This window comes from Akebia trifoliata, chromosome 14 (assembly GCF_017979445.1).
Source record: "Akebia trifoliata isolate Shusen 1 chromosome 14, ASM1797944v1, whole genome shotgun sequence".
NCBI classification, from domain to species: domain Eukaryota; kingdom Viridiplantae; phylum Streptophyta; class Magnoliopsida; order Ranunculales; family Lardizabalaceae; genus Akebia; species Akebia trifoliata.
Window position 1 is genome coordinate 26,342,032 of NC_141388.1, and position 72,089 is coordinate 26,414,120.

General features: G+C 35.3%; 2 protein-coding genes across 3 annotated transcripts; one reads left to right on the forward strand and one right to left on the reverse strand.

The window, feature by feature from the left end:
* The first annotated feature begins 3,628 nt into the window (after nucleotides 1–3,628).
* LOC147386628 (putative zinc transporter At3g08650) lies at nucleotides 3,629–19,154 on the forward strand. Of its 2 annotated transcripts, none has more exons than XM_086422227.1 (6): nucleotides 3,629–3,782; nucleotides 4,869–5,550; nucleotides 6,976–7,260; nucleotides 9,136–9,264; nucleotides 15,895–15,992; nucleotides 17,928–19,154. In XM_086422227.1, exons 2-6 carry the CDS (start codon nucleotides 5,098–5,100, stop codon nucleotides 18,739–18,741), a joined length of 1,779 nt encoding a protein of 592 aa, XP_086278353.1. In that variant the 5' UTR covers nucleotides 3,629–3,782; nucleotides 4,869–5,097; the 3' UTR covers nucleotides 18,742–19,154. The 2 variants fall into 2 exon arrangements, with proteins under 2 accessions (XP_086278353.1, XP_086278354.1); XM_086422228.1 differs by lacking the exon at nucleotides 3,629–3,782 and adding an exon at nucleotides 3,906–3,926.
* Nucleotides 19,155–37,163: 18,009 nt separating this feature from the next.
* On the reverse strand, nucleotides 37,164–39,411 carry LOC147386629 (uncharacterized). The gene has a single exon (XM_086424230.1). It carries the CDS (start codon nucleotides 38,228–38,230, stop codon nucleotides 37,283–37,285), a length of 948 nt encoding a protein of 315 aa, XP_086280356.1. The 5' UTR covers nucleotides 38,231–39,411; the 3' UTR covers nucleotides 37,164–37,282.
* Between the last annotated feature and the right edge of the window lie 32,678 nt (nucleotides 39,412–72,089).

Here is a 72,089-nt window from a genome sequence, read left to right on the forward strand (position 1 = left end):
TCAACAAAAAAAATAAAAAAAATAAAAAACAACAAAAAATCAAAGAATTTCAAAAATCCTTTCAAGTTGCACTCAACTCCGATTTGTTAAAACACGATAAAAAAATAGTCAAATTTTAAAACTCATCAAACTTTCATCAAATCCGAAATCTCACACGAGCTTCGCGCCATCGAGATCAAGGAATTAATAAGGCAAGACTCTGTCAGACCCCGTACTTGAATAGCCATTTTCTACAAAAGTCATCAATTTAATCGGAAATTCGAAGTCGTGTTTTGCAAAATTTCACCTGGCCCGTACAAATAGGGGTTTAGTCTATTATTTGCAACTCTTTGCACGTAATTCCTGCAAAGAAGGGCAGCTGTAGACACCCCAATTTGAACGGACCCTCACTCGAAAGGGCCTAAAAACAGTGTTTTTCCAATAAACTTAGTCAACGGGCTTCGAAGGCTTGAAGCATTAAAATCTGACATTTTTGTCAAATCGAAGTACCTAAAACCTCCCAACTGGGTTGTGAGCCCACCAAAAGGACTTGGCATGCTCCCATGTACCCCGTTCCATTCAAAATACTGACTTTCCAACAAGATAGGCCAACGGGCCTCTAAAGCCCAAAACAATAAAAAAAAATGGCATTTTGACCAAACCGAGGCCCCTAAGACCTTCCAATGGTCTAGGAGGCCCACCAAAAGGATTCGGCCTACCCTACGCTTTCCCAATATTCGCTGCACCATTCCCAAAATCGAAAATGATGAATTCTCAATAAAATTTACCAACGGGTCCTAAAAAGCCCGATTTGCCAACACGTGGCATCTTGATCCAACCAATGATTTCAAAAATCACAAAAAAATAAATCAAATTAAAAAACGAGACTTGGGACGCCTACCACCTCCTATACCTTCCACCGCTCCATCTCCAAATCCGAAAAAACCTAAGCCCACCTATGGCCCATGAACCCTCAATTCTCCAAAAACCAATTTCCCACCTTACCCCCTAACCTAAATCTGATCCCACACCACCTAAAAACTTAAAACCTCCCACCCTAAAAAATCCAATCCAAAATGACCCCAACCCAATTCAAAAAACCCCTAACATTTTCTAAAACCCAAGCCCAATGCCCCTAAGCCTAAATCCATATCCATTCATATCTAACCTACAACCCTAACCCATAAACTAAAACCCACATCAACCAATCACCTTTTTTTTAATCAAAAGGTGACACATGTCATCACCACCCCCGCTCACACCGCTCTCAACAAACCACCCACCCCATCACCTTTCTTTAAAAATTAACTACCCACATCACCTTTTCTCTAAAAAATCACATCAACCCACACCCTCCCCTAACCTACCTTTATTACTCCCTATAAACCTTCATTCTCTCAAATCAAACACATCAACCCATACCCTCCCCTAACCTACCCTCATAACTCCCTAACCTCTATTTTCTCAAATCAAACACATCAACCCACACCTCCCTCTAACCTATCATCATTATACCTCTCCCTAATCTACCATCATCATTTCCTATAAACCCATCTCTACAACCTAAACCTACACCCATCCTCTCAAATCAAACACTCAATCTCTCCTATCAATTTAATCTAAACCCCTAACCTCCACACATTTTGCCACATGTCACCATCTCCCTCACCCTCCCAACTACCCTCTTACTCATTCTCTTAAATCAAACACCACTCAATCAATCAACCACCCTCTTAAACATCCATCATCTCACCTCACCAAACACTCTACCCAAATGATTTGGGTAAGATCCAAACCATTTGGATCAAAACACAACCCATTTACCCTCATTACAAAATTACCCTTAATCCACACTCTAAATTTCATACCCCCCACTTTTAAAATCTATGCCATTCTCTACTCTTTCAACCTCTCACCCCATTATACCCCTAAGTACTCCCCAAACATCTATAATAAATACCCCCATTCTCTTATCAAAAATGGTTCCTAATTCTCATAAAAAATCTCTTACTAAGTCTCACAAAAATCACTCTACTCTCTACTCTCAACTCTCTACTCATCTCTTCTCTACTCTCTCTCATTAATCTAAAAAGAGTTATACTCTCATGACTCATTAAGGACTTAACTCAAGAAGACATTGAAGAAGAAAAGTAAGGGAAGAAAAGGGTGAAGCATCAAGGTGGGTTCAAAGAACACCCCCCTCTTTCCTCCTTCTCTACCCTTTACATCTTCCCTCTTCTATTACCCCCTCTTCTCTTCATTTTGTTTTTAGATGGACTTTGGGTGAATGGTCTTCAAGGCAAATGATTCATTAGGGTCATCTCCTTCAATGAGATGACCATATGATCAAGCCAAAAACAAATCCCTACTTAGGGTACAAATGCACACACGTGGTACTTTGTCTTCATTTTTGTATTTTCAATCAAAATGATCGAGTTGAGTTGAGATTACCGCCAATTTGCGGGGAGAAAAGGGTGCCTAACACATTCCCTTTTCTCCAACCGAGCCGCTTACCCCGAATCTCAAGGTTTGATTGATCCTTATTCATTGCGAGTCACTACATGCCAAAAAATATCATTTTTGGAAAATGTACATCGGGTGACCATTCACACCCACTTACAACATGAATGGTGGCGACTCCAAACTTTAGTAGATGTGGCTATCGTAATGACGAAAATCACGTATTTACACAAGGTATATGTATAAGTACCCATTTTATTTTAGTAAAAAACCTAACAAAGTTTGTAATTCTAGGAACACCATTCTTAGCATTAATACAGCCTTTCACAGTAGATCATACAAACATTAAATGCAGGCTTTTAGAACAAGAAATACACTTTAAATTCATACAAAAACCCCAAGAAAGAGAAATAGACAATATTAAGCACAAATCCATAAAGAATACTATTAACATGGTAGCTAAGAAAGAAAACAATTAAAATTCCTAATGCAAGAAGTAAACTTTTTAATATATATATATATAGGTAAGGATCCGTAGACACATAAAGCTACAACATTTTTGTCTTATATGGGCAAAAAGGTTTGGAATGAGATGATGTTTTGTGAGGATGATCTCTATGGTAAGGGGATTATCCTTGCAAAAAATCAGCTCATTTCAAAACTTCTAACCCCATCAAAAGTGGTTTACAAAAAATGGACGGTAAAAAATTCTTCAACTTGTAAACATGGGACTAGAAGTTTTAGAATGGGCTGATTTTTTGGTAAGGATGATCTCCTAACCATAGTGATCATTCTCACAAACAATCAGCCCATTCCGAACCTTTTTGTTCATATAAGACAAAACACATTGTAGCTTTATGACTTTATGAGTAGCTTTATGTGTATATAGATCCTAATTTTTATATATATATAGAGTGTAATTATATATTTATTATGATATTTTGCTTATTTTTTATGTATTATCAATATTAAGGGTATTCTGATTATTTTATCAGAATCTAGCAATAAAAAAACTATCAAATAACAATAATTTTTGACTTACATATTTCTATAATGAATAAGCTTCTATTGAATGTGACATTTTAAGTTTTGAACTTCTATTTCTTCTAAAAGTCAATTTCTGAAGTTGGAACTGATTATGCAAGGACCAGACCCTAGTAGGTATATACTTACTAGAAGCTTCCATTTGACAATCAGGAGGGCATTTCCGTGATTATCGATAAGACCAGCAAAACATCCGCTGTTTCTTTATCTTTGTGCGAAAACCGCTTTTCGTCTCCTCGAAACCGCGTCAAATCGGGTTTCCGCCCCTTGTAACACTTCTAGCTGGTCGTCTCTTCCAGGTAAGCGGTTTTGTATTCCCATCGACGGTTTCCGTATGGATTCATTTCGGTTTAGTTTCTATTTCTTTTATATAATCTGAGTTAGGTTTATTCGTTGACTCTTCTTCTCTCTTTCTCTATCTGTGCCTTTTGTATCGAAATGAGGTTTTTTCTTGGGACTTTTATGATCGACAAGTAATTTTTTTTGATTGAGATTAGGGTTTCTTTCTTTCATCAAATGTCCATCTTTCAGGTCCTGGAAGATTAGGGTTGTTAGTTTTCTATTATCAATCGGTAGCTCCAACGCATTATTTCTAGTTTTCTCCATGAATCTTCTTTATTGAATTGGGGTTCCATGACCTCCTCTTTTTTGCGTTGAAGGGGGGGGGGGGGCTCCTCTGTTAGCCTTCTATCAGTTCTATGTAATTGGAATTTGAAAAGAAATCATCTTTATTGAAATTAGGGTTCCTTGACATATTTGTGTTGAGATCTTCTGTTAATCTTGTAATCGGCATTGACAAGAAATGATCGATTATCTTAATATTTCGCAGTATTTGAAGATAATTCTTCAATTAGGGTTTTGGAGATGTTATTTGTGGCGGGAATGGGCTTATCTTGATGAGCTTGTATTGTTAAATCTTTCTGTAATTGTAGTTCTGCCTGCAAAAAATCAGCTTGCATTATTATGAGAATCCTTTGGTTTTTGTTAAAGAGATATCTAGTTCGATCTTGTTTAGAGATGTGTTTCTTGTTTGTTGTGCTAATCAAATTCAATCATTTAATTTAATTTGATTTTATGATTTTTGTTTGATCTTATGCGGCTCAGGATTCGTGCAAAAAAACTTTCAGATATTAAACTCTTTTGTCTAGGCTAACCATTTCATCCGGAAAAAATTGATTTATTAGTTGAAGAAAATGTATGGACTTGCTCTCTGCCTCTTGAAAGTGGTTAAGCAACCTTGAGTTTGTCATATGCAAATGTAGTATTCTATGCTTATTTTAGGCATTTTTTTATCCATTAAGAAAATTTTCTTGACAAATTTGAACTGTTGTTGAAAGTTTTTGAAAATCTAACTTCTCTGATGATATTTTTTTTTTTTTTATCAGATTTTATCCAGGGGACTCATACTTATAATTAAATGCAAGCTCGCTTAGGATCATTACAACCACATTCAAGGATATTGAGGCTTGGATTAATCTATTTCAGAAAATTTCTGAAATGGGCTCTATTTATTTGAGGAACGAACTTCAGCAAAATTACGTTTTCTTGTGATCTGGGTCAAGTGGGTTTTGATGTGTTTGAGTTAGTGTGATTGTTGTGGTGAACTCTGTATGAATGACAATGGCTTTGCTGTTCAAGCAGGTTTTGTTTTTCACAGTGGTTTTTATAGTGCTGCATGGTTCTGTCTTAGCTGATCCTGAAAAAGAACTTACCCAAAGGACAAGGACTGCTCCGCATAGGAATTTGGGAAGTAGTGTTATAGATGGCTCTGGTATTGAGGATACCTTTCACAGTTCTGAGGATGCTTATGAGAGTAATAGAGTCTCTGTGTCCACAGTTGCATGGTTTACTTTGGCAATGGCTGCTGCAACCGGCTTAGGTGCGGTGCCATTCTTCTTTCTGGAGCTTGATCCACAATGGGCAGGCATATGCAATGGAATGGCTGCTGGGGTGATGTTGGCCGCAAGCTTTGACCTTGTGCAGGAAGGTCAAACCCATGGTAGTGGTGGCAACTGGGTTGTGATTGGAATTCTGTCTGGAGGTGTTTTCATTTGGCTTTGTAAGAAGGTGATTGGTGATCTTTCCTTGTTTTTTTTTTTTTTTTTGGTACTTTTAGGGTATGTTTGTTTGCTGGAAAAATCCGCTGGTAAGATCAATTTCTCAGGAACCCCAGGGGTTGGTCTAGTGGCAAGCCGAACCTTGATAAGCTCCACAGGAAGGGTAGGTCAAGTGTCCGAAACCCCGGTAGCAATGAATTCCTTGGGGCCACCCTCAGGGTTTGGTTGACCCTCAACTCAACCAGTTGTGCATAGGACTTTCTGATGCGGTGTGTGTGATTGTGAGATTAGTCTCACCCGAAGGGTGGGGATACCCATAATAAGCAACAAAAAAAGAGATCAATTTCTCGGGAAAATGTGAAATTGTGTACATCTTTTTTACGTTTAGCCGAGAAAATTTAGTTTTTCCGGCATTGCAATAACATCTGTTTTCTGTGGGAACTGATTTTCTATGTCCATTAAACATTTCCAATCCATATTCTTGAGAAAATCATTTCCTCGACTAATCACTTACTGTGTATGATTTTCGCAAGAAAATCTATTCTCAACAAACAAATAAATCCCTCTATATAGAATTCGGACTATTTCTTATTCCGATTGCATAGAATATGTTTTTGAGTTCTCATGTATTTGATATACTTCAATTCTGATGTCTTCAACTACTTACTTTTCTTCCATTTATAATCTGGTTCTTGTGTTAAGTTATAAAGCTTGTTCTCTAATCATGTTAGAATTGAATGAAGGATAAAGCAACCCCCATAAGTTGGGATAGGACATGATGATGACAAATAGGACGATAGAAAAATGATGATGAGGATATTGTGTGATTGATGCTTTCTATTTTCAGATGAGAGTTTTTGATTGAGTAAAAACGAGAGTAATTCCCCATCAAAGAGCTACTTTACCTTATTCTGAAGTCAATACTTTCAATTAATTGCAAACAAGCTTAACTTAAGATGGATATTCCTCATCTTATTGTTTGTTTTAATCATTCATTTCCAAGTGGTTGTGTGATGTTATTTGGTTGAACCTTTTTATTTTTATGCATATCCCTCAATATGTTCTGAGTTCCTAAATGCAACATCTTTTTTTGGTAAGTAAACTGCAACTTTTTTTGTTACATTGATATGTCCATTTCTGATATAACTGCAGCATCCAATTTTGTAATTAAATTCACAGTCTTCAACCTGTTGAAGTTTTTCAATAGGATAGGTTGCCAAAAATAAAAATAAAAATAAAAATAAGCTTGCCAATGTTGGTGTCCAATTGAAGAGCAGGCCTAATCCTGTACTTCACAACAGTGGTACAGCCTGAACTCCATATCAATGAATTTTATTAAATTTTCTTGAGTATGATATCCACATATGCTTGAGTGATTCTGAACCACTAACCGTGCTAATACATCCCATATCATATCATCTCTATTTATGTGCAGTTTCTTGAACAATATGGGGAAGTAAGCATGTTGGACATTAAAGGTGCAGATGCCAGTAAGGTCGTTCTTGTTATTGGAATAATGACTCTTCATTCTTTTGGTGAGGGCTCTGGAGTTGGAGTCTCCTTTGCTGGCTCCAAAGGTTTTTCTCAAGGTCTTTTGGTAACTTTAGCTATAGCTGTGCACAACATCCCAGAAGGATTAGCCGTGAGTATGGTTCTTTCAACAAGAGGGGTTTCTCCTCAGAATGCAATGTTATGGAGTGTGATTACATCTTTACCACAGGTAACACCTAATGGATTAGATATTAAGAATACAATGAAGTAAGAATTTTTTGTAGATAGGCTGATATAAACTAAAATGACGTATCTACAATAGATGATCGAAAGGGACCTTTTGTGACATTTACCACTGTGGCCACCTTTCCCCCCCACCCTAAAAGTGCTCCATACTATCAACTAATAATAATTATCCAAAATTGCCAATCTGTAAATTGGTTTGTAATAAAAAGTAATACCACTAGAAATTTATCATCAAGATCTTTAAAATGATACATATTAAATATAGGTCTTCGATATTCCTATTAGAAACTAGATATTTTACGATCAATAATGATGTATACAAAAACATATATATTTTTTTGATCAGCAATCTGGGGTTATAATGGGATCCACCATAACGTTAAACCAACTCGATTACAAGCGAGAGTAATTACAAGGTACATCATCGCTCAAAATTACAAGCTCTTGACGGTTACACGGCTCATCAAGGATACTCAATAAGGCTCTTGAAGGAATTCAGCCGCTACAGTCTCCTCTCTCCAATATAATTCAGAAGGCTAGTTGCCTACTACTCCCCTTAATCCTACGAGCAATTCTTTCATATTTCCATGAAATCTCATGTTCCCCTTTAATGCAACGGATAGCATACAGCGCACTTATCAAGACCCGATGAAAAGCCTCTTGTTATTGCAAATTTAATAGCTTCCTCAATCGCTTCAAGCTCAATGAAAATGCTATCCTGCCCATTCCTTCTATCCCATGCACCAAACAAGAACTTATCAAAATGGTCCCGACTAATAAATCCAATGCCGCTCCCCACCTTTTTTAATATCTACTACATGAACCATTTGTGTTTGTGAAGCTTTTTTGCCACTTACATTTTAAAAAATGCCCTACGCAATTCTGTAACTTCTTTTAGACTGTTGTGTTAAACGAGACAACCCAAACCAACCATTGATCACCCAAATTTGCAAAACTTCCTAGATACTTAATTGCACCCAACCATACTACACCTAGTGTCACACTCTTTAAAATGTATTTTTTTCTTCTTGTGGAATATTTTCAAAATGCCGTGACTTTCAATTTCTAAGTTAGAGTTACCCATCAAAAAATGATTTTTTTTTCTAAGTTGGTTTTTCATAAAATTGTATACTTTAGAGAGCGCTTGCCGAGATCTTGAAGCTGATGTTCATTGTTAAATATATTTTTAATATTTTACATTTTTTCCTATAATCCTCTTAGGAACCTTTTTTTATTTTATTTTTTATTTTTATAGTTTGCATGATGTATATAAAAGTGATATAAGTTATTTTACCTACCATTTTAGCTTTTTAGCAAGTTTTCCATTGTTTTTATTTTAATATTTTTTTGTTGTTTTTAAATCTCTCGCTTAGAAAACTCTATTAGTAAAAAAAGAGAGAGGAAACAATGCCATTAAACAACACATGCATTCCCCTAGTGAAGAATATATAACAGTAGTTAAGTGACAAGTTCTCCATTTCTATGTGTTCTGCCATGAGGGGCACTGTGTCATACTTGTATCGGTGTGTTTTTGAAACAAATCATCATTAGCACAAGTCATAAATGATATTTGCTTGGAAAACGTGCTCCTGCTAAGTCTGATGATTTGTTTGCAAATATGTGCTGACGCATGAGTATGATGTGGTGTCCAACATGGAGAACTCTTAGAAATGGAGTGCACTTGTTACATTACTATCTACAGTTTTATACTTATACCTCCCAAATTGAAATGAACCAAGTTCTTATATATTGGAATAGAGAAAAGCATTGAAGGTGTAATGTTTTCTCCTTCATCTCTCCTCATAACTCTTATCTTCTCCATTACTCATTAGCCGCTAATGCTTTTTCATCGTTGCAGCCACTTGTAGCAGTTCCCTCGTTCATGTGCGCTGATGCATTTAACAAGTTCCTGCCCTTCTGTACGGGCTTCGCTGCTGGATGTATGATCTGGATGGTCGTAGCTGAGGTCCTCCCTGATGGGTTCAAGGTAATGTGAATTAGAGTATTAATGCTTATGTTTGATCCTTGTACTTGGACACCCCTAGGCTTTATACTTGGTCTGATATATGTATTAGTCAATGTACTTCTAAATGTAGTTAGCAAAATGACTCTTTTGTTATTCCTTGTCAATTTAGTTGAAAACTTGAATAACTAGGTACCCTAAAAATGTGGGTTGTCCTCCCAAAAATAAGAATAAACCAGTTTTGTGGAACTGAGTAATGTGGTTTTGTTAATGTTAATGATTCCTGTGGAGAAAATCTAAAGAACCTGCTAGATGCAGTGAACCACAATATTATGGGTCTTGGGAGATCTCTTAACGGACAAAAAAGGAAAAAGAAAAAAGAAAAGAGAAAAGAGAAAAGAGAAAAGAGAAAAGAGAAAAGAGAAAAGAGAAAAGAAAAGACAATCCCGTTACCGGATACAGGGGCGGAGCCAGGATTTTCTTTTAGTGGGGGCAAGCTATGATTAGTTATATAGTTGAAGAACTTGAATGGAGGGAGGTGAGGGGGTGGGGGCAAAAATTGGAGGGAGACGAGGGTGTTGGGGCAAATGGGGAGAGAGGTGAGGGAGTGGCGACAAATGGGGCATGTAATTAGTTAAAAATATAGGGGTGTCTCAAAGTTCTGTGGGGGCAATGGCCCCCACCAGCTCCTTACTAGCTCTGCCCCTGACCGGATACTAGTAGGTGGCATGTGCAAACGCACATGTATAACAAAAACTAGGATCTATGCATGATTAAATATTTTTTTTATAATTATTTTAAAATTTTAAAGAGATAATCTAATTATCTATTATGTTTTATCATTTAATATATTGCAAGAACCTTTTTGTAATTTAAAATATTAACTAAGGAACTTTCAAAGGTAACATAATAAAATGATATCTATGTATTTTTAGAAAACTAACTACCGTGATTCTAGGAGTGGGATTATAAGTTTGTTTGTTTTGTCAAAAATAACCTTGATGATAGTAAGGTTAAATGCAAATGTGGGGCATTTTTAGTCTTTCAAATTTTGGTGTTGAACCTCTTAATTCCACCTTCTCTCATTATAATTGTAAAGATAAGTTCTAGTCTACCTCGTTAATTTGGTTATTACAAACAAGGCAAAAAACCCAAAGAAGATTTGGATAGACTAAATGGTGAGAACAATCCAACTTGGAATTTTTGAACTAGGAAAACCACATGGGTCCCATTGAATGCCAGCCCCTCTTCCTCATCTGTAGTTTTGTGTTGTTACTAGGCCATCTTTTCAATCTATTTGTTAGCTACCTTCATTTTTCTCCTTGTGTTTTCCCTTTTGTACAATTATATTACAAACAAACAAGCTAGATAGTTTTTTTTTTCTTATATATATAGACTAGAGTTTGCTTATGCCTACCGGCACAATCATCCTCTTTGCGTGTCTGTGATTTTGAGATAAAGAATAATTATCTAAACAATAAAAAATCATAAAATAAACTAATTCTACCAGAGGAACCGGCACAATCATCCTCTTTGCGTGTCTGTGATTTTGAGATAAAGAATAATTATCAAAACAATAAAAAATCATAAAATAAACTAATTCTACCAGAGGTTATTAAAGAAAATTTAATAAGTAATTAAAAAATGATTCCTAAGTTAATTTACAATCCTACAAGGCTACTCTCAAATGTTAAAATGAGGGAGCTTAAAGAAGATAGAACTTCCAAATAAACTTGGGGTCTAAATTTAATAGCCAATTTAAATTCTCTTGACCATTTCAAGGATTTTCAAGAATTAGATTAGGCCCAAGGGATTTTGGCTATACGTTAAAAGGTTAAACGTAAAGTTTTGCAATTACAGATATATTGTAATAAGGTTAAAGGGTTGGTATGGGATTGGATAATGTGGAACGCAACCGATGATGTGAATTATTACAATTTTATTTCTTCAGTGACGAAATCTTCCCAGTCGAGGAGAATTAATGGGGTCATCAAATCTTAAAGAGTAGATTTTAGTTTTTATTTAGATTTCTATTTTAGGACTTTATTTTCATGTTTTTTAGGCTTATTTTGATGTTTTATTGGTCCATGGATAATATTTAGGGACAGTTTAGTAACTTTACTTAGTCTTTTATTTAAGTTTATTAGGATTTGAAATTTAAGAGAGAAAGCTATGAAAATTAAGTTTATGTATTTGGTGTTTTAGTTTGATTTATTTTCTTTATATTAGATTGTATTAGGGTCTTTTTTTTTTCTATTTTTTTGATCGATATATTAGGGTCTTTTTTAATGAATGAACAATGAAAATTTGATGAATAAAAGAATGAGTTTCTTTAATGGAGTAAAGTGATTTCTCCACCATTTTTGGTGTGATTCCAAGGTTTTATCTTTCTATTTCTTTTTTTTTTTTCTAATATTTATTTGTTTCTTTTTATTATTTTCTTTTAACTTTCTTGATTCTTGAAACCCCTTTCTTGATTCTTGATTCTTGATCCTTGATCCTTGATTTTTTATTCTTGAAACCCATTTTATTTTAACCCTTAATCATTACCCAATAAGTCTTAATCTTTAATCCTTTCCTTATTCTATAAAACCTTAACCTTTAACCATTTTCATTGAGATTGTGGTCATATTTGCTCAAAATCCAAAATCAAATTCTATTTTCTTGTCTCGTTGCCCAAATCCTTAACCCAATCTCCAACTAGAATTTCCTTGAATCCCTTGTTTTTTCAAAATCATATTCTATTTTCTTATCTCTCCTATTATCACCCAAATCTTTAACCCAATCCCCAACCAAATTTCTCTAAATCCCCTATTTTGCCTAAATTAACTTCCATTTTCTAATCTCCCCTCATCTGTCTTGCATCAAATTTGATATCAGAGCTAAGAACCTGGAATAAATAGAGATGGTATTGGAAGTCAAAACTAGATTTGTTTTACCTTTTGGGAAGTCATTCAGGGTATTATGTAGTGATGAATATGAGGAAAACTTGATTTCCACAAGTTTTTTTTGAGAAGATTTTGCAGAATGTTGACAATAAGACTTATTGTGGTTATCGTGATTACGACTATATCGCTCAGTTCCATTAGGGATGTTTTATTCATGGTGCTGAGTACAAGGTGGTTCCTTTAAAAGATTGTCATGTTGTGTTGGGTTGAGGTTGGATCTCACATGTATAGGCTACGCTCGATGTGGAGCGAAATATTTTACGTGTTACTTCAGATAGACAATATCTACTCAAGGTATGCCCTTGGAAATCAACTCTTGTGGTACCATTAGTCTAAGTGCAGATTGAAGAAAAGACAGATCAAACATTAACTTCAGAATATGATGTGCCTACAGTTCTAGAATCAACGTGAAAACAAGATCATGAAGTGGAAAATACGTCAAAAGAGTCTAAGGAAGATCTTTTATAGACATTTATGGTTTTTGTTCATGATGTAGTTGTTCCATCACTATCTCAAACCGACCTAATCATCTTAGGTGGGTATAATAGAGACTGCGAAGATAGAAGATCATAATTTGAAGTTAAATGATTCAATACAACATCAAGATATGGGAACAAATCTTTGCTAAAATGGATGAACCACAAATTGTCAAACACCTTAAAACTCGAGGACAAATTTTCTCCAACCAGAGGAGAATAATGCGGAACGCAACCGATGATGAGAATTACTACAATTTTATTTCTCCAGTGGTGAAACCCCAGCCAAGGAGGATTGATGGGGATATCAAATCTTAAAGAGTAGATTTTAGTTTTTATTTAGAATTCTGTTTTAAGATTTTATCTTCATATTTTTTTGGGTTTATTTTGATGTTTTATCGGCCCATGATCTTAGTATTAATATTTAGGGGTAGTTTAGTAACTCTACTTGATATTTTATTTTAGTTTATTAGGGTTTGAAATTTAGGAGAGAGAAAGTTATGAAAATTAGGTTGATTTATTTGGTGTTTTAGTTTGATTAGGACTCTTAAATTTATTTTCTTTATATAAATTTTATTAGAAATTTTTTTAATGAATAAACAATGAAAATTTGATGAATAAAAAATGATTTTCTTTAATGGAGTGAAGTGAGTTCTCCACCATTTTTAGTGTGATTCCAAGAAATCCTTAGTGTGATTAAAATGTTTTATCTTTCTATTTTTTTTTTTCTAATCTTTATTTGTTTCTTTTTATTATTTTCTCATAACTTTCTTGATTCTTGATTCTTGAAATCCTTTTCTTGATTCTTAATACTCATTTTATTTTAACCCTTAATCATTATCCAATAAACCTTAACCTTTAATCTTATAAAACTTTAACCTTTAACCATTTTCATTGAGATTGTGGTCGTACTTGCCCAAAATCCAAAATCAAAATTCATTTTCTTATCTTCTTGTCTCTCCTATCGCCACCCAAATCCTTAACCCAATCCCCAACCAGATTTCCCTAAATCCCATATTTTACCTAAATCAAATTCTATTTTCTTATCTCCTCTTATCTGTCCTGCATCACTGGAGTAGGGTTCGGTTATGGGTTGGAGTAGGATTAGGGTTATAGGTTGGGAATTATGTGTTGGGATGGTAAGAGGGTGTGGCTGAGTTTAGGCTGCTTTGGGCAGTATTTAGGGCCTATTCTAGTGGATGCAGGGTTCGGTTGGGTTGTATTTGATGGGCAAGAAGGTGTAGAGATAGATTTAGGGTTTAGAAACAAGTTTAGTTTGTTTCTATGAAAGTTAGAGATGATTTGGCCAATAGGTTCAACAATTTATGGGTGATAAAATAGAAACTAATGTGGAGAAGAAGATGAGATATGTAGAAAATTTACCTAGAATCACACTATTAAGTCTTCTATACCTTGGATTCACACCAAGGGAGCAGGGCCTCACACTAAGCAGTCTAACCATGGAGGTAAGAGAACATCCTATAAATTTTATTAAGCACTCTTCTGTAAAATAACATAAGGATGTCTTTAAATATTGAAAGTCAAACAAAATCCTAAAGAGCAAAATGCTTAAGTTAACCTTAACATAAAGATGAAAATTACAAAAAATACCCAAATTATCGTAACTTTATCTCCCTTAAATTTTCAACCCATATAAACTTATAAAAGGTCATAATACTAAGATCATGGACTAATGAACATAAAAATAAGCCCACATTCCAACCCTAATTATTGAAATAGACCCTCTTATTAAACATAAAACTAAATAAAACAAATCTTGAATGTCTTCATCAAAATATATATAGTTCTTGTTAACGTGTGCCTTTAGGGCATGCGTTAAAGTGCAATAAATACACTTTGGAAATTGAATTTTGTACCGAAAAGGCCCTTAAAAAAATTACTTTTTACCGAAATACCCTTGGATTCTAATTTCCTAAGTATATTTATTGCACTTTAATGTGTGCCTTTAGGCTGCATGTTAACAAAATCCAATATATATATTAGAAACTTATTGAAAAAGGAGGAATAGATATCTGGCCTCCAAAGAAAGGGGATACAACTTAAAGAATGTGAAAGAGGAAAACAAGAGACAAGAATAAGGAGTGATTGTGAAGATAAAGATATGGTAGAGGATACATTGGACACCAAAGTTTTAAAATAAGTTGAACCAGGATAGAGTACTAGCAATATAACTTTAGAAAGAGCCTGCAAATATATGAGGTGGCAGTTGAGACTTGAGTTGATGGCACCATAGTCACCAAGTCGGGGTTCGGGAATAAGTCGGCAACGGAAAAAGAAAAAGAAAAAATAAAAAAATGGGGAAAAAATTGTAGTAGTGTTAAGACAGTATATATTTTTTTCTACTAAGTGATGTTATCATTTATATCATCAAATCCTATTTTAAACTTAAGAATAAATGGTCTTTGTCTCACCAAAAAAAAAAAAAAAAAAAAAATCACATTTTGTGTTTAAATGGTGACTTTTTCAAAAAGTAGGGATTAAATCGCGTCTTTTTCAAAAAATCATAATTTAATTGTCAGTCTTTAAAATCGTGATTTAAACACGATTTTTTGAAGAAGTCGGCGATTTTGGTGACTGGATGGCACTAAATTCTGTTAATTCCACCTATCTAGATTCAATTTTCCTTGTAGAATGAGAAGTTGAATAGGATGTTCTCAATGAAACTAGATCTAGTTTTTTAAAGTGGAAATCCACTTCTGGAATTTTCTGTGATTGATCCATGCCAGTAATTTTCCAAGACATCTATCAGACCAGCTGTGCTTTATGGAACAAAAACTGGGTAAAATCAAGAAACATGTTATTGATTGATTGATAGTTCATCAAAATATAAGTAGGGGATTGATATGTCCAGACATAACTTTCCAAAGGGCCACATTAGATGCATTACAAGGAAGACATCAAGGCAAAATCAGTCTTTGTAATGTATTTAATCCATGTGGCTTTATGACACTGTGCTTGATTATATCATTTCCTCATAATTAAATAAGGATCACTGGGGACTGTAGAACCAGCAATAACTATGTCATTGTTTGTATCTTATGATTTGTCATCAATTTTGATGTATATGGTGATTTTTTATTGCAAAATAACAACTTGAAAATGAAAATGTTAAAGGACACTTTCTTGTGCTTGAACTTATCCCAATTGTACTTTTGGTAGCTGTGAACAATTTCCTTTTGCTAAATATCGATGTAAATGTCTTTGCCCAGGAAGCTTCTCCTTCACAAGTTGCATCGGCCGCTACGCTCTCTGTAGCATTTATGGAAGCTCTCAGCACAGTGCTTTTGAATTTTAGTCAAGGATACAGGTGATTGTTTATTTAGTTCATTGTGTTTGGGATTAGTACATATATATACATATAAACCCTTAAACTCAATGGTTGGGTACTATATTACTGAATTCACCCTCATACAGAACCCCGCTCCGGTTTTCAGTACAGTTTGTTTTGGGTTTGTGAAATACAATGAGCCACATCAACAAATCTGCGAACCCAATTGTTGTGGTTGCTGAATTTTTTCATTGGTTTGGCAAACCAAAATGTAAATGTACGACTTATTTATTTGAGAAATTTGATTACGTATATATACAAGAGAAATAACTAATGAGGCTTTCTATTTGTCTCCGTGCTTTTCTTTAGGCTTTCTATTTGTCTCTATGCTTTTCTTTTACTCTAAGACATCTTCAATCTCCCCATAAATTTTAGCTTCTTTTCAATGCGAGAGTTGTGATCAATAAATCATCTTGGCTGTCACCGAATGAATATATTTTAATATATATATTTTTATATGTTCTGCAAAATCGTGGAAGTGTCTGGTAATTATTTCTGGAGTTAGGAATCTAGGTAGGCGTTGGATAGGACTCCTTGGCTACTTCTGACTCTTGCGGGGAGTTAGAAGTCGTTTGGATGCGTTTGTATGAACTACTCTTTCGAAGAGTTACTCCGCGCAAGAGCAAGAAATTACTCTTTATGAAGAAGTCAAGAAAACCTATTTCTCAAAACTCTTCTTGCGGGGAGTCAAAATCTAACGGTTCGTTTTACCAAAATACCCCTAACTTTATTAATTTTCTATGAAAATATTTCTAATTCATTTGCCCTTAAATCAAACAAAAGAAACATTTATTAATATTAATTTTATTTTTTTTTAATTTTGAGTATAATGGATTTAAACACATTATATTAATATTTAATATTTAAAATATTATATTATATTATATTATATTATATTAATATTTATAGTTAAACACATTATATTAATATTTAATATTAAAATATTATATTATATTATATTAATATTTATTATATTATATTATATTAATATTTATAGTTAAAATGTCAAAAATAATATAGTTTGAAGGCATATTATGACACTAAAAGACAGTCTGTCAATTTTTTTTTAAATTTTGAGTATAATGGATTTAAACACATTATATTAATATTTAATATTTAAAATATTATATTATTTATATTAATATTATTATATTATATTATATTAATATTTATAGTTAAAATGTAAAAAACAGTATAGTTTGAAGGCATCTTATGACACTAAAAGACAGTCTGTCAATTTTTTTTTTTAATATTATGTCATATTATATCAAAAACAGTCAGTCAAATTTTTTTTAAAATTTTAAGTATAATGGATTTAAACATATTATATTAATATTTAATATTTAAAATATTATATTATATTATATTATATTAATATTTATAGTTAAAATGTCAAAAACAATATAGTTTGAAGGCATATTATGACACTTAAAGATAAAAAACAGTAACTGGTAAATATAAGGGTATTCTAGTCTTTTTTCTAGAAGTCATGAGAAGTCAGTATGGTTCCCAAACAAACTTCCAGCACAAAAGTACTTCTGCCAGTACTTCATAGAGTTGATTGCCAAACGCCATTTCTGCACATAATTACTTTTCCAGCTCCTCCATAAAGTACTTCAGCTCATGTTCTTTGAAAGAGTAGTTCTGCTCCTGGTATCCAAACAGGCCCTAGGTTTTTTACACGTGGCCATTGTCTCAGTGATCCAGGACATTCACTCGTTAATTAACTCTCGTTCAGTGACGATGCTGATTTAGTAATATTGGTTAATTTATGGAATATTTCCTGAGTCCTTGACCAATTTCAGAAATGGTCCATCAAATGTATATTGGGATTGACAAGGTGAGTTATGTGTCCATTATTGTTTATATACCTCTGTTTGTGTGTGTAACTGAAATTTTGATGGGTCTGTGCAGCTCAGAAGACGCGTCTGGCTTCTTTGTATCACTACTTTTCGGTCTTGGGCCATTGTTGGGAGGCATCATTTTTATTGCTTTCGCTCTTGCCTCCCATCTTCAACATTCTCTCCTCACTGGGGTAGCTTCTGGCATTGCTTTCGTCCTTTCCATCTGGAGACCCTCACAGCTACTTCTCTCATCAAAGATGGGCTTCTTTCCCATCTTGTTTCTTCTTTCAATGGGTTCGGCGTTCTTCCACATTACAACCTCCGGCATCCTTAAACTTGTGAGCCGTAAAAAGTCTTCAGTAAATGACTTGTCAACATCAACCGGTTTCTCAGTGAGTGCTCTAACACTGCAGTCATTCTTGGCTTGTGGGGCTGTTGGTTTGCATGCTTTGGCGGAAGGACTTGCCCTTGGTGTGGCTGCACCAAAAGCTTATGGACTCGGCCGACATATGGTTCTACCTGTCTCTCTACATGGGCTCCCTCGAGGTGCTGCGGTGGCCAGTTGTATCTTTGGGGCCACCGACAGTTGGCGTGGGGCCCTTGCGGTCGCTGCCCTGACTGGATTTGCAGGTCCGGTGTCTGCAATTGGGGCAATACTTGCTGGGATAGACTATAGTGGGCTCGACTACTTGATGGTGTTCGCATGTGGGGCACTGCTACCAAGTTTCGGTAGTGTATTCCGGCGTGCTGTTAGGTTAGATTTGCGAAGGAGCAGTTATGGGCTCATGATGGGTTTGGTGTTTGCGAGTCTGTGTCTAACGTCGACTAGGTTGGTTTGCCTCCACACACCTTACTGTAACTCCGCTCCCGAGGCTGTCACATAAGTTGTAGAGTTGAGAGCCTACATGTATAAGAAAAACTGATGGATAGTCGCGAATACATCATCATGGAAGTGTGACGGCGAATGGGTTAAAAAAAAAAAGGGAAAAGAGGAAGAACATAAGAAAGAAGTTTTGATGATGATTTATGTAATTGTATAAAGAGTTGGGTGGCATTTGACTTGGACATTGAATTTATATTCATATGGACACCTTTGAGACGTGAATAAGGAGAGAAGTGATTCATACTTGATACAACTCGCCGTGCATTGCAGTTAAAACATTCGGATCAAGTTAACTACATGTGGAGGAACTTAATTTATTACAAGAACAGAACAAAATGTTTATGCTGCTTTTGATTTGTTAACCAATCTTAGATCTATCTTTATTTAAAATGATAAAATTACATAATTGTATTAGAGGAAGCATCCATAATCTGGATTCAAGGAAGACATGATTCTCTTAATCAATATTCAGGGTCTGTTCGGAAGCAAAGAGGCGAGGGAGTGAAAGTTGAAACTCGAAAGAAATATATATGCGTATTTGAAACAATTAATTTCAGGAATTTTTTAAGCAGTCACAACTCTTTTGTGTCAACTCTTCCCTTCTTAATGATAGTTGCTAAATTGGTTAACTAATAAATCTCTTTTATTTTCAACTGAAGACCTCTTTGCATGGGGGGTGGGAATGGGCCCACACAAAATGATGGGCCCACAGTTGGTACATGTCTGATGTCTGATGTATGTAGGTGGAGGTGGAGGTAGGTATGACTAATGAGGATGGTTGGGTATCTTTTTTGTGGATAAATGATAAGGCTGCCGATATCCCCTCAATGAAGATCAGAAATAAAAGTGGTAGGGACGGGACATCCCACATACAATTTCCATCCAAAGCTTTCTTTGTCACAAGCCTAAAGCTGTCTTTGGATTGTGAGAAATTGAGAGAAGTGAAGAGAAATAAATGAGTCTCTCCTTTTCTTCTTTTTGGATTGTTAAGTGGGGAGACCAGAGAAAACAATTGGAGAGAAAACAAATAAAGGTGAGTTTTGTTTCTCAAGAGGAGAGAAATCCTATTAAAATATTTTATAATTTCAACTCTGCCCTTAGATCTCTTTTAAGATATTTTAAAATTTTAAAGTTATCTCAAATTCTCTCCCGTCAATCCAAACATGGTGGAGAGAACTTGAATTTCTCTTCTCTTCTCTTCTCTCCACTTCTCTCAACCCAAACACAGTCTAAGAGATTGTGACTATTCTAATGGATCCCATCTAGGAGATATGCTAAACTGTAAGACGTGAATCCAACAAACCTGATTATTGTATTTATATGAAAAAATTATTATGCATTAAATCAAATTTGTGGATAAACAAGGATTGGATGTGCCCCTCATATATCTATAGAAATAGAATATCCCATTTATAGAGATGGGAAAAGGGGCCTTATGATCAATGATCCTAGAGACCCCTGCCACTTGATCTTGTTCCCCCTGGAAACAAACATGCATGAACCATTTCACAAAGTATGTGACTGGATAACCAAAAGTTTTGATAATTAGCTCTTGGTCTTCCGGTAAAAAACAATGTTGATGAGAGGACGTGTAGGTGCTCTATTACACGGTGGGTATTATAATTTTCCATGAATTTCCCATTTGTCGCTCAATGACAAAACTTTGCTCATTTCTTTTCTTGACGATCAACAAATCAAATGATATTTCTGTTCCAACCAGACCAGTCAATAGAAATGAAAATTACAGAGAGAGAATATTAAAGATTTTCTATAGGGTTCCTCATGAATTTGATGACTAACATCCCTGGACTCCTTGAGAGCCATTCCACCATAAATCTAGATAAAAGTCATACATGCCTCTTTCTCCGTTTTATCAGATCTCCTTTATAACCCATATCCCTATTCCTAAATTAATAAAAAGATAGGCCAATTGAAAAGAGGCAGTAAATCCTAATTCATTCATAATTGTAATAGTCCAATCAGTATTTATTCAAATAAGGTCACTCCTCTCATTTAGGAGTCTTTCCCTATTAAGATTGTTTTTTTTTCAAAATCAGACAAGGCCAAATCATATCACGTGGCACGATTTATGAGTCTAGTACAAAAGTTCTTGGAACATGTTCACCATCAAGAATGTACTATAAGGGGGTGGCAAGATGATAAATCAAGCAAATGCAAAAATGAGGGTATTTACAAATATGCCTTTATTTATTTATCTTTTTTTTTTTTTTAAAGAGTTATGCCTTTAAATTATCATGATAGTTGCTTTTACCAAGGGTATTTGTTAATGGTATGTATAGGACGTGTGGGGGCAAACTGGTCTTTTCCAGTTCCACACGTCCCACTTAGTGTAGCCTTAATTCTCTTATATAAATATAAGAGAGAAGACTCTTAGAATATGTTTTTTTTTTCTACTGATCTCTCTCAATGTTTTTCCTTTAAATATCTCTTTCTCTTCTAAACAATAACATAGTATTAGAGTAAGGTTTAGATCTTGAAGTTTGAGAACCTACTATTCTCTTCCTATTTTCCTTTCTTCTTTTTCGATCTACTTGGTATTAAAATCTTAAACTTCTGATTACAACCTAAGATTTTAATCTTCTACTTGGTGAATACTCATAATATGTAAGTATGTTTGAAATTGGTGTTTTGTAGTTTGGTGGTGTGTTTTTCCGTAGGACGTTCAAATCCACTTTCCCAAAAAAGGGGACTTTAGTCATCTGTGATTTGATTTGTAAGTACATAGACCATATTTGACTAGATCTGATTATTACGATTTGATTTGTGAATCAGACTGGTATATAAAAAATAAAAAAGAACAAATCTGATTGGTATTTCAGATCTGATTTATTTAGTGCGATTTGTTTATTGTGGAGTGATTTATGATGGAGATGAAGTCTAACGTTCTATTTCCTCTTGAGTTCTTTAATCTTCAGATGACTCGATCAAATTAAATAAAGAAATTTTTTTCCATTGATCGAAATTTGTTGAGATATTTCTTATTGCCAAGGGAAAGTTGAAGTATCTGAGCGATGATCCTCCTAAGACTGACGATCCTTACTACTCTGAGTGGGTTCAGGAAAATACTCAGATTATGACGTGGTTGTGGATCTGTATGGATTCTACCATTAGTGTCAGCTTAATGTTCCTATCTTCTACTAAGGAGATTTGGATTCAAGTTGACAAGATGTATTCTGGAGCGAATAATATTTTTTAGATTTATCAGTTGATTGAAGATTTTTTTTTCGATCTGCAAGGTGACCAAATTTTACCAACATATTACTCTCATTATCAAAATATATGGAACGAGCTTAGTGTATATCAACACCTTACTAATGATTTGGCCGTACTACGTCGACAACGGGAAGATATGGATGTTGTTCGTTTTCTTTTTGATTTGAAATCTGAGTATAATTCTGTTAAATATCAGATTTTAACCAATAAAGAGTTGCCTTTACTTACTGAAGTTTTTTCTCACCTTCAGAGCTTCTATTGGTGGTTCTGGTGCTACATCATTGGTGTCTGAATCTTACCGACCATCATTGATTATTTCTGGAAGTACAAATCGTGGCCGTAGTATTGGTTGTGATGGTGGTTGTGGTAATCGTGGTGGAGGCCATGGAAGGAGTCATGATTCTAGTGGGGGTCGTGGTCGTGGGGCAACCAAGAAGTATATCCATTGTAGACTTGATGATCACTTTATAGATTTCTGTTGGGATTTACATGGTCAGCCCACAAACTAAACCAATTAGGTTATTTCTAGTGAAATTAACGATGGTGGTTCTGTTGATCCTCTTCATCAGGTGGCTTCCTATGCATATATGGTTATTAGCTCTCATGATGAGTGTTCCAAGTTATTTTATCCTACTCATCCTTGTATCTTGTCTTCCAATACTGTGATTCTAGCTCACTCAGATATATTTTGTCTTGTTTCATCTTCATCCCCTTGGGTCATTGATTCAAGAGAGTCAGATTGTCACGCCCCGAAATCCTAACACGAATCCATATGATTCAATCAGTCAAAATCTCGAGGTGTGAGGTAATCAATCACACAACTTGCTAGAACATTCACAAGTAATAATACTTATGAAAAAAAATATATATATACGCCGCGGAATAAACATTTAACTAATATCTATACGAGAGTCTAAAGTAAGCGGAAACAATCATCAAACACTGATATCATCTAAGTCCTCTGTTTCATAATATATGGAATTACAAAAATTTCTAAGACTAACATGTTTCTTATCTACAACCAAAAATCGCTAGGATCTTCTACTAATCCTCAAAGACATGGCGGCGGCAAGACATCAATCTGATCCTCCTCGGGGACCTGCTCAAAAGACTCCTCAAATAACGGCTACTCAAGAATTGAATAATCTGAAATGTGAAGGATAGGGTGAGTAACAAGGGAATGTTACTCAGCAGGATGAACGCCGTTCTAACAGCGAGTCATACATGCATGAGTAATCATCAGAACAATTAAATGATGCAAGTTTTTATAATGTAACATACGATAAATATCTAAACATACTCAGTAAACAGTTATAATAACTTTAATCTATCATTTTCAATCATTTAAAATAGCATATGCATCTTTTAAATGAAAACATCTATCAATCATTACAAAATAAGGAAAAGATACATAATAAGAACACGGTGGTGTAATCGATAAGAGAGCAGAGGAACACGCCGATATAACCACCTTAGCTATGACAATATGATATTGCAAACTTAACCTCCGATGTGGAATCTTATCGTTATAATCTGATTTTGTGGCCGGTCTAGCATACCACGGTTGGATGACCATTTATCCGGCTCAGACTGGCTGTTGACTAAGAACCCAATACTGAGTTCAACTAACGGTGAGGTCGACCGTTTGACGACTACAGACTAAAAGTGATCACTAAATAGTCCAGGAGACCCCTCGCGTCGAAGCCTATCAAGAGGCAATGCATATGAACCTCACCTACCTCTACATTATACAGAGATCGCCTTTACACACAACGTTCCCCAGAAAATAAGTAGGAAAAATTCCCGGATCTCATAAGCTGTAATATGCTTTAAGGTATCCCATACTACTGAAGAGCATATGAAATCTAGCGCTATCCTAGATTGACGCGCCGCTTCCGGATACACAGCAATACGTCACTCTTTATGAGTTTTCTACAAACCTTTACTGGTAAACAAAATAGTTTATTTTATATATAATATATCATTTCTTTTAATTGAAAATACAAACAAAGTCTGGTAGTGCCCTCCCGTGACAGTTATCTGTCATTTCCATCCATCAACCATCTTATCCCTCTATCTATCTATCACGTTTTACGTGGCATGGTCACTACGTAGAACTGGAGGCACTGTCTCATTAATCAGTCGAGAACATACGTTCTCTCTATCTATCCATCAATTAAATCGATCAATCTATCATTTAATTTCCTACATATCTATCAAAATAATTTCACATTTAAAGTAATTCGAAATCCATAGAGCATTAACCAATTCCATTCGATGGTTTTGGTTGAGTCGAAAAACTCGGAAATAAAGATAAAACCATAAGATGTAAAAGCTGGAAATCTGTGAAAATTTGACTAAGTGTTGAAAAAATGATTTTTCAAAGTCAAAATTTAAAATGGGTTATTTCTTTTTGTTTATTTATTAAAGAACTTAAAGTAATACTTAATTGTTTTTAATGAAATAAAGGTAGGAAATGGGTATACATACTATATGGAAGCAACACAAAAAAAATTAGAACTAAACTCAACATTCGGATACTTTTCGAATTGCTGATTTTTCGTCGAAACTTAACCAAGATCGATCCAAATATTATACCAACTATAAAATGCTTATATTACATCAAATGAACTAAAACCAATCATAAATAAGCATGCAAACATGATTTAAATCGTTCAAATATATATAAACTTAATGAAACGATTGATTTATCGACGATCGCATGGATTTTCTATGAAATTATCGCATAACTAGAAGGTAGAAGGGAATGCAACCTACTTCAAGCTATATTCAACGGTTGAACAGAGTTTAAAATCGCCTCCGGCCAATCTCCAAAATTTTCTTCCGGTAAAAATCGGATTTCTTTGCGTCCACGCGTAACCCTCGGCGAGAGGAACAACTTTCCTTCTTGCGGCTAAGCTTGAATCGTTCTCGTTTGGCATAGATCTGAGTTTCAAATATTGAGGGAAAATGATTAAGATTTATTTGGAGAGGAGAATAAGAAAATTTTGATTTTTCTAATTGAATTCAGATATTTATATAACTTAAGTTAGGACATAATTGTCATTTTGGGAATTATTTTTTTCGAATGTTAAATTGGACAAACTTATACTCTATTTCGGGTGATTTTTCGACACGAATCTAATGGTATGATTTTTTTCCTCAAATTACGTCTCTAAAGTGTCGTTTACCTGTTGGAAAAATCTAATGCGAAACTCGATGATTTGATAATTTTTTTAATCGACTTCAGATTTAGGTGTGCTTACAGGCTAAAGTATGTTTCTCGATCCTTCTAAATCTATTGGTGAAGTTTATTTTCCTTAAATATTAAAAATTAAGAATCCATACTTTTAAATCAATGCACAGATCTAAAATTCTTTTTTCGAGATACATTTTAGGATTTTCAGGTCATTCCACAGATCACATGACTGGGTCATCAAGTGTGTTTTCATTCATTCAACATTCTTCCTCTTCATCTAATTTTGTCACTCTTGTTGATGGTACTACTTCTAGGATTTCTGGTATTGGAATTATCGTTCCTTGTTCTACTCTTTTTTTATCTTCTGTACGATATGTTCCTAAATTTCCTTTTAGTTTAATGTCTATTAGTAAGTTAATTCAATCTCTTCATTGTTTCGTGACGTTTTACCCCTCATATTGTGTTTTTTTAGGATTTAAAAATGAAGATGATGATTGGTGGGAGATATGAATCTAGAGATCTCTATTATTTGGATGGTGGTGGAGGTTTGCCTGCTCTTCATGCCACAATCACTCCCCAACAATGGCATTGTCGACTTGGTCATCCTTCACTCTACTCTTTAAGAAAGATGGTTTCCACTTTAAATCATATTTCTATTTTAGATTGTGAGTCATGTCAGTTAGTTAAATATCATCGTGTTTTTTATCCATCTAGCTCTGTTATTAGAGTATCGTGTTAGTTTAATCTAGTTTATTTTGATATTTTGGATCCTTATAGGATTGTTTCCCGTTAAAATTTTCGGTATTTTATTCCTTTTGTAGATGATTTTTTAAGAATGACGTGGTTTTATTTAATGAAAGAACACTTTGAGTTATTTTTTATTGTTAAATTGTTTCATACTGAAATTCAAACTCAGTTTGGTGTGCAAATCAAGTTGTTTCGTAGTGATAATGCTAAAGAATATGTTTTGGACCTTTGAATGACTATCTTTCATCCTTTGGTATTATTCATCAAACTTCTTGTACACGTACCCCTTAACAAAATGGTGTTGCTGAACGTAAAAATTAACACCTACTTGAAGTTGCACATTCTTTGATGTTTCAAATGCAAGTTCCCAAACCTGACTGGGGGGATGCGATTCTTACAACATTTTATTTGATTAATCGTATGCCTATGTCTATTCTTGATGGTTAGTTTGATTATTTTGTTATGTTTCCTTCGAGTTCTTTATTTTCCTTACCTCCATAGACCTTTGGTTGTGTCTCGTTTGTTCATCAATTGTCTCCTGATTTTGATAAGTTTGATCCACGTTTGGTGAAATGTGTATTTCTGGGTTACTCTTATACCTAGAAAGGTTATCGTTGCTATGATCCTTCAGCCTGTTGTATTTATGTTAATGCAGATGTTATATTTTTTTGATTCTGTATCATATTTTATAGATCCAGTAAAATATGATGATCTTTTGTTTGCTTTTCCTCATCTTATGATTGATTTATCTCCCACTATTCCATTTCCACTCACCTATGTTCGTAGAAAGCAATTGACAATTTCAAATCCCTATCCTTCTCTAGATGCAGACACCTTTCCATCATTTTCACAGTCTGTAGATCAGGTATCTAGTACTTCTTCTGATTTTGATATTCCTATTTCACAAAAGAAAGGCACTCGTCATTGTACTAACCACCCCATTTCTAAGTTTGTTTCTTTATCTCATCTGTCTACTTCGTATCGTGATTTCATTTCTACTATTTATTCTGTGTCTATTCTTAGTAATATACAAGATATTTTGTCTCATTTAGGTTGGAGACAGGTTATGGAGGTTGAGATGGATGCTCTTCATTACAATAGAACTTGGGAGTTAGTGTCCTTACCTGCTGGTATGCGCATTGTTAGTTGTTGTTGGATGTATGTGGTGAAGTATTTGCCTGATGGTTTTATTGAGTAGTTGAAAGCCCACCTTGTGGCCAAAGGCTATACTCAAACTTATGGTATAGACTACTTAAATTTTTTTTCTCCTATGGCAAAAACGACTTTTGTTCGTATTGTCATTTCCCTTGCTACCAACTTTCAATGGTCCTTCGTAGACACCTTATTTTTGCATTTGCCTAATTAACCAATTCGTCAACTCGATTGTGACGGTTCCCGATGATGGATGATGATTCTAAAGTTTTTTATTTGTAATTAGATGTGTTTCCCAAGCTTGGATGAGATATTTCATACAAATAAACTTTAGAAACCACACTATGCTAGGAAAATATGACCCAAAACATAAAAATCATCATTTTGAGACAAAAAAATTTTTATGAGAAAAATTATCAAAAAATGATTAAATTACCAAAATAACCCTGACACCAGAACATCCCTGGAGGCTATGTTACACTTAGAAAAAAATTTTCGAACACATAAAACAATAAATTATTTCGTCAATTTTCACAAATTTTGATAAAATTATCAAAATACCCTTCATAGGGTCCACGATCATTTCATGCCAAAAATTCATAAGTGACACAAACTAATATTCTCATTGAATTCTTTATGAAAAATTGATTCTGAAACATTCCAAAACGTCAAAAAAATACACCTAACTCAAAAGTCCTCTTTGAGGGCAAAATGGTAAATTTTCCACCCTAAAATTCGAAGATTGAAATTAATAATTACAATATTAATTAACGTAAAGTGAAATATTTATAAATCAAATTAAAATTTTTGAACAAATAAATTCAATTAATAAAGTCCATGGGTCAAATTTCAAGTGGTGGCTCATTTATTCAAGTGGGGCCCACATAATATTTAATAAAGAACTCTCCACCTGGGATCCTAAAGAATTCAGAATAATTTAATAAAAAACTGTCTATTTGGGGTTCTCCAAAATTTCAAAATTCACATTCTACGTAAGTCAAAAAATAAAATCGAATTAAATACTAATTAAAATCTTATCTAAATCATTTAACAAATTAGTTAGAGATAGACCTTATTTCTAAGAGACCTAATCAAACCTTAATCTTATCAATACAACTCTTTAAAAATGAGCCCCTACCACCTAATTTCGTAGGTTTTGAGAAACCCTAGAAAACTAAGGTAAAAAATTCTCAAAAACCTTTTCAAAACCCAAAATTTGGAGTCCCAAGTTAATATCTAACCCCCAATTCCTAATTCTCAACTTAAAAACATCTAGAAATCCTAAAAAACACCCCAAAAGCTATAAAAATATCTAGATCTAGAAGAAGAAAGTCTAATATCGAAGATCAGAAGTAGATATAAAAATAAAGATAAAATGAGAAGATTCACACGAGAAACGCTCATTGCCAACTTCTGAGGGAACTGACTATCGCAATCACTTAGATAAAGAAAATGTAATTTTTTATTTTATTCTTATTTTGAATTTATACGATTTTTTGCAATGTAAATATTTGAGACGAGTAGAGACTGACTTTTGTTAGGCAAGATTGGTGCTTAATACCTTTCAATCTTGTAACATGATCCCCGTACCCAAAATCTATTCGTAGTTCTATGTTTCTTATTCATTTAGAGTCATTTTTTGGTTCTTAGACCATAAAACTAGGTGACAACTCCAAAAAAAAATTCTGATCCTCAACCGTGAATCAATGGCGATTTCACCCTTATGTTAACTGGATATTAAGAATGGATTTTTGAATGGTGATTTTGAGGAATAAGTGTACATGGACCAACCTCCTAGTTTTATTTTTTAGGGGGAGTCTGACATGGTGTGTAAGTTGAAAAATGCCATTGATGGCCTAAAATGGTCTCCATGAGTTTGGTTTGGGAGATTTAGTGAGGTAGTAGTTCAATTTGGGTTGAAACAGTGTCAGACATATCATTTTGTATTTTGTTCAATTCAGCTCTTCAAGAACTATCATTCTGGTAGTTTACGTTGATGATATAGTCATCACAAGTAATGACATTAATGGAACAAATGAGCTGAAAACCTTCCTTCAAACACAGTTTCAGATAAAAGATCTTGGCAAGTTGCGTTATTTCTTAGGGATAGAAGTTGCGAGATCCAAGAAAAGTATCAACCTGATTAAAAAAAAAATGTTATTAATTTACTTGATGAGATAGGTATGTTGGGAAGTAAACCTATGGACACCCCAATGAACCTTAATTCAAAGTTGATAGTAAACAGTGAAGAGTTGTTTGATGATCTAGAAAAATACAGAAGACTAGTTGGTAAACTCAATTATTTGACTATTATTCGTCTAGATATTTTTTTTTGTAGTAAGTGTAGTGAGTCGATTTATGAAAACACCAATGGTTCCACATTGGGAAGTTGTTGTTCGGATCTTTCGATTTCTTAAATGATCTCCAGGACGTGCTTTGTGGTATAAGTCCAAAGATCATTTAGACTTAAAAGGGATATTGTGATGCTGACTGGGTATGTTCTCCATCTGATAGGAGGTCTACATCTGGGTATTACACTTTTTTGGGAGGAAATTTGGTTTCCTAGAGAAGTAAGAAGTAAAATGTGATTGCAAGGTCTAGTGCAACAATAGAATATAGAGCAATGGCTCTTATGACATGTGAATTGACATAAGTTAAGAATTTTCTCCGAGAATTGGGTGTTAAGATAGCTACTCCTATGCGATTATATTATGATAATCAAGCTGCAATTTATATTGCTTCCAATCCAGTGTTTCATGAGTGAGCAAACCATATTGAGACAGATTGTCACTTTATCAGGGACAAGGTTTTATGTGGGGAAATTAATACACCGTTCGTGAAGTCAGAAGATCAGTTGACAGATATGTTTACTAAGGCACTTAATTGTAGTCGCCTCAGTCTTACTTGTTCCAAGCTAGACTCACTTGATATTTATGCTCCAACTTGAGGGGGAGTGTTATTGGTATGTATAAGACGTGTGGGGGCAAATTGGTCTTTTCCAGTTCCATACGTCCCACTTAGTGTAGCTTTAATTCTCTTATATAAATATAAGAAATGAGGCTCATAGAATACTTTTTTTTTCTATTGAGTTTCTCTCAATGCATCTCCTCTAAATCTCTATTTCTCTTTTAAACAATAACAATATTATACACCCCAAGAATGTGCTCTTATCCTGCCGAAGATGCTCGTGTATGTGTGTGTACTGGTAGGTAGTGTGTGCAAATGCACTCGTGTATTTCAAAATTAGGATTTATGCATGATTAAATAATTTAATAACTATTTTAAAAAAGTTATGTCAAAAGTTTCAAATAGATGATCCTATCTTATATCATTTAGCATTTAATTAGTCTTTTTATAATTTTAAATATTAAGAAAAATGATTTTGAAGAAAGTAAAATAAAAGGAAAGAAGTACAATTTTAGAAAAGTAACCTACTAAGGGGATTTTGAAGATAATATAATAAAGAAAAAATTACTTGAAGGATCCTTACGGAAGGGTTTTTTTTTTTCTCTAAATAGTCCTTAAGTTTTGCGCGATAGCTTGATAGGACATTTAGTAAAAAATTTCTTTCTTAATGGTCCCTCGTTACTAGCGAACTCATGGTTCTTTTATTTATTGTCGGGTTCACCACTTTTTATTACTGCAGAACTCGACACTTTTTAATTTAGTGTCGAGTTCATAATTTTTCTGTCGAACTCACCACTATTTACAGTTGAGCTCCCCATTGTTTATTTATTGTAGAACTCGATGTTGAGTTCGCTACTTTTTAAATAAAAAGTGGTGAACTCGATATTGGTAAAATCTATTCATTTTCAATTTTCCAGTTTTTCCAACTAAAATACATGGAAAAATTGACTAAAACTTGAGATAACAACTTGTTTAGATGATTTCAACCCAAAAGAATCATTCTTGATTGATTTTCATCTAAAAACTAAAAAAAGTGAAAAAACCCTAGTTTTTTGCTTACATCTTCAAAATGTTTGAAAAAATCCTTGAAAATGGCTCCTTCTTCTTTCTTAAATCCTTTTCGATGGAATGGAGTGTGAAGACCCAAACGAACCATGTCATGTATCGAAAAAATGAACTAGTGAGACTCCGAGAAGATAATAGAATATTTTATTTTCCTTATTTATTATTAGGTATTATCATTATTGATACAAAAATGAGTAGGATCTTAAACGTAGATACAACTACTAAGGATTGACAAAAATTATCTATGATGGGTGTTTCACATTAGTGTAGCAATTCTTTTCTTTAAAACTCTAAACCGTGAATCATGATTTGTGCTTGATATACGTTTTAGTTACCATTAGTGTTGAAATATAAATGAGTCAATAATAAAACAAAGTTAAGAATAGAAAACCAAAACACAAACAACAGATTCATTGCTGTCTATGAACCTATGATGCGAGTCACGGAAGGAGATTCGATGGTATTACCACCCACGGTAGACATATTCTATGGTGCCACCACAGAATTCTATTCACTGCCACTGTAGATGACATTGTAGAAATTTTAAGAAATTTTCGGAAAAGAGTTGTTTCAAAATGAATGTGATACTTTTCTTAAATGGACTGGAACTTGTGATGTTTACTTTGTATTTTCTTGTAAATTGTGAAATGAAGGAAATTGTGTATTTACTTTTCTGTTGGGTGGATGAGACCCATGTTTACTTTTCTATTGGGTGGATGAGACATATATTTTATTTTTCTGTTGGGTTGAGGAGAATCCGGAGTATATTTATTTTGAGTCCTGGGGAACCTGGTGTTATGTGAATTGATTGTGAAATGGTATGAGAACCAGATGATTGGAGTTTTTTAAAAGTGTTAGGTTGGGTGAACCTGGGATATTTATAAAGATTGGATCTGGGAAAATTGTTCTAGTATGTGAATATGGACGTGATCGTTCTAGAAAAATATGGAATGGTTGGAGACCATCCCACAATAGGTGAAGGACCTCCTGACTAGATATAAACTTGGACTTGATCAATTCAAGAAAATTGAGCAGGTGTGAAAGTACCCATGTGAGTAGTTCTAGTGGACGTGATCAATCCCTGGATAGAATAGAGGGCATGATCAACACTATTATCAAATGTGATCAATCCGAGGAGTGGTGGGTGACTACTCCAACAAGAGATATTGGACATGATCATTCCAAAGTGAGTTTGGGTGTGATCGACCTTGAGCGTGATTGACCTAAGAGTGAGGTTTTGGGTGTGTTCTGAGATGAATCCACATACTTGTTATGCTATCTTTAATTTTTGAGTAAATGAATTTATGATTCAAAGGAAAGTTATTTTATTTATATTGTAATGTCAAGGGGTGTATTTGTGTAGAGCATAATTTGGATTTCACATGTTAGCCTGATAGGCAAGGAGAATGCGATTGTCCCTGTGATCGAGGGAAGTTTATTGTAGCCAAACCGACTGACCTAGGTGAAGATGGGTCCCCATGATCGAGGGACATTGAAGTTAACGGCAAATCTGTGCGGGAGAAATGGGCCTCTATACAAGACAATCAGGTCGATCGTAGAATTAGGAAATAACATTGATGATCCTTCATCGGTAAATTTGGGATCCTCAACTGAGGTGTAATTCAGTCGTGAAACTCATAACTCTTATTTGATATACCATCATGGTTGTAATACGTACTCATTCATTGTGTGTTGTTTGCTGAATTTATATTTATATATTTATAATCTGCTTGTTTCTTTCGGTAAGTAGTTATGACTAAATATGAACAGATGCCAATTTGTTGATAAAACCACACTAAGTTGTGAAGAGTTTCTTTTATGAAAATTCAAAAATTATTTTAATACCTTTCCTGTAAGATAAGGTTTTAGTATGATTAATCAGCCACCCGATTATCATTGTTGATCTTTCCATCTACTGGATAATAATTATCTTGTTACTCACCCAGTCTATACTTTAGTTGCTGGTCCAGAGTAATGTTTTACGGAATTTGTGGAGATAGAGAATACATGAAATGTAGAGTATGTAGAAGAATATCATCATGAAGAGGCAGGGAAAGAGGGAGGACCAACAAGAAGGAGGAAGTAGAGGAAATACGGATCAAGAGTAGGGTTGTGAATGTTAACTCTAGTGGAGTGAATTCCGGGAGAATGATTGTTTTGGGAAAGTTTTAGTATGATCCACTGATTGAAATAGTACATCCTTCTTAGTTTATCTTTTTTGCTATAGGTTATGTAAATTGATACACAAGGCAGTAGAGTTTGTTCAAGTTGGTATAGTTTAAAGTACACCTTGTATCCGTCAAAGTTTGATTTTATGTGCAAAAAGTATGGAATTTTCTATTTTAGTGCTGCCCCCTGAGTTATCTACTAAGATTATTATAGATTATATAAGTTTTAATTAGATTTCTTGATATTATAGTCGATCCACGTGTTGCTTCTTAGTGATGTTAGCCATGTGATGATGTGTCTTAGCATGCTCCCGGAGGAGGTGTGACATGGAGTCTTCGAAACTCGATTGATATGTCAATTTTTGGATCAAAATGATGAGTTCAAACGGTTAGGACATTCAATCGTGAGAAATGTTGGAGATGAGGTCCAAGGACCATTTAGAAAGAAAAAGTTTACTAAATGTCCTGTCAAACAACTACTGAAAACTTAGGGACTATTTAGAAAGAAATCCTTCCGCAAAGGTCCTTTAAATAATTGTTCCTATAATAAAACGATTGTTTTTTAATCTTAGAAAATTAATTAACACGATTCTCTAAGTTGTAGAAGTGTAATTCTATATTGTTTGGAAATTTTTGTATGTAGCTAAAGGGGATTGGCATTCTATCCAATTTGATAAAAATGACCATGATAATAATAATAAGGTTAAAGACAAATGTGAGAGCAAATTTTTTTTGGTGTTGAACCACTCTTACTTGACTCTCTTTTAAAGATATTTTATCAATTAAAAAATGTTTATCCGAGCAAATTCGAAATAATAAATATTATATCAAATCTCTAAAAGCTTAAAATGAGAGAGATTCTATGGGGTCCAGCTCTACTAAAATTCTTAAGTAGATCAGTATCAATTTAGTCTTAATCCCATCCAGGGACAGAATGAAAGGCCGCACAAATAGATAAAAATAGCCAAAAGAGATAATCTTAGTTTGGAGACAATAAAATTCCATTGAAATGGTCGACTGTCACACTCAATAATGATCATTGAAAGCACTTATAAATATTGTTGTCTAGTTTCAAACCAGTGTCCTTCTTACTGACGATGCCCACATTCTTCAGTATTAAATTTTGTTTATTCCAACTTAATTATGACAAAAATTTCCATCAAAGGAGTTGGAGTTGGCCCCACCTCCCAAAAATTCCCGTGACGAAATCCTGACTTCAAGATTTTTCATCAAAGGATTCCCAAATTATATTTACCAGAAAATTCAGCCCCGTGATAACATGGGATTTTAGAGTTTTTCCATATGTTCATCATCACTCTGCACTTGTGTCCAACTCATCATATGGTATTATTGAAGCGCAAGACGAATATTCTTTCCCTCGTGTTGTCTCATTTGACAGTAGAGATGTCTCGAACCATATATATATTGAAAATGTAAATTTGATTGAGTCATTTTGGATAAAATTAAAATAATAAGATTTTTTATAATTTAAGTTTTCATTATCTAAATAAAAGTATGATTTTATGATTAAGTGTCTTCAAAATCAATTTAATTTTATAAAAGATTATAATATAATTAATTATTTATACATAAATAAATAGTAATTAATAATCATAAATCATGTTAAAAAATTTATCTCATCCAAGACAAGATGACTTTGTGCAAAGTTTTCTCGGTCTCCAAACCAACATTTGAAACTATGGCAAGAACATAGGTGTGAAATTGGAAATACATATAATTCTCACATAAAATATTCTTTTGAAAATTGCTATGGTTCAAAGCACATATGTGTGAAACAAACTTTAAAAAGTCAGTGCTGGAGTGACTCCGGGTCACACTTTGTTGATGTGGAGGTGGCACATAACGATATATGCTTTTCACTCCTATCTTATGAAAGCATTTATGGTTCCTTACACACATCCACATCAACAAAGTGTGAAACAGAGTAAAGTTCAAAGTCACCCCCGCATTTTACGTCAAAGAATTGTTTAAATGACTAGTGAACTGTTATCAATGCTGTCAATGGAAAAGTAAAAGATAGGAAAAATTATCTAAAGGACCTTGGTGAAGGGATTTATTTCTAAATAGTCCCCAAATTTTTGAGTGGTAGCTTGATAGCCCATTTAATAAACTTTTTATTTCTTGATGGTTTCTCATTATTGGCAAACTCACCATTTTTTATTTAGCATTGAGTTCACCAATTTTTATTTATTGTTGAACTCACCGCTTTTTATTTTTTGTCAAGTTCACAATTTTTATTTATTGTCAAACTCACCGCTTTTTATTTATTGTTGAGTTCACCACATTTTATTTATTGTTGAACTCGACAATAAAAAATGGTGTAGTTGACACAAGAACCCACCCATTTTTATTTTCGAGTTTTTTTTTCTTCTACTAAAATACATGGAAATATTGTCTAAAAACTTGAGATAACGACTCGTTTAGATGATTTCAAATCAAAAGAATCATTCTTGATCAATTTTCATCAAAAAGTGCAGAAAAAAAAAAGTGAAGAAATCTTAATTTTTTTTACATACGTCTTCAAAATATTTGAAAAAACCTTTGAAAATGACTTTTTCTTCTTTCTTAAATTCTTTTCAACGGAACAGAATCTCTGAAACTCGATTGAGATGCCAAAAATCTATTTTTTATTTTATTATATGAAATGGTGTGTTCGAACAGTTAGGATATTCAATCGTGAGAAATGGGGTTTAGGGACTGATTAGAAATAAGTGTTTTACTAAATGAAATATTAAGAGAGGCCTTAAACTTAAGGACTAATTAGAAAGAACTCCCTTCACCAATGTCCTTTTAGTAATTTTTCCTTAAAAATATCAGGACACATGGGTCCGTTCAAGATGCTACTTTCTCTCAACCTAAGCTGTTTCACCCAAACACTCTACCATTAACAACATTATTGACTCCTCTTCAAATGATAGTAACAAAATTCCCCAAATTGAACCTGAAAGGCAGTTTGTCCCAAAATCCAGGGATTAAGCATGATGGGTAAAATTTATTGGCATGCTAACTTTTACTTATAAGGCACTAATCCTTTTGAAATTAAGTTGTCTTTTACACATAGTAAGTGAGTTATAATAAAAGTTGGTGTGTTAATAGAAGCTCTCATGATTTTTCCCTAAAAGTTGAAGATGATTGGTTTGAAAAAGAATAAAAAACAAGGGTTTTATGTTTCAGGTTGAAGATAAGGGCATTTATGTCGTTTCATTAGTCTATTAGAGTTTGCCTTGCCTACGGTGTTGATATCCTTTTTGGAATTATGGGGGTAAAAGTTGAAAGATAATAAAATTGGAGGGGTATTTTGTAAAAAGAGAGACAAGAGGAAAGATGATAAAGTTAGAATGGGTATTACGAGGAAAGGGGAGAAGAGGAAATGTAGTATATAAAATTGATATAGGTTTTCTTGAAAATGAGAAGAGAAAATGTGATAATGTTGAAAGTATTCCTAAAAAGATGAAGAAGAGAAAAGGCAATGAAGATAAATTATATCTCCAAGATACTTTATTTATGAGGTATAAAGATTAAGACAAAGGAGAAGGAGAACCATTGTGTTTTATTATATAAAGATTAGCGAAGATCAAGATTAAGGTGAGAATCCGACATTGAAGTGGCCATGCCACTTCAAAATTTTGAAAAAACCCTCCTAATAACATGACACATGACTCTTTGTGTTTATTTCACGCCTCTATATTTTCATTACTATGGAGACACCTCGTGTAACCTAAAGGAGAGGGTTCTGAAATTTTGAAGCGGGATAGGGTCCGATGGGCACTTCAAAGTTTTCCCGTCAAGGTGCATGTCATCATTTTGGCTGTGTAACTCAAACATTCACCAATTTATGACATCATTTTGATAATGTGTAACTTAAATATTCACCAAACACCTGAATCAATTTTTTTTTTCTTTTTCGGAAAAAAAAAAAAAAAAAAAGAAGAAGAAGAAGAAATTTTGCATTACTAGGAGGCAGTATTGAAGCAAAGAATAACACAAACAAGCAGAAGAATGCTGCACTAATTGAACTGAATATGAATCGTACAAATGGAAAAAAAAAACTAAGGAACATATTCACTCTCGAGGACAGGTTGCGTCCTAGTCACCATTGCAACCGGTGCCCTCGTATTCCCAATCGAAGCCATTTGTAGGGCTTCACCTCCCTCTGCTGCCGCCTCCATCTGTTGCATCTTCTTCCTATGCTTACATCTCCTCACCCAAAACAACAAGAAACCTAACAAAACCAACACCAAAAGTCCACCCAGCACCAAGCCCACTATTTTCCAAACCTTCCATTTGTCTTTCTCACCTTTGCCAGGCCCTTTACCCCTCGGCGGAGGAGAAATGGGTGCTGGGGGGAGTGCAGTGGACTCAACCACAATAGAGAAATGCCCTTGTTGGACAGTTGAACACACGTTGTCCGATATTAGATCAGTGAATTTTTGTGAACCTTGCAAATCAAACCAAACACATTTCATAGTTGATCGATCTGCGACCGATTCCACACCAGGAAACCTAATCAAGATGGGTTTATCCGATGCCCTTATATCCAATTCGGGTAGATTCGTCGCACTTAAATTTGCAGCATCATAGGCAAGGAGACCCACCACCGGTGCCATATACGTGTATCCATGTAATGGGTAGTAGGCTAAAGACCAGTTACCCAAGTTGTGGTAAACCAGAACAAGTCTTTCCACATAAGGTTGTTCCACAATTCCAATTGGAATCTCAAACTCATTTAACCTATTAACACCTTTTCTTCTTAAGCTTCCACTCCTGAGCCTCATTGCTGAAATCTTAATCCCTGTTAAATTGGAGGGTACGTTTCCCTGATACAGAATGCCCGTTTTTGGTTTAACAAAAGCTCTATAAGCGTAGTCTTGAAGAAGTGAGTCCAACGAACGTGTATCATTTGTTGAAGGTGGTCCGGACGATTGAGCTTTGAGTTTAGGTAATAGAAAAATCCAAAGCAATGGAAGAAGCATCGGGAGACTTTGGAGAAGCCCCATCGATGCTTCGAAGTACTACGTGAGAATCAAATCAAATCAAAGCAAGACAACACCACACCACACCACACCACACTTTTAATAGAACAACTCCAACAGAACAAAAATCTCTAGTAGATCTTAAAGAAAAAGCTTCGAAACCACTCCTCTTAGACTTCAAATTTCGAAACCAATATCAAGACCCAACCTCAGATCCCAATTTATCTCGTTAGGTTTTGAATAAGTGCAAGAGATTTTTGAAGAGTAGGCTAGGCGAATCTTTCCAGCATTTCATCTCTCCACACCACTCCAGAGTTACCCAAAAATCAAAATCAAAAGCAATAACTCTTGATTATTTCTGAATTCTCTCAGAAATCCGAATAACAGTAGCAGATTTTTTTTAGAATTCTTTGACAAAAGCATCAAAGAATAATCCAGTTCAGAAAGCAGAAATACCTGAATCAAAATGCAGCAAAGATCTTAAGAAATGGAGTTGGTCTTGGGAATTTATTCAACAAAATCCTCCAAATAACTCAGCAGAGCTTATGAAAAATCCAAGAATCTTCTGAGAAATTCGATATTGCATCAGGAGTGAGACCATAGTTCAGAAATGTTGATCGAAATAACCCAGAGAACAAACCAGAAGAACATAAAGAAAACCCTAAAAGATTCCAAAAGGTCTCCATTTCTTCGGCAAGATCTGGTCACTGTTCTGCTGCTTTACTGAACAATAAAAATGTTTCGTCCAAAGGAAGAGAGAGAAACAAAAAGCCTAAGAAGTTGAAGAGAGCTCCGATTGATCTGCATTTTTCAACAATTTTGAGAGAGGAATGGAATTACATCGAAAAACCCTAATAAACCATTCGTAAAGCATGAAAGTCTTTATCGATAGAGATGAGCTTTTTGTACGAAATTCTTAAAGCGAAAACTATCTGGAGAATAATTTGTGTGGCGAAGACATCGAATGATCCTCAATTCAAATCAATTTCTATGAGAAGATAATTACGAAATAAGATTAACTTTCAGAAAAAAAAACCACCAAGAAAGAGAGAGAAAGAGAAAGAGAAAGAGAAGAGAGACCAAAATACCATATTTTTACTAGAAATGGAAAAGCAAGAAAAATGATTTAACAGAGACTTAAACCTGGGCAAAAATTTAAGTGAATTAAAAAACCCATTCGTGGCTTTAAAACTAGTTATTTCTTCTCGTTTGACCCTCACAGATACCGATTTGACTCGTCCGGGGTCATCTCATCCCGTCCTACACAAACCCTTTAACTAGGTTTACAATTATTTATGAAAGCTACTATTGACACTTCAATTTTTATTTATTATACACATCGAAATTCTTAAAGCGAAAACTATCTAGAAAATATTTTGAGTGGCAAAGAAATCGAATGATCCTCAACTCAAATCAATTTCCATGGGAAGATAATTAGGAAATAAGATAAACTTTTAGGAAAAAAAAAAAAGACACCAAAAAAGAGGGAGAAAGAGATAAACCAAAATGCTCTAGAAATGAAAAAGCAAGAAAAATGATTAAACAGAAACTTAAACCTAGACAAAAAATTTAAGTGAATTAAAAAACCCCATTTATAGCTTTAAAACTAGTTATTGCTTTTCGTTTTGACCCTCACAGATACCGATTTGATTCGTCTGGAGTCATCTCATCCTGTACTACACAAACCTTTTAACTAGGATTTCAATTATTTATGAAAGCTACTATTGACACTCCAACTTTTATTTATTATACACATCGACAACAAATTTCACGATCTACCGCGAGATACATGAAAGGAAATCGCAAATGATTTTTATTTATTTGATAAAGTGGAGAGTATAGATCTCAATATTATCATTTGATTAATAGGCAAAAATAAAAAATAATGTGTGTAGTCTTTCTTCTCCTTGGACTTCACGTTTAATTGGTTGCTTTGATAGTGGTTTTGTTGTGCTTGATTTTTTGTAGAGTTTTTGTGTGGATATCTTATCTTTGGACTTCGTGCTTGATCGACTGAGAAGGATTTCTTAACTTTCGAAAAATAATTTTAGATTTGATCTTCTTTTTAATCGAAACTTGGGTCTCTTTTAAAGAACTTTACTTCATCTCTAGAGGAGGACTTGAAAGCTTCTTCTTCTCTAGAAGGAGAGCTTTTATCTTCTAAGATAAAATTATCTAGGTTCCGTCCAAATAAGGAAGACTTTGGTATTTATAAACTTAATGCCATTTCATTTTCCAACTATAATCCGACTTAAAGAGCTTTGACTGGTTTGTCTAAATGCTAAGTTTGTCCAAATCCAAATTTAAGGATTTATGGATTTCTGGTAGGCCAAAATCATTTATCTGGGTGTAGGGCCCAATACCTAATATGTGGATCATTTGAGTTCATTTAGAGTGTGGGCTTTATCTTTGAAAACCCAAATCATAATATGCTCGCCCCAATCAATGGCCGAACTTAGATATGTAAACCCAATTTGATTATTATGAGTTTTGTGATAATTTGGAAAGTTGCAGGATCCTTTTTAAAATTTTGATGCCTACAGATGCCCCCTCAAGGATACGTTGTCGGAAGCTTAGCTGACGATAATATACCCTTGGCTCTTGTGATGAGGGTACTAGTATTGACAAAAATATATATTTTTCTCTCTCTAGTTTCATGTCAAGAACTTGGGGTCACTTCTATCACCATTAGTTGCCTTTGCTTTGTAGAAAATTTGAATTTTGAAGTTATAAATGTTAGAAAGCATGCATCTTCACCTTGCAGTCCTTAATGTCTTTGAGATGCATATATAGGATTACCCCCAAAATGTCTAAACTTTTAATTCATTATAGCTTAAATGAATGCCCAAGACTTTATGTATTTGGGATGCATAATATTAAGCTCCCCATAACATATCTAAACTCAAGACTTTTGTGTACTTGAGTTGCATGGGATCAACCCCTTTCAAAACATCTAATCTCACAAGCTGTTATACCTAAAATTCATGAAGTTAAGCCCTCAAAACATTCATAGGTATGTTTGAGTTGCATGGGATGAAGACAACACCCCCTAAATATCCTAGCTCACATTTTGTGGTGGTTGAGATGCATACCTAATACTCGGTGCATTGGATATCTATGGTGTAGAGGGAAATAACCACGCAATTATCTAGACCGTACACGTATCCAGGCCGGTTGAGTGGTACTATGTGTAGATCAATAGACGAGCCTACTCAGCAGCAGGGTAGGCCAAAACAAAGAGCTCTTGATCTGGCTAGAAGGGTAGCACAATACTGAATAAGACCTGGTTTGCTAAGTAGGGCAAACCTGGTTAAAGATTACCCGTAATCTTGATATGAACATGTCAAGCTCAAAGATATCGGAGGAGATTTCCCTAGTATAGTATATCTAATCCAGAAAATCCCTATTCCGTTTTGGATCTAAGGAAGCAGGAGATTCTCCAGGATCACCCCCCATGAGAAGGGGAAATCTTGATTTGTAGGAAGGATCCATAAATAGTACTATTTGCATTAAAAAAAAGATCTTTTGGTGTATTGGAAATCTAACCAGTTTATTTAGATTGTTCATCTACTTCTCTAACTTGAGTGTTTGAATGGTTTTTGCATGTACCACGTCGACACAAGAAGGGAGATAATAGGAGCGAGTTTGGATCCATGAGGAAGAGTCCATTAGTACCATCAACTAAATTTTGGCTCCACAGAACTGGCACCGTCCATGGGAAACCAATATCATATTAATTTCAATCGAAATAATGGTGAGGTCTACAAGAACCACTAAAGTCAATGCATCCCCACCCGTGGCACTAGCCGTTGATGCTTAACTCTTGGCAATGTTAGAAGCTATGAGAAAATAGTAAGAAGAGATGTAAAAGAAGATAGATGACTTGGCCGAATAGAATTGAAACCTGAGTCAATGTCTTAAGAACCAACAACCAACAAGACGAGATTCCCCATAGAGAGATCCTCAGCCTTTTATTGGGGATGATCACACTTCCAATGCTGAAAGAAGTTCTCAATTATTGATCCCAACAAGAGAGGAAAAGATAAAAGTTGCTACTGCAACTGCTATGGAAGAGCTTGCAATGGGTCTGACTCGAAAAGATATTAGAGAGATAATCTGGAAGGAGAAGGAGACGATAAAGAGTGCAGATATTGGCACAGTGGCAACGCAAGCTATCAGGGGAATTCAAAGTTCTCCCTTTACAACAGAGATTTTGGTGACAGAGATTCTGAAAAAGTTTATGCCGTCGCATTTCACCCCTTACTCAAGGATTAAAGACCCGATGGAACATCTATTCCACTTTCGGTAGATACTTGCTTTGTGGGAAGGGAACGAGAGTTTAATGTGTAGGTTGTTCCCTTCTAATCTGTAGGGGAACGCATTAACTTGGTTCCATAAGTTGCTATGTGGATTAGTATCCTTCGAGGAACTTTGCACTACCTTTGTAACGTAGTATATTGGTAATAGGAAGAGTAACAGAGATATAGACGCTCTTCTTAGCATGAGGATACAGTTTGGAAAAAGTCTCAAAGAGTTTATAAGGAGATTAGGGAAGAAGCAATGTTCCTAAAGAATTACGACAAGAAAATAATAGTAGTGGCATTCAGGAACTCTTTGCCATCTGACTCAAGGTTATATAAGTCTCTTGTGAAAAAGAGACTAAAAACATTAAGCAAGTTATTCGAAAGAGCAGAAAAATATATTAAGTTGGAAAAAGATACTCAAAATTTGGATGGGAAGAACAAAATAATACATACTATGGCGAAACCCAACAAACATCATCAACCACAATAGTAGAGCAAGAAAAAACTTTTTGAATAGGACAGGGAGTAAAGGAGAGAGGGGACATATTTCTCTATACCCTCTAGTGAGATTTTATTTCTCATTGCAAATGAGCCTTATTTTGAGTGGCCAATGCCACTTTCTCGAGATAAGATAAATCAAGATGAACAATACTATAAGTATCACAAGGTACGGGCACACACTACTAATAGGTGTCAAGCCTTGAGAAGGTTTTTGTAGAGGTTGATAAAGTAGGATAGACTAAGAGATCTGTCCAGAAGACAGAGGGAGAATCCTCCCCAAGACAGGATCAAAGGCTTGATCAACCACCTATTGAAGGATAGGATGGAATGGCATTAGTTATACACGTTGCCCTTAAGCAAGATAGTAGAAAGTCAAGCCTGAGTAGGGCTGACGAAAGAAACAAGAGGTGGTGTGCAGAATACCTTGTTCACATATATACAATAACAAGATGGCTTATAGAGCAGACAAAGCCCTACGGAAAGCAAACCGTGGCTTTCACGGACAAGGATCTAAAGGTAGTAGTGAGGCCCCATTATGATGCACTAGTGGTAACCCTATAGGGAACACTTTTACTTTCAAGATGGTGTTGATCGACAACGGTAGTGTCACGCCCCGAAATCCCAATACGAATCCCTATGATTCATTAGTCAGAATCTCGAGGTGTGAGATAGTCAATCACATAACCTGATAGAACATTCACAAATAATAATACTTATGGAAAGAAAATATACACAGCGGAATAAACTTTTGACTAACATCTATACGAGAGTCTAGAGTAAGCGGAAGAAATCGACAAACACTGATATAAGTTAAGATCCTAAATCTCACAATTCATCAGGTTACAAAAATTTCTAAACTAACATATTTCTTATCCACAAACAAAAATCACTATGATTCCCTAATAATCCTCAAAGACACGGTGGTGGCAAGACATCAATTTGTTCTTCCTTGAGGACCTCCTCAAAAGACTCATCAAAGAACGGCTCTTCAATAGCTAAATAATCTGAAAGGGGAAGGATAGGGTAAGTAACAGGGGAATGTTACTCAGCAAGATGAACGCTGTTCTAACAACGAGTCATACATGCACGAGTAATCATCAAAACAATTAAATAATGCAAGTTTTCATAATGTAACATACGATAAATGTCTAAGCATACTCAGTAAACAGTTATAATAACTTTCAATCTATCATTTTCAATCATTTAAAGTAACATATGCATCTTTTAAATGAAAACATCTATCAATCATTACAAAATAAGAAAAAAATACATAATAAGAACACGGTGGTGTAATCGATAAGAGAGCAGAGGAACACGCCGATATAACCGCCTTGGCTATGGTAATACGATATTCCAAACTTAACCTCCGATGTGGAATCCCATCGTTATAAATCTAATTTTGTGGTCGGTTTAGCATACCACGGTTGGATGACCATTTATCCGGTTCAGACTGGCCGTTGACCAAGAACCCAATACTGAGTCCAACTAACGGTGAGGTCGACCGTTTGACGACTACAGACTAAAAGTGATCACTAATTAGCCTAGGAGACCCCTCACGTTGAAGCCTATCAAGAGGCAATGCATGTGAACCCCGCCTAGCTCTACACTATACAGAGACCGCCTTTACACACAACGTTTCCCAGGAAATAAGTAGGAAAAATTCCTGGATTTCATAAGCTGTAATATGCTCTAATGTATCCCATACTACCGAAGAGCATATGACATCTAGTGTTATCCTAGATTGACTCGTCGCTTCCGGATACACAGCAACGCGTCACTCTTTATGGGTTTTCTACAAATCTTTACTGGTAAACAAAATAATTTATTTTGTATATAATATATCATTTCTTTTAATCGAAAATACAAACAAAGTCTGATAGTGCCCTCCAGTGACAATTATCTGTCATTTTCATCCATCAACCATCTCATCCCTCTATCTATCTATCACATTTTACGTGGCATGACCACTACGTAGAATTTGAGGCATTGTCCCATCAATCAGTCGAGAACATACGTTCTCTCTATCCATCCATCAATTAAATCGACCAATCTATCATCTAATTTTCTATATATCTATTAAAGTAATTTTACCTTTAAAGAAATTCGAAATCCATAAAGCATCAACTAATTCCATTCGATGGTTTTGGTTGAGTTGAGAAACTCGAAAACAAAGATAAAATCATAAGACATAAAAGCTGAAAATCTGTGAAAATTTAACTAAGTGTTAAAAAAATGATTTTTCAAAGTCGAAATTGAAAAAAAATTATTATTTTTATTTATTAAAGAACTTAAAGTAATACTTAATTGTTTTTAATGAAATAAAGGTAGGAAATGGGTATACATACTATATGGAAGCAGCACAAAAAAAACTAGAACCAAACTCAACATTCGGATACTTTTCTGAATTACTGATTTTTCGTCGAAACTCGACCAAAATCAATCCAAATATTATACCAACTATAAAATACTTATATTACATCAAATGAACTAAAATCAATCATAAATAAGCATGCAAACATGATTCAAATCGTTCAAATATGTATAAACTTAATGAAACGATCGATTTATCAACAATCATATGGATTTTCTATGAAATTATCGCATAACTAGAAGGTAGAAGGGAAGGCAACTTACTTCAAGTTATTTTCAGTGGTTGAACGGAGTTTAAAATCGCCTCTGGCCAATCTTCAAATTTTTCTTCTAGCGAAAATCGAATTTCTTTGCGTCCACGCGTAACCCTCGGCGAGAGGAACAACTTTCCTTCTTGCGCCTAAGCTCGGATCGTTCTCGTTTAGTGTAGATCTGAGTTTCAAATATTAAAGGAAAATGATTGAGATTTGTTTGGAGAGGAAAATAAGAAAAATCTGATTTTTCTAATAGAATTCTGATATTTATATAACTTAAGTTGGGACATACGTGTCATTTTGGGAATTATTTTTTTCGAATGTCGAATTGGACAAACTTATTCTCTATTTCGGATGATTTTTCGACACGAATCTAATGGTATCATCGATTTTCTCCAATTACGTCTCTAAGGTGTCGTTTACCTATTGGAAAAATATCTAATGCGAAACTCGATGATTTGATAATTTTTTCAATCGACTTCAGATTTAGGCGTGCTTACAAGCTAAAGTATGTTTCTCGATCCTTCTAATTCTATTGGTGAAGTTAATTTTCTTCAAATATTAAAAATTAAGAATCTATACTTTTAAATCAATGCATAGATCTAAAATTCTTTCCTTGAGATACATTTTAGGATTTTCAAGTCATTACAGGTAGTTCTGTAGACATTTTATATGCTTCGATCTTTTTGAAGATGGGTTTTAGTAGAAACATGCTCACCACAGTGGGAGAACAAACCAACTATAAAAAGAGATAGTATTGCCTGTGCAGGCAAGACCAACGACCTTGATCACCAAATTCATGGTCATCAAAACAAATTCCCCATACAATGTCATCCTGGACAGGTGGTAGACTCATGAGATGAGGGTCGTTCCCTTAATATTATACTAGGTTCTGAGGTTCCCAACACTACAAGGGATGTGGGATATATTAGGAGACCAGGTGGTAGTCCAGGTGTGCACGCTGGACAAGGAGGAGGTCTTCGAAGATAATGTCTAGCAATAGTAGTTATAGTGTGAAAGTGCCCTCGATCCGCGGGGTGCGCGGATCCGCTTTTGATCCTTGAGGCTTGGGAGTCGCCACCTAGATATTACGGTCTAGGAACCGAATACTGACTTTAAACGGATAAAAAACTAATCTACTAAAGAAAAATTGAATCCAGGGATCACATTACGGGGTTGGAAGGTGTTAGGCACCAACCTCGCCCGGCCAATGCCGGTTTCTACTTATCCCAAATAAGATTACATTGCCAACAATAAAACTTAGATAGAAAAGTATAAAAATTTTACCTTTGATACGCAAAAGATCTTGTTCCCTCAGATCCGACAAATACTGCTCCTTGTACCGTACTCCTTGCTTCTTTCTATCTCCGGATCTGATTTCTGATCTTCGAGGCAAGGTATCTCTTTCTTAGATCTGGATTCTTTGAATTCGTTATGGATTTTGGGGTGTTTTTGAAGGGTTTTTACGTGTTTTTCAAGCTAAAATTGAAGTATGAGTGTTAGGTAAGGAGTTGAGACTCCAAAACTAGGGTTTATGGGAGGCTTCTTGACCCACTTCTCTTAGGATTTATGATTTGATACGAAAATAGGGTGTGAGGACCTCTATTTATAGATTTTTTTAAGGGTTGATTTAGATAGAATTAGTGTTTGATTATAATTATTTTAGTTAGAGTTGTATTTTAATTAGAACTCTATTAGGTAGAGTTGTATTTTAATTAGAATTATTTTAGGTAGAGTTATATTTTAGTTAGAATTCTTTTAGGTAGAGTTATTATTTAATTAGAACTCTATTAGGGTTTTGACTTTTGGTCTTCTTTGATTGACTTTAAGATTTTGACTTTAGTCTTAATTGATTGATTTTAATATCTTGACCTTAGTCTTTCTTAATTGACTTTAATTTTGACTTTAGTCTTATTTGATTGACTTTAATACCTTGACTTTATTCTTGCTTGGTTGAATTTAATTTTTTTGGAGAACCCCCCCTCTATTATATCTTTAATTCTTTGGAACCCCAAATGAAGGGGTCCTTGAAGAAATATCTTGGCAACCCTCAACGATTTTGCCTGAGAGCCTGATTGATCGATTTCTTTAGTTCAAAATTTTAAATTAATTTTATTAATGTTTCACTTTAATTATTTAATATTTTATTTATTAATTTTAAAATTTTTACTTATAAAAATTGTAAAATTACCGTTTTACCCTAGGAGAGGACTTTTCGCATTTTAAGTCGATTTTTGATGTTCTAGGATGTTTTAGAATCGATTTTTCGTAAGGAATTCAATGAGACTATTGATTTTTGTCACTTATGAAGTTTTTTTTGTATGAAATGGTCGTGAACTTTATGAGGGGTATTTTCGTAATTTTATCAAATTCTGTGAAAATTGGCGAAATGATTTCTTTGATTTTGATTTGTTGTTTTATGTGTTTGAAAGGATTTTCCTAAGCGTAACGTAGGCTCAAGGGTTATTTTGATGTTAGGGGTATTTTGATAATTTGATAATTTTTAGTGATTTTTATTGTGAAGCTTCTTTTTGATTTACAAGATGATGATTTCTATGTTTCTGGGGTCGTATTTTCCTAGCGTAGCGTGGTTTCTAATGTTTTGTCAGTTCGAGATACTTCATCCGGATTTCTGAAACATATCTGGTAACAAGGTAAAGCATTGGAATAAACATCCATCATTGGGAATCGTTGCGATCGGGTTGACGAGTTGATTAATCAGGCGAGTGCAAAAATTGGGTGTCCACAGATGCCCCTCTTTGGCAGAGGGTTGAAGCAAACTAAATAGCAAATTTATTTTGGTAGACAGTGTGATATCCGAATGCCAAAGCTAGTGACAGTTCATTTTGCAGCCTGATTTAGCTATTCGTCAGGGTGTTCGGATCCTTGAGGGTAAAACTCTCCCCGAATTAAAAAAAAATGTCAGGTCCTTGAGCGCGAGCTCTTACTGGCAATGTTAGATCCTTGAATTTTAGAAAATTCTCCTTGATTGATGTAACAACTATGCAAGTGTGTGACTTAAAATTTGAGATAAATTTCAAAGAGTTTTAAGTTGGAAATGAATAAAATCTGAGCATAAAATGAATATAAATCGAGTATAAACTGAGCATAATTTGAGCATAGGCTGAGCATAAATTGAGCATAATTTCGAGAAAACCCTCGACGACAACTGAGCAAAATCCAAGATAACCCTTGGCGGCATTTGAGCAAAATCCAAGTTAACCCTTGGCGACAACTGAGCAAAATCCAAGATAACCATTGGCGACGACTGAGCAAAATCCATGATAACCCTTGGCGGTAACTGAGTAAAATCCAAGATAACCCTTAGCGGCAACTGAGCAAAATCCAAGATAACCCTTGGCGACATCTGAGCAAAATCCAAGTTAACCTTTGGCGACAACTGAGCAAAATCCAAGTTAACCCTTGGCGGCAACTGAGTAAAATCCAAGATAACCCTTGACGGCAACTGAGCAAAATCCAAGATGACCCTTGGAGGTAACTGAGCAAAATCCAAGATAATCCTTGGCGGCATCTGAGCAAAATCCAAGTTAACCCTTGGTGACAACTGAGCAAAATCCAAGTTAACCCTTGGCCGCAACTGAGCAAAATCCAAGATAACCCTTGGCAGCAACTAAGTAAAATCCAAGTTAACCCTTGGCGGCAACTGAGCAAAATCCAAGATAACCCTTGGTGGCATCTGAGCAAAATCCAAGTTAACCCTTGGCGGCAACTGAGTAAAATCCAAGATAACCCTTGGTGGCAACTGAGCAAAATCCAAGATAACCCTTGGTGGCAACTGAGCAAAACTAGCAGAGGGAATGAAGGAATTTTGGAAAAGAATGAATGAATTTGGAGAAGACTGATTAGAATGAATCGGAGAACGAATAAATCTGGAAGATACTGAATCTGGAAGAGAAATGATTGAATCCAAGAATGATTGGATCTAGAAAGGAATCTGGGAATAAAAGAATACCATATCTCCTACTCTAGGAAAATGAATTATTAGTTAATCTCTGGGCACAGTTAAAGGTGAGATCTGAAGTGCTTTTGTTTGAACCTCAAGGTTTTATCCAAAAAAGTTTCATGAATTTAAAACCTGAGTTTTTATTTCTTTTGAACCTCAAAGATTTTTTGAAAAATTGTTATCAAGAGGGTAACCTTAAGTTTGGGGTTCTCATTATCTTTTAGATTAACATTGCTCAAAAATAAAATGCCCCTAGTTTAACAATAAACATGACATTGAAGATAATTGAACACATAATGCAAAAATTAAAAAAATGCTCCTAGTATAAGGGGGAAAAGTTATATTAAAGAAGAAAGAAAATGCCCCTTGTATGAAGGTTTGAAATATTTGATTATCACAAGCGCAATAAAGATCCAACTTTTAATTTTGATTAATTTTATTGAAGATTTTGAGTCAGGCTTAAGAGAACAAAATATTTCCTTTTGAGACTCATCATAGAATTCACCCTTATCTCCATTAGTTCACTTGAGGAAGTAAGAATTTTCAGATCGATCGTAGACAAGATACTTGTGGCTTTTGAATCTATGCCTGGTTTAAGCTAAGTATTGAACTTGATTATTCAAATTTCTGATATTTCAGCTCGGATCACTCTCAGCTTGGGATTTTCTTCTTTTTTTCTTTATTGCTCTAACTTTTGGCTAGATCACCTTTTCAGGTTTTCAATCTATCGAGCTTACTCCAACTTTTGCCTAGATCATCTTTTTAGGTTTTCGATCTAGCGAGCTTTTTCCTTTTTTTTTTCTTGGCTCTGATTGTTACCAAAGTTGTCCTTTCAGATCTTCAACCTTGTGAGCTTGCCTTAATTTTTGCCTAAGTCGTCCTTTTCGGATTTTCAACCTAGCAGGTTTTTTTTCTTTCTTTTCTTTTCTTCCTTATGGAATTGCTATCTGATCATGCTTTGTTATCTTCCTTGACTTTTCGCACAGTACTTTGGAGGACTTTTATGGGTAAGCTTAGGACTGGGTATAAAAATAAAGGAATTTTGATGCTCAAAAACCCGAATGCCACTTGTGTGGCATTTATTTTATTTTTCCTTAAACTTTCTTCCCCATTTTGAAGATATTTTTTCTTTCTTTTGAATTTTTTCTTGATTTTTTATTGTGTGGGAAATAGATTTTTTTTATTTTTATGTGGTCGGGCCTGAAGTAATTTCTCAGGTTACCTACGTACCCCAGAATTTTGGGATCAGACCAAAACGTGGTTCGAATTTTCTCTCCCTTAGGTTAGGTGATCGGGCTGAGAAAGAAAAAGACATAATTTTTCTTTTTGAAAAGACTGCAAAGGGGTTGAGAAAGGATATATTAAACTGGGTAACTGGGTAATATGAGGATTGATTCGACCAAAGATGACATCCTAAATGTAGTACCGTTTGATTTGGTCAAGGTTAGTTTGTTCTGGTAATTCGATTCCATCATGATCTTGAAGCCTGACAGTTTTTCCTGGTAATATTTCCTTGACGATGAACGGACCTTCCCAATTTGGTTTAAACTTCCCTCTAGGGTTGAAGATAGGTGCCCGATTCTCTTTGAGTACTAAATCCCCGACTTGTAAGTGACGGGCCTTGATCTTTTTGTCAAACACACGGACAACTCTTCTTTGATAAGCTTGCACGTGATACAAAGCTCTTAGTCGTTTTTCTTCGATCAAACTTAATTCTTCGTACCGTTGACAAACCCAATCTGCTTCTAGCAACTGACTTTCCAATAAGACCCTAAGAGATGGAATCTCCATTTCAACTGGTAAGACTGCTTCCATGCCATACACTAAGGAGTAGGGAGTAGCTCAGTAGAGGATCGGATTGAAGTTCGATATGCCCATAGTGCAAATGGCAGTTTTTCTGATCAATCTTGATGTGATTGACACATTTTCCTAATGATAGTCTTAAGATTCTTGTTAGTTGCTTCGACTGCTCCATTAGTTTAAGGACGGTAAGGAGATGATTTGTGATGTGAGATTTTAAACTTCGAACACAATTTAATGACCTCAGCTTTGAAGTGTGACCCGTTATCGGAAATCAACTACGAAGGTATCCCGTATCGACTGATGATGTTTGTTCGGATAAACTTTGCAACTCGAGACGCAGTGAGGACAACATAAGAGGTAGCTTCGACCCACTTAGTTAAATAATCAATAGAAACTAGAATGTATTCATGCCCGTTTGATGCCTTAGGCGATATTTTACTAATAATGTCAATTCCCCAAATTGAGAATGACTATGGTGAAGTCAGACCAACTAATTGAGATGGTGACACATGTATAAGGTTCGCATGTATTTGGCATTTATGACAGGTCTTGACCATGTGGTAACAATATATTTCCATCGTGGGCCAGTAGTACCCTTGTCTCATAATTTTCTTAATTAACATTTTTCCACTCATGTGTGGGCCACATTCTCCTGAATGTAGTTCAACCATTATCTATTCAGCTTGATCTTCATCAACACACGACAAATGAATCCCATCATAAGACCTTTTGTATAAACTTTTTATGCACATGATGAATTGAGATGCTAATCTTAGTAGGGTTTGTCGTTCCTTCCTCGATGCTTCTTCCGGGAATTCTTGTTTTTCCAACACTCTCTTTATATCTGTGTACCATGGCTTTCCATCAGGTAGTCGAGTGGCAATATTGATCTGATGACAGTATGCGGGTTGTCTTTGACTTTAACAGTGATCGGCCTCAATTCCATGCCAGGGGACAAATGGATCATTAAAGATAAAGTTGCTAAGGAGTCATCAAATCTGTTATCCTCTCTTGATAAGTATTGGAACATGATAACTTTAAACTTACTTACTAAGTTTAACAAATACTTATGATAAGGTTTCAACTTTTCAGCCTTAGTCTTCCATTCTCCCAATGACTGATGTATGACCAAGGCTGAATCCCCAAAAACTTCAATTTCTGTAATGCCCAGGTTCAAAGCAGCTTCAAGTCCCGCGATGCATGCCTCGTATTCAGCCGTGTTATTAGTATTCGAAAAGACTAATTTAATAACGATAGAAATGTGGCATCCTTCTAGAGAAAATAGGACTGCCTATATTCCATACCCATTTTGATTGGCGGCTCCATCAAAGTACAACTGCCATGTTTGGTTCTGCAATTCTTCTTTAACGTGCAAGATGTTCTCATCTGGGAATTGATCGACAAGCTTTATTCTTTCTACTACAGGGTGATCTGCCAAGTATTCTGCTACAGCTCTCCCATTGATAGATTTCTTTGTAACATGCGTGATGTCAAACTTTGATAGCAACAATAACCATCGCGCGGTTCTCCCTGTCAACGCCGACTTCTCGAAAAGATACTTGAGAGGATCCATCCTAAATTACAGGATAATTGAATGAGATAACATATAGTACCGGAGTCTCTGAGTAGCCCATACCAGTGCTAAGCAAGTTTTTTTGAGGGCCGAATACTTTCGTTCATACTCTAACATCTTTTTACTGATGTAGTATATAGCCCTCTCTTTGCGAGTATTTTTGTCTTACTGTGCAAGCATACATCCCATAGCTTCTTCTATGACTGACAGATAAAGAAGAAGTGGTTCACCAGGTGTAGGTGCAACCAAAATAGGTGGGTTCAATAGATATTCCTTGACTTGATCAAAAGCCTTTTGACATTGCTCATTCCAAACTGTTAGTTCATTCTTCTTGAGAAGTTTGAAAATAAGTTCGCAGATGTTAGTGATTTGAGCGATGAATCTGCTAACATACCGAATTCTGTCCAGAAAATCTCGAATTTGCTTTTCAGTCTCAGGTGGCGGCATCTCTTAGATAGCTTTAATCTTCATAGGATCTACTTCGATCCCTCTTTGACTGATCACAAATCCTAACAATTTTTCAGAAGTTACTCAAAATACACATTTCTGCGGGTTGAGGCGAAGTTGGTACTTTTGAATCCTTGTGAGAAACTTTTCTAACGCAGTAACATGCCCCAGTCATTCCTTAGATTTGACTATCATATCATCTACATAGACTTTGACTTCCTTGTGTATCATGTCATGTAGTAAAGTCGTGGTTGCTCTTTGATAGGTGGCTTCAACGTTCTTCAAACCAAAAGGCATGACCTTGTAGTAGAAGGTCCCCTACTGTGTGATGAACGACATTTTTTACATATCTCGAGGATCCATTTTTATTTGATTATACCCCGAAAAACCATCCATAAAGGATAACAAAGTGTGTCCTGCTGTACTGTCCACTAGAACATCTATATGTGGTAAAGGGAAACTATCCATTGGGCTTATTTTGTTTAAGTCTCTGAAATCCATACACATTCTAACTTTTCCATCCTTTTTCAGCACTGGGACGACATAAGCAATCCACTCAGGGTATTCTACTACTTCCAAAAATCCAGCATTAATCTACTTCGTAACTTCTTCTTTAATTTTCAGAGTTCATTCTGGCTTCATAGGTCGAAGTTTCTATTTGATTGGTCGAACATCAGGATATAATAGAATCCAATGTTGAACAATATCTGTGCTTACCCCCGACATATCCTCGTAAGACCACGCGAACACGTCTTTGAACTTTCTGAGTAAGTCTACTATCCCTTTGCGTTCATCGAAAGATAAAGTGACCCCTATCCAAATTTCTTGAGGATTTTCTTTTATTTCGAGGTTGATAACCTCTACTTCCTCTATTAGAGGTTGAGCCCGACGTTCATCTTCTTGTTCAAGTAATTTGATTATTTCAGGGGGAGGTTCTTTGTCAGAAGATTCTTCCTCTGAAGTCAGATTATTAGTCAAATTATTATTACGCTCGGGGTAATCAAAAATTTCTTTCATTTCATTAAAAATAGATGGGGTAACAGGACTCATTGCAGACTTGACAGACTCACTTGATTCAGCAGGAAAAACAGACTTACTAGAAATAACAGACTCAGCAGAAACAACTAATTTACTCTACTCAACAGAAATAAAGGACTCAACTGGTATGTCAGACTGAATAGGACTAATTGGACTGACAGACCCAGCCTTGACATGCAACAGATGACTAATTACATGATAATTTGAGAGACACCCAATAACGGATTTGATTACAGACTGAGGATTTGGGATCCCTTTCTCAACTGACAACGCTAAGACAGTATGATCTTCAATGAATAGCTGATCAATGTTGAGGGAGTCCAGATCGAGCTGTCAGTCTTCAATTTTCTTCTCTTTAACTTCTATGCTTGCTTCCTTTTCAGGCCATTCCATGCAAAAGAAGATTTCAAATCCCGACAGATGAGTACCTGTAATGTGATTAATGAACGACTCTGGGAACCCACAGTAACGGAAGTCTTTTACTTCTTTTACAAAATAACCATTGAGGGTCTTTCGATTGGGCTTCATTTTAATGAGATCCGTGGTGCGCCTTTGCCATTTTGCAATGATCTTGTCCCATTTTGTCTTCCAGTATTGGGCCCAATCTTCCTTAGTAGGCTTATATCCTAGTCCGAATATGCCGATGACATCTTTAATCACTGGTGCCTCTTTAATACCTTGCTGCTTGTGACCTAAGCCAATACCAGGGAAAAATCTCATTTTCTTGAATATATTGGCCATGTAGCAATTAGAGGTATTTTCCATTGGAAAATATTCTTTCATGGCTTGATCCCATTGGATTGAGTATATTTTTTCAAACTCGAACCCACTGAGCTCTACTCCCTGTTGTTCTGGTTGAATGTCAAACAACGGCTCATCCTTAGCTTCAGTATTGTTTATAATCCTTACAATTTTAGCATCTCTATAGAGAGTAATTATTAGCCCATTCTTGATAAACTTGACCTTCTGGTGTAGCGTAGAAGGGATGGCTTTGATTTGGTGTAATCATGGTCTCCCTAACAGTAAATTAAAAGAAGACTGGATGTCAATAACCTGAAATTCCAAAGGAAATTCAATTATACCTGTGGACAATCGAAGGTGCAAAATTCCCAGTACATCCCTCTTGGTGTTATCATAGGCCCTAACACCTTGATTAGTGGGCTTGAGATCTTTAGCCTTAAACCCGAGACAAGTAGCCATTTTCAGCGGGCAAACGTTTAGTGCACTCCCGTTATCGATCAAAACCAGAGGTACCCTTATCCCGTTATAGTCAACTGTAATGTGCAACGACTTACTGTGACTTGCCCCTTCTTTTGAGAAATTTGAGTCCGAGAAGGATAGGATATTCTCCACGTAAGTTGCCCCTACTATACTGGCCAATTGATCTAGAGAAGTATCAAGGAAAACTTGGGCTGTGTTTAGTACTTTGAGCACAACCTCCCTATGAGCAGTGGAAGCCATGAGTAAACCCCTTACTGAGATATTGGCCCCTGATTTTTTTAATTGCTTGATCACGAAGTTATCTTCTTCGATGCTTTCCTTGGTGGGATCTTCTCCTTCTTTTCTTGTTAGGATTGTAGGATTATCAACACAAAGTTTTTGTGGCTTAAAAACTCTTCCCCTTCGAGTCATATGTCTAACTTTATCATAAGAAAGGGAGAAAGGCTCATCTTCTTCAGTTAACAAGTATAGATCTTCGTCTGTCAAAGGTACAGGGCTTTTCAGATTCATTTGAGTCAACAGGTAACTAGTGAATGCGGGACTACTGTAGCGAGGCTGGGATAAACAATATGTATCATCCGAGGTTAGATCAAATGGTTTATAGTTCGTAGTGAAAACCTCATCAGTGAAAGCTATCCCGGCAATGGGGTAACTAGGCGGTTTGACTTGGATTTGATGGATAAGAGAGACGGGATCAAATGACAATGAGGCGTGAGAAACCATGTTTAGGGTTGGTAGAGGTTGATAGGTAGGTAGTGGATTAGTGGTGACATTTGGTGGGCTAGGGATTGTGATCTTTTTATTATCAATAAGGTTTTGAATGGCATGGCGCAAGGTGATACATCGATCCATGTGATGGCCAGGATTTTGATGAAATTCACAGAATAAGTCGGGGTTGTGTCCGGCTAGCAAGGGATTTGGTAAAGGTCGGGGTTGAATAGGGGTAAGCAACCCTTATTTCAATAATTTTTGCAAAGCTACGGTAAGGGTCATCCCTAAATTGGTAAATTGGCATGGAGTTCGAGGTTGACTTGGGTGAACCTGGTTATTAGTCCGGACCGGGGGTTGAGCTGGGGTAACTGAGGTATTGGCGATGTATGTATGGTTGATATTGGGTTTGGGAACATATGATTTCTTAGGCTTGTGAAAGCGCCCTCGATCCGCGGGGTGCGTGGATCCACTTTTGACCCTTGAGATTTGGGAGTCGCCACCTAGTTATTACGGTCTAGGAACCGAACATTGACTCTAAAACGCAAAAGAAACTAATCTACAAAAAATAAGAAACTACGTCCGGGGATCACGTTACGGAGTTAGAAGGTGTTAGGTACCAACCCCTCCCGGCAAACACCGGTCTCTACTAATTCCCAAGTAGAACTACATTGCTAAAAAGACCTAATCAATAAAAAAATATAAATACTTACTTTTTTCGAACGCAACGATTTTCTTTTCCTTCAGATCTGATAGAATAACTTCTTGTACAGTATTCCTCGCTTCGTTCCATCACCGGATCTGATTTCTGATCTCCAAGTTGAGGTATCTCTTTCTTAGATCTGAATTCTTCGAATTTGTTTATGGGTTTCTAGGTATTTTTGAAGGATTTCTAGGTATTTTTTTGAGCTAAAATCGAAGTATAGATGTTAGGTAAGGAGTTGGGACTTCAAAATTAGGATTTATGAAAGGCTTTTTGACCTACTTCTATTTATAGATTTTTTTAAGGGTTGATTTAGATAAAATTAGTCTTTAATTAGAATTCTTTTACTTAGAGTTGTATCTTAGTTAGAATTATTTTAGGTAGAGTTGTATCTTAGTTAGAATTATTTTAGGTAGAGTTATATTTTTGTTAGAATTCTATTAAATAGAGTTATTATTAACTAGAACTCTATTAGGATTTTGACTTTTGGTCTTATTTGATTGACTTTAAGATTTTGACTTTAGTCTTAATTGATTGACTTTAATATCTTGACTTTAGTCTTGCTTAATTGACTTTAGTCTTGACCTTAGTCTTATTTGATTGACTTTAATATCTTGACTTTAGTCTTACTTGGTTGATTTTGATTTTTTGGATAACCCCCTCTCTATTATATCTTTAATTCTTTGGACCCCCAAATGGAGGGGTCCTTAAAGAAATATCTTGCGAACCCTCAACAATTTTGCATGAGAGCCTGATTGATCGATTTTTTTAAATCAAAATTTTAAATTAATTTCCTTAATGTTTCACTTTAATTATTTAATATTTTATTTATTAATTTCAAAAATTTTAATTATGAAAATTGTGAAATTACCGTTTTACCCTCAGAGAGGACTTTTCGCATTTTAAGTCGATTTTTTATGTTCTAGGATGTTTTAAAATCGATTTTTCGTAAGGAAGTTAATGGAAATATTGGTTTGCGTCATTTATGAAATTTTTTTGTGAAATGATCATGAACTTTATGAGGGGCATTTTCGTAAATTTGTCAAATTCTGTGAAATTCGACGAAATGATTTATTTGATTTCGATTTGTTTTTTTATGTATTTGAATGGATTTTCCTAAACGTAATGTAGGCTCTAAGAATATTTTGATGTTAGGGGTACTTTGGTAATTTGGTTATTTTTTAGTGATTTTTATGATGAAACTTCTTTTTGTCTGCAAGATGATGATTTCTATGTTTCTGGGGTCATATTTTCCTAGCGTAGCGTGGTTTCTAAGATTTTGTCAGTTCGAGATACCTCATCTGGATTTCTGAAACATATTTGGTAACAAAATAAAACAATGGAAATAACATCCATCATTGGGAATCATTGCGATTACGGTGACGAGTTGCTTAATCAGGCGGATGCAAAAATGGGGTGTCTACAGATGCCCCTCTTTGACAGAGGGTTGAAACAAACTAGATAGCAAATCTATTTTGATAGATAGTGCGATATTCGAATGCCAAAACTAGTGACAGTTCATTTTGCATCCTAATTTAGCAATTTGTCAGGGTGTTCGAATCCTTGAGCGTAAAACTCTCCCCGAACTAAAAGGTTGTCAGGTCATTGAGCAAGAACTCTCACTAACAGTGTCAGATCCCTGAATTTTAAAGGATTCTCCTTGACTAAAAAGTACAAGTGTGAGTGTGTGTATGTGTGAAACTAAGTAAAAATGTGTCAGGTCCTAGAGATCTTCTTTCATTGACAATAATGATTCAAAATTGAAATGTGCTTATGCAATGAAAACAATCATAGCAAGGTTGAACAATAAAGTAATTAGAGTCATAACAATGTAGGAACTTCATTAAATCTTATTTGAAATTTTTTTTTTAGAGTTCGAAAAAGTTTGAGTCTCGCTTATCGGACTCGAACCTATTGTAGCCACGCTTCTCGGGCTAAAGAACTTAAACAATCATGCTAATTCAATATGATTCAAACAAAGCTGGAGTCTCGTTTCTCGAACTCGAACTAAGATTTATAGGCACTTCAAAAAACCTATTCATTCTATAATTCAAAAAGTTGGAGTCTCGCTTCTCGGACTCGAACCTAGGTTTATAGGCACTTCAAAAAATCTACTCATTCTATGATTCAAAAAGTTGGAGTCTCGTTTCTCGGACTTGAACTTAGGTTTATAGGCACTTCAAAAAGCCTATTCATTCTATGATTCAAATAGTTAGAGTCTCGTTTCTCGGACTCGAACTTAGGTTTGTAGGCACTTCAAAAAGCCTATTCATTCTATGATTCAAAAAGTTGGAGTCTCGTTTCTCGGACTCGAACTTAGGTTTGTAGGCACTTTAAAAAGCATATTTATTATATGATTCAAAAAGTTGGAGTCTCGTTTCTCGAACTCGAACTTACTATGCCACATTTCTCAGGCTTAGATTTATAGGAACTTAAACAATCCTACTAATTCATTCTATGATTCAAAATCGAACTCAAAGTTTGAAAGATCAGGCCTTTATTGGCTTATCATGCATCTGGATTCATGATTATCATTGGACTTCGCTGGACTTTTAAGTTTTTGTAAGATTTTCTTTTTATCATGTGATTAAGAACAAAACTTTGGAATTAAATGAATTTCAAAAATGCCCCTAGTTTCAAGGTTGACTTTAATTGGGACTTGACTACGAGACTGATGGAATGGATTACACTTGAAAATATGGACTCTGATGTATGACAGATAGAAAAACTGACATTCTCTTAAATTTAAGACTCTTAAGATTATCATATGTGCAATAAGGGATTGATAATTTTCTTTCGAATTTCTTTTGAAAAATACTTGAGCTGGACTTAAAAAATCTTGATAAATATTAGAATAGAAGATCTATCTTTTCAAAGTGGTTGATGATTCTACACCTTCCATTAGCGAACACTTGAACAAATAAACATACTTTTGAAGATCCTACAATATTCAAGATGACTTTTGATTTTTTCGACTTCAACATTGTTTTCGTCGGATGTGAGCTCTTGGCTGAGAAACGAATATTACGGCTTGAATGGTCCTGTATTTTCTAGTTTCTGCACAAGCTTCCTTCTGAATTTTTATTCTTGATGAGATCTTTCCTCCCATTTGATGATGCCCTAATTGTTGCCTAGATCGCCTCTTCAGATTTTCAATCTAGTGGGCTTTGTTTTTCTTTTTCTGATGATTCCTTGATTTTTGCCTAGGTCGCATTTTCAGGTTTTCAACCTAGCAGGCTTTTTTTTTATGGTTATGCCCTAAATTTTTCCTAAATCACCTTTTCGAATTTTCGACTTAGCAGGCTTTTTTTTTTCTTGATGATCTTTAACCAACTCGACAACTTCTTGGTTCCCTGGTCCTTAACCGAGTCAATTAACATTCAGGAGGACTTAATAGGTGGGCTTAAGATATGGTTTAGAAAGAAAAGATATAAGGCTCAATTTCTCAAAATGCCCCTAGTTTGATATTCTTTATTTTCTGTAAATTCTTTTGACTTTTATTTTCTAATGCCCGTAGTTTGGCATTCTTTTTTTTTCTGCCAAAACTTTTTTTAATGCCCCTAGTTTGGCATTTTTTCTTTTGAACCTTTCAATAGGGCATTTTCCTTTTGGATGATACTTTTCTTAAGAGAATACACTTATTCTTTGCGGGATCGGGCCTGAAGTAACTTCTCAGGTTGCCAACGTACCCCAAATATTTCTTTTTCTTTTGGGATCAGGTCAAAACGTAATTCATACTAAGATTCCGTCCCAAGGTTAGTCGATGTGGTTTAGAAAGAAGAGGCTATTGATTTTTTTAAAAGCTGCGAAGGGCTAAAGAAAGTCATCTTTTCTTGGTAAGACAGGAAAATGATTCGACCAAAGAAGGCTTCCTTTGGTGAATACTGCTCGACTTGGTCAAAGTTTTAGGAGTTCGATATCTGGATTGCTCTGTCGAGTAAGGTCTTCTTTTGAGAATGAATATTCTTCAGTCTTCTTTTATGAAATCGAGCATGATTGAGTTTTCTGATTATTCAACTCTTCTAAAACTTTGAGAAAATATTTTATTCTCTTATGAATGAAAACTCTTCTCTTTTGAGTGAGAAACATGATAGATCCACTTGTAAATCTTAGCATCTTTGTCAATGCTTTCAGCTATATCATTTTTGACAAATAATCTTTGACTTTAAAATCACTCTTGACTTTATGTCTTGATCTATATTTTTATACGATCCATCCATATATCCTTATGAGACCATGCAAGAAACATTGTTGAATTTCTCAAGTAAGTTTACTATTCTCTTATGTTCTCCTGAGGATATGTATCACCAATTTGCACTTCTTGAGTGTATTCTTTAATTTTAATATTTATCAAATTTGATTAGTGAGCTTTGAGTCATTTCTCATGTTAGATTTTATGTTCACATCATTATTGCACACAGGATAATCAAAAGCTTCTTTATTTATTGGAACTGAAAAGAACATAGACTGACAAACCTTACTAAAATCCAAAAATAAAGATAGCTAACTGAATTCAAAGACTTACGTAACTGAAGCTAAAGAAAACTAAAAAGTCTTAAAAGACGACATCATTCTAAATGGAGGGAAATTTTTCTAGAGTCTATGCCACTTTGGTTATTTTCGATTGATGACTTGAACTTGCTTGCTTTTACTATCTCTTCATATTCTGATTCAAGCCTGTCATATGCGGGACAACCCGTTGCTTCAATAATTTCTCTATTCTTCAGTTCTGTCACTACCTCAGGGTAGTTGAGCTCATTCTGGTATGGAGCGAATGCATTGTTAAAACCAATTGGGTGAATGAAGGAAACTGGGTTAATTGATTCGGATTTGGATATGGATATTAGGTTCAGAGTAGGAGGGAGTTGATTTTGAAAAGTAGGCAAATGGTTAGTCTTAACATTCGGAGTAGTAAGAGTGGGTATAGTAATCTTTCCTTGTTCAATCAAGTCTTGGATAGCATGACGGAGAGTAGTACACCTATCAAGAACATGACCAAGCATTTGATGAAATTCATAGAATTGTCCATTATCCATATTTGGAGGAAGAGGATTAGAGAAAAGCTTAGGTTGTAAAGGTATTAGCAATCCCCTTTACATCAATTTTTTATAAGCAACACTAAGGGATATTCCAAGATTGGCAAACTGTCTTCTAGGCTTAGCTTGTGAAGGCTGAGTAGTTTGAGGAGATAGTGCGAAGGAGGTGTTGGCCACTTGTAAGGAATTGACATTAGGTTTGAAATGTTTAGGTTTTGACTCAGACGAGTTACCAAAAAGTCCCGAAGAGTAGGCATCTTCAACTTGATTTCCAGCCTCAAGGAGGGATTGAAAAGTGGGAAGGTACTGAGGCATCAAGTACTTGCATAATTTGGAGTGAGATTCCTAAGGATGATCTTGACTTGCTCCTTCTCTTGAGGTCGATCCCACAATTGAGTGGCTTTAGCTCTCCATCGAGCAATGAATTGAGTGAAAGTTTCCCCGGATTTCTATTTAGTAGTTTCTAGGTTTCTCTTCTTGTGAGTTCAATATCCGTGTTGAATGAATATTGACCAATAAATTCTTTCATCAATTCATGCCATGTTCTTACCCGAGATGAGTCCAATGGCATTAACCAGCATAGGTCAGGACCTATAAGGGTTCTTTGAAAAAGTTGAGCCATCTGTTCTTCCCTCAGACCCTGAGATTGCATTATACCGACATATACTTTTAAGTGAGTTCTAGGGCATCCAATACTGTCAAACTTCTTCATATCTGGCATTGTGAACTTCTCTAGTAGACAGACCATGGGAAACAAGGTCATTGCCCCTAACCCAATAGTAAGATCATCGGGGTCTTTAATATTCTTCAAAGTAGTTTCAACCTGAGTTATTCGATTAGCTAGGATAGGGTCGACATGTAATTGATCATCTTCTTGGTTTTCAACGAGGTCAAACACATCCTGAGATTCTATAGCTTTATTTTTTTCCTTTTCAATATTCAAGGATTTGATTTGTGTTTGGATAGAAGTAATAATCTGTGCTTGAAAAGATTCTAAAATCTGACGGAGAGCAGCTTCATCCATGGTACTCGTTTCTTCTCGTGGCAAAGACTGACTACTTGGCAATGGTACTCTAGAAAGACGATTTTTTTCACGGATCCAAAGTGGTACAGATGGAGATTTAGAACGTTTGGGACCAATTATCACCTGATTGGAAGTAAACCAAGGTTAACCATTGATTCTAAAGGTTTGACTCTTAACCACATGATTAAAGTTTTGATATAAATAGCCCAAGTCCGGTGGAAAATATCGAATCCAAATGCACTATAAGTCTATAGTGACCATGAAAGTGAGAAAGGTTAGACGCGGGTCTACCTCTGATTGGGATTGAACCTTTGATAAGACAAATTAATTTGATCCTAAGATCTAATCTTTCTACACAAAGTGGTCTGGATATTTAAAAGTGAAACCAATTAGTCCAACTGATTTGGTATTGATTAGTTTGATCCATTTGTCAATTGGGCCAACTAGTTTAATTAGTTCAAATTGATCGGTATATTTCACCGATTAGGTTGGACCGATATAGTGGATTTAATCTGAATAGTCTGGATCAGTCCACCCACTTACTTGTTGGTTGACCAACCTGGGAGCACCCATGATAAGTTCAAGTCGTGAACTATAGGGAAGGTTTCTAGACTCTAAGTTTACTATGTGCAATGCATTTTTATCTGACCACCCTTACCCAAGCACACCTATATACCTCTCGATACATGGTGACTTGGTTTGATATACCGTATAGGTGATAATCTAAAACCTCAATTCACTTCTTTGAAGCCAAAAATAGTCAGTTTGATCCCCAGTTGAGAAGTGGCGCACAATACTGAGTAAGGGTCCACTTAAATACCTCTCGTCTAGAATAGACGTAGTCTATCCCCCTTGTACAGTAGGGTACAGTGGGGCAGGATCTTGCTTAGGCATCGATTTTGACCAAAAAGTGTAATTGATATATTTGGATTATCTTTTATATACCTACGAGTACGAGTCAAGAGTTATAACTTTCATAAATGGTTTGGGCATCCCAGGAGGGGATCGATCACGTACTAGTACTACATTGGCAATCGGGACATGTGACTATGTGGCTCACAATAGGTCAAAGACTTAGGTCGCTCCAGCCTAGGTGCATCAATATACCTTTCAAAATCACCTGATCAGACAGTATTGATGCCCCAGTTTGATATACCCTAAGGTACGTCACTGGAGTTGTGATTTTCATGAATGACGTCGCATCTCCGAAGAGACTGGGCCATGTACTAGTACCACGTTGGCTATATGGGACGTGTAAGCATACAAAATAGTAAACGTGCTAGTGGTGTATGCAAAATAGGGTGGGGTGTGCCCGGGGCTTTTTTTCAAGCAAATGGACCCGTGGGCCAGATCAAACCATCACAACATGAATATCATATGAATATTACCCACATAATTCATCACATCAAGATTAAGATCAAAGCATGCACATCAAAATATATCTATTAAGATCATAGCAAATCAATTAATAAGCATGGCATATAATAATTGATCAAACAAACATTGCAATAGGCATAATTTTTATAATTTTTAAGGTCCAACCAATGATCACTTTTGGGTAATCCAAAAGTAAATCGAGATTATAATAGATGTTACATTGATGATATAATGATAATTGTTGAGATGAGGAGCGATGAACCCTCCTTCTTTTAAAAAAAATATAAAAAAAACTAGAAACACATCCCAAAAGAAAATCAAAGATCCTAGTGCCAAATGAGCTCGCTCTCAAGAACATTAACTGTGTTAACACTAGATAAATTCATATTTTCTATGAATTAGAAAAAAATAATCTAAACTTGCATCGATAATATCTAAGGCTCCTGATAACGAAATCGAATGAATTCAGATTCTAAATTAATCTACTCGATGAGATTTACGTTTTATTAATAGGTAGCCAGACCTAATTCTGACTGAAATGTTCTGTAAAAATATTTTAACATTGCTGTCCCAACCTCATTTAGCAACAATTCCAGATTTACATATTGAACTTGTATCGATGATATCTAAGGCTCCCGATAACGAAATTAAGTGAACTCAGGTTTTAAATTAATCTAATCGATGAGATCTACGTTTTATTAAAGATTGCCAGACTTAATTCTTATTAGAATGTTCTGTAAAAACTTTTTAACATTACTATCCCAATCTTCATTCAGCAACAATTTCAGATTTACAGATTGAACTTGCATCGATAATATCTAAGGCTCTTGATAATGAAATTAGTGAATTCAGTTTCTAAATTAATTTACTCGATGGGATCTACATTTTATTAATAGGTGCCCAGACCTAATTCTGATTAGAATGTTCTATAAAAACGTTTTAACATTGTTGTCCCAACCTTCATTCAGCAAGTAATTTCAGATTTAAATATTGAACTTGCATCGATGATATCTAAGGCTCCCGATAACGAAATTGAGTGAATTCAGGTTCTAAATTAATCTACTTGATGGGATATACGTTTTATTAATAGGTGCCCAGACCTAATTCTTAATAGAATATTTTGTAAAAATATTTTAACATTGCTATCCCAACCTTCATCATTCCATCCTTTTTATATGCCAATTTGAATCTTTCATTATTTAGGAATCATAAAAAAGTAACCCTTAACTGGACAAAAATACACCCAAAATCATCCACAATCAAGTCACAAAAATAAATAAATAAATAAAATAAATCGAACTAAAAAAAAAACTAGGTCATCTTTGCAATGCTCCCATACTTGGGATTTTTCAAGTCTGATCCTCAATGGTCCCCAGTGGAATCGCCACTAAAAGCGTCCTTGATCCGCGGGGTGAGCGGATCCACTTTTGAACCTTGAGGTTTAGGAGTCGCCACCTAGTTATTACGGTCTAGGAATCAAACATTGACTCTAAAAGACAAAAGAAACTAATCTACGAAAAATAAGAAACTAAGTCCGGGGGATCACGTTACAGAGTTGGAAGGTGTTCGGCACCAAATCCTCCCGGCAAACACCGGTCTCTACTAATTTCCAAGTAGAATTACATTGCTAAAAAGACCTAATCAATAAAAAAATAAAAATACTTATCTTTTTCGAACGCAACGATTTTCTTTTCCCTCAGATCTGATAGAATAACTTCTTGTACAGTATTCCTCGCTTCGTTCTCTTACCGGATCTGATTTCTGATCTCCAAGTTGAGGTAACTCTTTCTTAGATCTGAATTCTTCGGATTTGTTTATGCGTTTCTAGGTATTTTTGAAGGACTTCTAGGTATTTTTTTGAGTTAAAATCGAAGTATGGATGTTAGGTAAGGAGTTGGGACTTCAAAATTAGAATTTATGGAAGACTTTTTGACCTACTTCTCTTAGGATTTATGATTTGATACGAAAATAGGGTGTGAGGACCTCTATTTATAGATTTTTTTAAGGGTTGATTTAGATAAAATTAGTCTTTAATTAGAATTCTTTTACTTAGAGTTGTATTTTAGTTAGAATTGTTTTAGGTAGAGTTGTATTTTAATTAGAATTATTTTAGGTAGAGTTATATTTTTGTTAGAATTCTATTAAATAGAGTTATTATTTAACTAGAACTCTATTAGAATTTTGACTTTTGATCTTATTTGATTGACTTTAAGATTTTGACTTTAGTCTTAATTGATTGACTTTAATATCTTGACTTTAGTCTTGCTTAATTGACTTTAGTCTTGACCTTAGTCTTATTTGATTGACTTTAATATCTTGACTTTAGTCTTACTTGGTTGACTTTAATTTTTTGGATAACCCCCTCTCTATTATATCTTTAATTCTTTGGACCCCCAAATGGAGGGTTCCTTAAAGAAATATCTTACGAATCCTCAACAATTTTGCATGAGAGCTTGATTGATCGATTTTTTTAAATCAAAATTTTAAATTAATTTCATTAATATTTCACTTTAATTATTTAATATTTTATTTATTAATTTTAAAAATTTTAATTATGAAAATTGTGAAATTACCGTTTTACCCTCGGAGAGGACTTTTCGTGTTTTAAGTCGATTTTTTATGTTCTAGGATGTTTTAAAATCGATTTTTCGTAAGGAAGTCAATGGAAATATTGGTTTGCGTCATTTATGAATTTTTTTGTGTGAAATGATCGTGAACTTTATGAGGGGCATTTTCATAAATTTGTCAAATTCTGTGAAATTTGACGAAATGATTTATTTGATTTCGATTTATTATTTTATGTGTTTGAATGGATTTTCCTAAGCGTAACGTAGGCTCTAAGGATATTTTGATGTTAGGGGTACTTTGGTAATTTGATCATTTTTTAGTGATTTTTATCGTGAAACTTCTATTTATTTACAAGATGATGATTTCTATATTTCTGGGATCATATTTTTCTAGCGTAGCGTGATTTCTAAGGTTTTGTCAGTTCGAGATACCTCATCTGGATTTCTGAAACATATCTGTTAACAAAATAAAGCAATGGAAATAACATCCATCATTAGAAATCATTGCAATCAGGTTGACGAGTTGATTAATCAGGCGGATGCAAAAATGGGGTGTCTACAGCTTGTTATCTGAGGGGTTAGAAAGAATCCCAGAGGCAAATGCATCCTCGAGTTGGCTTCCGCTTGTAATAAGGACTCAAAGGTAGGGAGATATTGGGCCACTAGGTAATGAGTATATCCTTGTGAGAGGTTCTTTAGGATAATCGCTACTTTTTCCTTCTCCGAAGGTCTATCCCACATTTGAGTAGCCTTGGCCCTCCAGCGACCAATGAAATCAGTGAATGTCTCCCCATTTTTCTGTTTAGTTGCTTCCAAATCCCTTCTTGAAGTCTCAATCTCGATACTGTACTTATACTGATGCCAGAAGGCCTTTGACATGCTCTCCCATGTACCCACAGTAACTGGATCTTGAGACATTAGCCAACGTAGTGCTGATCTTGATAAAGTTCTTTAGAACAATAATGTCATCTATTCGTCGCTGAGCCCCATAATGCACATGTTGGTAACATACACCTTAAGATGTGTTTTCGCACACCCTATCCAGTGAACTTGTCCATTTCAGGCATCATAAACTTCTTTGGCAAAAAGATTCTAGGGATGAGGTTCAGAGCTTCAATGCCCGTCAATTTCACCAATACCCTTTATACTCTTCATAGCTGACTCCAATTGAGACATTCTGTTAGATAACGCCGAATTTTCATCAACATACTCTTCGTCTCTGTCGAGTTCGAAGACTTCACGTGGACGTTTCTCTTCTACCTTTTTTCCCTTTGGGTCATCTAGAGGATTACCCGTCGATTTTGAGGTCTGTTCTAATACTTCTACTTTGCCTTTTATATTGTTGATATCATTGGCAAAGGCTGCCAAGATCTTACAGATCTTTGTGTGCTCAGATTCTGACGCCATCTCTACTTGTTGACTTGGTACTGTGGCTCATTCTAACCGACTAGACTTACGACTCCAACTAGGAGGTGGACGCTTGAGTTTGGGCGCAATGATAATCCTATATGACCCCATCAAAGGTAAATTTAGTATATTTCAGTATTACCCCCTTGATAACATTTTAAGAAATCATTTTATTGAGGTTTGTACACCAATCCATTAATTAATCCATTCACACAACGAATATTCAAAGAAGAAATAAATATTTATTTGAAAGAAAAAAATAACTTTATTGAAAATGATTGACAGAGAAATGTTCTCATTAAAAATAACTTTTAACAAATTTGACTTGAACTATTTTTACATGGACGCTTGGCTTTGTCTTGATGGTCGTCAGGATTACTATCAGGCTTGACCCTCTTGGCTCTAACAACTGGCTCTTTGAATTCTGCTGGTCCGTCTAGATATCCTAAGGTGCACTTGTTCCAAGCTTTCTCAATGAGGTGTACTAACTTTTCAGTCAGAGGCTCAGGGGGAAAGAAAGCTTTGTGCTGAGGTAAAGATAACTCTATAGGTACGTCGTACTGTTCTGGGATTAGATTAGGATCGATCATTTTCAATAAAGCTATTTTGAATAAATATTTATTTCCTTTTCGAATATTCATTGTGTGAATGGATTAATTAATGGATTGGTGCACAAACCTCAATAAAATGATTCCTTAAAATGTTGTCAAGGGGGTAATACTGAAATTGACTAAATTTACCTTTGATGGGGTCATATAGGATTATCATTGCGCCCAAACTCAAGCGTCTACCTCCTAGTTAGATTTGTAAGTCAAGTCGGTTAGAACGAGCCCCAGTACCAAGTCAACAAGCAAAGATGGCTTCAGAATCTGAGCTCACAGAGATCCGTAAGATCTTGGTAGCATTTGCCAATGATATCAACAATATAAAAGGCAACGTGGAAGTGTTAGAACAGACCTCGAAATCAACTAGTAATCCCCTAGATGACTCAAAAGAAAAAAAATAGAAGAGAAATGTCTACGTGAAGTCTTCGAACTTGACGGAGACGAAGAGTATGTTGATGAAAATCTAACGTTATCTAATAGAATGTCTCAATTGGAGTCGGCTATAAAGAGTATAAAGGGTGTCGACGAGATTGCAGCAGGCACTGAAGCTCTAAACCGCATCCCTATAATCCATTTGCTATAGAAGTTTGTGATGCCTGAAATGGACAAGTTCAGTGGGACAGGGTGTATGAAAACACATCTTAAGGTGTATGTTATTAACATGCGCACTATGGGGCTCAGCGATGAACAGAATACGTTATTGTTTTAAAGAACTTTATCAGGATCGGCACTATGTTGGCTGATGTCTCAAAATCCAATTACTGTAGGTACATGGGAGAATATGTCAAAGGCCTTCTGGCATCAGTATAAATACAGTACCGAGATTGAGACTTCAAGAAGGGATTTGGAAGCAACTAAACAGAAAAATAGGAAGACATTCACTGATTTCATTGGTCGCTGGAGGGCCAAGGCTACTCAAATATGGGATAGACCTTTGGAGAAGGAATAAGTAGCGATTATCCTAAAGAACCTCTCACAAGGATATGCTCAGCACCTAATGACCCAATATCTTCCTACTTTTGAGTCATTGTTACAAGTCGGAAGCCAACTCGAGGATGCATTTGCCTCTGGGATTCCTTCTAACCCCTCAGATAACAAGCCTAAGAAACCCTATATTCCCAAACCTAGTACCAACCATGTCTACTTAGCCAACACGTCAGCTACCCCAGCTCAACCCCCAGCCCAGACTAATAACCAAGTTCACCCAAGTCAACCTTGAACTCCATGCCAATTTACCAATTTAGGGATGACCCTTACTGTAGCTTTGTAAAAACTGTTGAAAAAAGGGCTGCTTACCCTGATTCAATCCCGACCTTTACCAAATCTCTTGTCAGTCGGACACAATGCCAACTTATTCTGCGAATTTCATCAAAATCCTAGCCATCACACGGATCGATGTATCACCTTGCGCCATGCCATACAAAACCTTATTGACAACAAAAAGATCACAATCCTGAGCCCACCAAATGTCACCACTAATCTATTACCTACCTATCAACCTCCACCAACCCTAAACATGTATTCTCACACCCCATTTCCATTCGATCCCATCTCTCTTATCCATTCAATCCAAGTCAAACCGCCTAGTTACCCCCTCGTCGGGATAACTTTTACTGATGAGGTTTTTACTATGAACTCTGAACCATTCAATCTATCCTCAGATGATACGTATTGTTTATCCCCGCCTTACTACAGTAGTCCTTCATTCACTAGTTACCTGTTGGCTCAAATGAACCTGAAAAACCCTGTATCTTTGACAGATGAAGATTCATACTTGCTGACTGAAGAAGATGAGCCTTTCTTCCTCTCCTGTGATGAAGTTAAACATATGACTCAAGGGGGAAGAGTTTTTAAGTCACAAGAACTCTGTGTTGATAATCCTGCAGCCCTGGCAAAAAAAGAAGGAGAAGATCCCATCAAAGAAAGCATCGAAGAAGATAACTCTGTGATCAAGTAGTTGAAGAAATCAGGGGCTAATATCTCAGTATAGGGTTTGCTCATGACTTCCACTGCTGATAGGGAGGTTGTTCTCAAAGCACTAAACACAGCCCAAGTCTTTCTTGATACTTCTCCAGATTAGCTAGTCATATAATAGGGACAACTTACATGGAGAATATCCTATCCTTCTCTGACTTAGATCTCTCAAAAGAATGAGCAAGCCATACTAAGCCATTATACATCACAGTCGATTGTAACGGGATGAAAGTACCGCTAGTTTTGATTGATAATGGGAGTGCACTGAATGTCTGCCCTTTGAAGACGGCTACTTGTCTCAGGTTTAAGGCTGAAGACCTCAAACCCACTAATCAAGGCGTTAGGGTCTATGCTAATACCAAGAGGGATGTACTGGGAATTTTACACCTTCAATTGTCCACAGGCATAGTAGAATTTCCTGTGGAATTTCAAGTCATTGATATCCAGTCTTCTTTCAATTTACTGTTAGGAAGACCATGGTTACACTAGATCAAAGCCATCCCTTCTACGCTACACCAGAAGGTCAAGTTTATCAAGGATGGGCTACTGATTACTCTTCATGGAGACGCTGAAATTGTAGGGATCGTAAATAGTACTGAGACCAATAATAAGCCACCGCTTGAGATTCAGCCAGAACAACAGGGAATACAACTTAAGGGGTTCGAATTCGAGAAAATCTGCTCAGTTCAATGGGATCATTCGGTGAAAGAATATTTCCCTATTGAGAACACCTCTAACTGTTATATGGCCAATATGTTCAAATAAATGAGATTTTTCCCGGGTATGGGCCTAGGTCGCAAGCAATAAGGTATTAAAGAGGCACAAGTGATTAAAGAAGTCATTAGCACATTCGGACTAGGATATAAGCCTACTAAGGAAGATTGGGCCCAATATTAGAAGACAAAGCGGGACAAGACAATTGTAAAAAGGCAAAGACGCACCACGGATCTCATTAAAATGAAGCCCTATCGAAAGACCCTCAATGACTATTTTGTGAAAGAAGGAGA

Coding starts and splice junctions, on each gene's coding strand:
- LOC147386628 (XM_086422227.1), top strand. CDS start 5,098: ATGACAATGGCTTTGCTGTTCAAGCAGGTTTTGTTTTTCACAGTGGTT. Junction 7,261..9,135: donor TGATTACATCTTTACCACAG/GTAACACCTAAT, acceptor TCATCGTTGCAG/CCACTTGTAGCAGTTCCCTC. Junction 15,993..17,927: donor AATTTTAGTCAAGGATACAG/GTGATTGTTTAT, acceptor GGGTCTGTGCAG/CTCAGAAGACGCGTCTGGCT.
- LOC147386629 (XM_086424230.1), bottom strand. CDS start 38,230: ATGGGGCTTCTCCAAAGTCTCCCGATGCTTCTTCCATTGCTTTGGATT.